Source organism: Sander lucioperca, chromosome 15 (assembly GCF_008315115.2).
Source record: "Sander lucioperca isolate FBNREF2018 chromosome 15, SLUC_FBN_1.2, whole genome shotgun sequence".
Lineage (NCBI taxonomy): Eukaryota > Metazoa > Chordata > Actinopteri > Perciformes > Percidae > Sander > Sander lucioperca.
Genome location: NC_050187.1, coordinates 18,784,500 through 18,838,155, shown reverse-complemented (window position 1 = coordinate 18,838,155; position 53,656 = coordinate 18,784,500). Strand labels below are relative to the sequence as shown.

At 41.4% G+C, this 53,656-nt stretch overlaps 3 protein-coding genes across 13 annotated transcripts; 1 reads left to right on the top strand and 2 right to left on the bottom strand.

The window, feature by feature from the left end:
* Positions 1–230: 230 nt before the first annotated feature.
* si:ch211-223a10.1 (putative ZDHHC-type palmitoyltransferase 6) lies at positions 231–6,506 on the bottom strand. 2 transcript variants are annotated; one of them, XM_031304413.2, is made up of 10 exons: positions 6,171–6,506; positions 5,453–5,588; positions 5,196–5,306; positions 4,936–5,068; positions 4,611–4,789; positions 4,388–4,461; positions 4,050–4,212; positions 3,865–3,947; positions 1,622–1,812; positions 231–1,210 (listed from the first exon to the last, which is right to left on the bottom strand). In XM_031304413.2, the coding sequence occupies exons 1-10, from the start codon at positions 6,289–6,291 to the stop codon at positions 725–727; spliced, it is 1,677 nt and encodes a 558-aa protein (XP_031160273.1). In that variant the 5' UTR covers positions 6,292–6,506; the 3' UTR covers positions 231–724. The 2 variants fall into 2 exon arrangements, with proteins under 2 accessions (XP_031160273.1, XP_035847821.1); XM_035991928.1 differs by having other exon boundaries at positions 5,453–5,875; positions 6,171–6,260.
* A 694-nt stretch (positions 6,507–7,200) lies between these two features.
* wdfy4 (WDFY family member 4) lies at positions 7,201–52,249 on the top strand. 5 transcript variants are annotated; one of them, XM_035991924.1, is made up of 65 exons: positions 7,201–7,344; positions 8,481–8,568; positions 9,761–10,018; positions 11,064–11,175; positions 11,926–12,053; positions 12,193–12,321; positions 12,475–12,664; positions 13,281–13,470; positions 14,158–14,318; positions 15,541–15,773; positions 15,865–16,004; positions 16,845–16,975; positions 17,205–17,306; positions 17,402–17,592; positions 18,512–19,233; positions 19,852–19,945; positions 20,047–20,261; positions 20,425–20,528; positions 20,691–20,916; positions 21,143–21,219; positions 21,305–21,523; positions 22,204–22,382; positions 22,470–22,701; positions 23,805–23,956; positions 24,034–24,145; positions 24,237–24,427; positions 24,538–24,690; positions 24,834–24,907; positions 25,252–25,410; positions 25,538–25,632; positions 25,740–25,836; positions 25,957–26,159; positions 26,416–26,582; positions 27,224–27,343; positions 27,433–27,612; positions 27,696–27,854; positions 28,374–28,500; positions 28,611–28,762; positions 29,838–30,076; positions 30,192–30,313; positions 30,420–30,611; positions 30,713–30,822; positions 33,327–33,404; positions 33,560–33,751; positions 33,840–33,915; positions 34,016–34,230; positions 35,851–35,999; positions 36,108–36,222; positions 36,525–36,610; positions 37,143–37,205; positions 40,549–40,591; positions 40,797–40,916; positions 41,009–41,132; positions 41,217–41,326; positions 42,923–43,073; positions 43,884–43,975; positions 45,191–45,400; positions 45,520–45,640; positions 47,024–47,181; positions 49,385–49,543; positions 49,648–49,827; positions 50,096–50,278; positions 50,755–50,842; positions 51,515–51,644; positions 51,906–52,249. In XM_035991924.1, the coding sequence occupies exons 2-65, from the start codon at positions 8,548–8,550 to the stop codon at positions 51,967–51,969; spliced, it is 9,765 nt and encodes a 3,254-aa protein (XP_035847817.1). In that variant the 5' UTR covers positions 7,201–7,344; positions 8,481–8,547; the 3' UTR covers positions 51,970–52,249. The 5 variants fall into 5 exon arrangements, with proteins under 5 accessions (XP_035847817.1, XP_035847818.1, XP_035847819.1 ...); XM_035991925.1 differs by lacking the exon at positions 7,201–7,344 and having other exon boundaries at positions 8,289–8,568; positions 19,855–19,945; XM_035991926.1 differs by lacking the exon at positions 7,201–7,344 and having other exon boundaries at positions 8,289–8,568; positions 26,416–26,576.
* On the bottom strand, positions 37,273–40,407 carry lrrc18a (leucine rich repeat containing 18a). Of its 6 annotated transcripts, none has more exons than XM_031304441.2 (3): positions 39,535–40,360; positions 39,306–39,428; positions 37,273–38,273 (listed from the first exon to the last, which is right to left on the bottom strand). In XM_031304441.2, exon 3 carries the CDS (start codon positions 38,267–38,269, stop codon positions 37,397–37,399), a length of 873 nt encoding a protein of 290 aa, XP_031160301.2. In that variant the 5' UTR covers positions 38,270–38,273; positions 39,306–39,428; positions 39,535–40,360; the 3' UTR covers positions 37,273–37,396. The 6 variants fall into 6 exon arrangements, with proteins under 6 accessions (XP_031160301.2, XP_031160317.2, XP_035847822.1 ...); XM_031304457.2 differs by having other exon boundaries at positions 39,616–40,359; XM_035991931.1 differs by lacking the exon at positions 39,535–40,360 and adding an exon at positions 40,391–40,407 and having other exon boundaries at positions 37,274–38,273.
* Positions 52,250–53,656: the final 1,407 nt, after the last annotated feature.

Genomic DNA, 53,656 nt, shown 5'->3' with positions numbered 1-53,656 from the left:
TGGTCCTGAGGGACACAAAGGAAATGAGTGTGTTTAATTGAAGGCATGAAAAGAGCATGTCTCATTAGTGACAGCAGAGGAAGTGTGATAGCGCAAATGACTGGGAGCAGGTCAGAGAGGTAATGACATTATGTGAGGAACAAAGTCTTTAAGTGCATCTGCTATTAACCATTATCGCTAATCTCAGGACTTGCTAATGTTATGAGTACAGAAATCGTCACAACGCTGAATGATGCTTTACACCATGACGCACTTTATTCCAAACAACAATAACAATGGTGTTAAAAAAAATGCTGATTTGGGATATAAAACAGGTGTAAATGTGAGCATTCATTCAGAGGCGTTACCTGCTAAAACACAGCTTTGGAAATATCCAGTACTTTACACAGAACAATGTGAACCAATACATTATTTAGAACACTGTTATCTTAAAAGGGTTTCGTGACATTTCTAAAAACTAGTTGAACATCTAAACTCTTAGTGGTAGTTATCCTGCTAGCCACTTTATGGACAAATCTGCTGACAAATCTACTCTATATTAAAATAGAATATTGAGAGATAACCAAATTTCACATTCAAGTACAACACGTTATATGGCATTGGAGAATTATTGAATCTAAAGAGGACATTATCACAAGGTTGAGTGCACACCAAAGACTCCGTAAACTGAGAAGTAAGTGAGCGATGAAACAATTTCAGCTGGATACAAGACAAACTGGCAGTTTTAAATGTCTATGGAAGTCTTGTCCTCTTTTTGTCCGCTGCCCACCCGTCTTCGACCCTCCAGCAGAAACGACAGTACTTTAACCCAGCGCTGTCCTAGTGACCTCTGCCGTGCTTTGCTTTCACACTGTTTGAAGTAGGTGGTCGTTCCCGTGGCAACAGCATCAAACTGCTCGGTCAGTAGCCACGCCTCCCAAAGCAGTGTCAGTGCATTCATAACCATCATAACCACAACCCAGAACTCCTCCCCTAACAATGTGAGCCACAATGACAAGCTGCGATTGCCCGCAGGCATCTTGTCATACAGGTAACTTGTTGCCGTGGCAACAAAAAGAAGGTGGGCAATAACCATGAAGAGGATGAAGAAGATGAAGAGGCGATGGTTACTCCGGCCGACGCAGCGGTTGAGGAAAAGGCAGTGGTGGTCATAGTCTTTAATGCACACATCACACAGCTTGCAGTGTTTAGTGAAGTCGGGCTGAAACAACTGAGGAAAGCAAAGACAGGGTGGGCAGGAGAGAACATACTATTATATTATGTAGCGAAATAACTAGAAAATTGTGCATCTTTAGCTTTACCAGCTACATTTTTCAAAAGGATGCTGCAGGTTTTGTGTTTTATCTCCTACCTTTCAGACATTTACTGCTTTTGATACCTGCTTTTTAATTTCACTATGGGACGAAAATCAACTGGCAGAAACTTAATTACCTTAAATATTTCATCACATTTAATTGTTACATCATTGATTCATTGTGACATCTGAGATTTTTGAGCTTTTCGTAAGGGAAGACCATGTGAAGGAACACACCAAGAGGAGAAGGGCTGTGTGTCAATTTCTAGATCTAGACAGAAACTAGATAGAAATCTCTCTGAACCATGACCAGTGTGAATGTTTTACCTCACAGTACGGACAGAACCTGTGAGGGCTCTGGTTGTTCTCCACCAGGTCAGCGATACAGGAAAACCGAGGATCTGCATCTGCTCTGTCCATTGTCCCAGGGTCCTGAGTCAGAACCTTACAGAACAAACCGATGACTAGGGAGAAGTGGAACATTGCCACCTGGACCAGAACACTGATTGGCCACACACATTCAAAAGGTTAAGGATGAACCATTGTCATTTTAATATACAAAATCCTAGATTACATTTGCCGTACTGTGTATATCTGGGTGAGCAAGACAACTAAGAGAGCACTGGCCAGTTGACAATTTTCACAAGCGAGCTTGTGTAGTGCCCAAAATACAAAGGTATTCTTTGGGGAGCATGAATATGCTTACCAAATGTCACATACCCTTTAAATTTTGATATTATTAAGTACAAGTGGAAAATGTGGCTCAATGGTGGCACTGGAGGAAAGGTCAGACTGGGTAATTTAATGAAAATCCAAATACTTTTTAGACGTTGGTCACACGTTTGGTTGGTCTGAGGGTGGCACTATAATATTTATGAATCATCCTGTCCTGATAATTAAGGACCAACTTTTAAAGTACAGTGAGGAAAATAAGTATTTGAACACCCTGCTATTTTGCAAGTTCTCCCACTTAGAAATCATGGAGGGGTCTGAAATTGTCATCGTAGGTGCATGTCCACTGTGAGAGACATAATCTAAAAAAAAAATAGATACAGCTGCAAATAAGTATTTGAACACCTGTCTATCAGCTAGAATTCTGACCCTCAAAGACCTGTTAGTCTGCCTTTAAAATGTCCACCTCCACTCCATTTATTATCCTAAATTAGATGCACCTGTTTGAGGTCGTTAGCTGCATAAAGACACCTGTCCTCCCCATACAATCAGTAAGAATCCAACTACTAACATGACCAAGACCAAAGAGCTGTCCAAAGACACTAGAGACAAAATTGTACACCTCCACAAGGCTGGAAAGGGCTACGGGGAAATTGCCAAGCAGCTTGGTGAAAAAAGGTCCACTGTTGGAGCAATCATTAGAAAATGGAAGAAGCTAAACATGACTGTCAATCTCCCTCGGACTGGGGCTCCATGCAAGATCTCACCTCGTGGGGTCTCAATGATCCTAAGAAAGGTAAGAAATCAGCCCAGAACTACACGGGAGGAGCTGGTCAATGACCTGAAAAGAGCTGGGACCACCGTTTCCAAGGTTACTGTTGGTAATACACTAAGACGTCATGGTTTGAAATCATGCATGGCACGGAAGGTTCCCCTGCTTAAACCAGCACATGTCAAGGCCCGTCTTAAGTTTGCCAATGACCATTTGGATGATCCAGAGGAGTCATGGGAGAAAGTCATGTGGTCAGATGAGACCAAAATAGAACCTTTTGGTCATAATTCCACAAACCGTGTTTGAATGAAGAAGAATGATGAGCACCATCCCAAGAACACCATCCCTACTGTGAAGCATGGGGGTGGTAGCATCATGCTTTGGGGGTGTTTTTCTGCACATGGGACAGGGCGACTGCACTGTATTAAGGAGAGGTCTTCCAACATGACAATGACCCGAAGCACACAGCCAGGATAACCAAGGAGTGGCTCTGTAAGAAGCATATCAAGGTTCTGGCGTGGCCTAGCCAGTCTCCAGACCTAAACCCAATAGAGAATCTTTGGAGGGAGCTCAAACTCCGTGTTTCTCAGCGACAGCCCAGAAACCTGACTGATCTAGAGAAGATCTGTGTGGAGGAGTGGGCCAAAATCCCTCCTGCAGTGTGTGCAAACCTGGTGAAAAACTACAGGAAACGTTTGACCTCTGTAATTGCGAACAAAGGCTATTGTACCAAATATTATCATTGATTTTCTCAGGTGTTCAAATACTTATTTGCAGCTGTATCATACAAATAAATAGTTAAAAAATCATACATTGTGATTTCTGGATTTTTTTTTTAGATCATGTCTCTCACAGTGGACATGCCCTACGATGACAATTTCAGACCCTCCATGATTTCTAAGTGGGAGAACTTGCAAAATAGCAGGGTTCAAATACTTATTTTCCTCACTGCAATTTGGCTTTTTCTTGAGATATGACTCTCTGAACCAAAGTGTTGGACAGACCAACAGACCAACCAACACTGAGAGCATTATGTCATACTGCTAGCACAAAAGTAAGAGACAGATGACACATACAAATATGCATGGGCATGAGACTTAACGTGTGCTATATTTGTTAAGGATATTAGGCATTATCTTTCCATAGAAGCAGAGCAGGGAATGAAACAAGCCAGCTATGAGGGTTCCCAAGTAGATTGGGTTGGGTAACCTGGAAGGAAGACAGATGCTGTCTCAACAGCGATATAACAAACAGTGAAATATGTTGACTTACTGATAAACATTTCACATGTACAACATTTTTTTGTCAAACCTTTGGTATGTGGTCATGCGGTGGTACTGTGTGAAGATGTTTCTGGCCAGCCAGGGGAAGAGCAAACTGCAGCTTAACCCCCCATAGCCTCCCAACATGGCTGCTATCAGCAGGATGGCAGCTCCACTCAGGGTTGGAAAAAACAGTGTCCAGTAATACAAAACTGGTGAGAAAAGACACATGATACAAACATACAATGATGTGTGAAAAACTTGACACATGAATGCACACACAGCACTTTAAATGTTACCGTGCCATTATTATCATCACCATTGTCATCATCACAACCCTTGTTTTTATCTCTAAAGAAATTAACAAAACCACAGAGTAATATTCACCATGAGACTCTCTGGGCTTGTGGTGTATTGGCTCATTAATGTACCGACTCAGTAGCTTGGTGAGTTGCTGATGTCTAGAGAAAAATACACAGTATAGCAATCTATTAATCAGCATCAGAATCCCAAGAGAAATCAGTCAACATACTGGATATCTAAAGGTAGTGAGATGTGTTATTATCCTAAGTCAGTGATTTCCACAGATTTCTTAAAACAGCAGATTCACCTAAATGTTTTCCCCTGTTTGCAGAGGTCCAGTGGTGTGAGGCCGCTGTGGTTCTTCTGATAGAGCATCCCGCACCCTGTTCTCTGCAGCAGTGTCCAGCACACCTCCACTGCACCCCTCTCTGCTGCAACATGAAGCGCTGTCGCTCCCTGCTGGTCAACTGCATCCACAGCACATCTCTGAAACACAAACAGAGGGTTGAGGTGCACAGCTGCTGCTAAAAGATAGTCACATCTGCACTGGGCCCAGTTGAAGCCAAAGTTTAGTCATACTGTTGGTCAACTGGAGCGTGTCAGTGAGTGAGAGATTAGAGACTATCTCATACCTGGTCTCTGAGCAAATACCGGACCACTTCTGTGTTGCCTGTGGATGCCGCCAGGTGAAGGGGTGTCACCTGGTGCATGTCTGTGTCTGAGAAACGGAACATTCCTGTCTCCCACAAATAGTGCACTGTAACACTGGGAAAGATAGCTAACAGTTAGTGCATGCAATATATATATATATATATAAACTGTATATGTGTGTGTGACTGTGTAGCCAAACAAATACAAGACAAGTTTGTGATGTGTTGTTTCCTCTACTCACATGCTGCCCCCTGTGACTGCATGATGCAGTGACGTTTTTCGCTGCAGGTCTATGAGGCGCAAATCAGCTCCATACCGCATCATTTGGTACATGATAAAGATGTTCCCTTGCCTGATCGGAGTCAAAAGCACAAACTGTTATGACACAGGATCAAGAACAGAACAAAATGCATGATGCTCAGATCATGACATTGTCACCTCAAGAATCCAGGCATGTTTGTTTAACACCAGAGACCTAAATGTGCAACTACTGCTCACCTGCAGGCAAAATGAAAGGCTGTCTGTCCTGCATCACATGTCATATTAGGGTCAGCTCCATTACTAAGGAAAAGGTCAACCATGGAGCGGTTGCCATGGAGGGCAGCGTAGTGGAGCGGGGTAAAACCACCCCAGCCTGGATGAAGACAAACAAATGCACATCACAATCCCATCTGCAGTCTCTGTGACTGTAACAATATAGCCTGACATAAATGCACGGTCTGTCAGCCTGTTGATCGCTGGATTCAGGTGTAGGATTCCCTTTGGCACAATGTGACTTTGTGCCGTGTTGTCAGAGGAACTGTGCATCTATTTCTGTGCCAGACCATCTCACAGAGGAGCTGCAGCAGTGTAAGTTTCCCCTTGGCATTGTGACAAAATCACATCAGGAGACACTGGAGCACGATAAACGTTAAAGTGGTCCTTTGAAAATAACATTGTACTTGCTCAATGCTATAATAATTGCACACAGGCTAATTTATACAGATTTTTAAAAGACAAAATTATAAATGACACATGACATAGGTATAACAGGTTTGTTCTTTTGGAAAACAATGTCCATCAGTCTTTTTAATAAGCAAATCTGGAAATACCATCACTGACAGGTAAAGGCGAACTGTATGCTGACAGGTAGGACAGTAGGAAGTGGTCTGTAGTTTCACAAATATTCAGCGAATTGTCCACATCAAGATTTTTATTGTATATTATTCCACCTTACCTTTTTGTTTGAGAAGCGTTCGGTCATTTTGAACGAACTGTATACACAGTTCAATATCTCCTCTTTGTATACAGTCAAATATGTCTCCACCGCTAACGGAGCACACAGGCATCGGATGCATTATGATCGGTGCACAGAAGCGGCCTGCTACATCCACCGACAGCAACTGCAACAGAAAAACAACAAAAACCAATTCCTCGGACGAGGCGCTACAACATCATAATGTAAAGTGAGAAGAGAGATTATCTTTCGCTGCAAAGTAACGGGGATCCTATATTGTGCTAAACTGATTGAGGCTGACCAGACCACGCCCTGGACACCTCGTTGGTTGCTGCAGGTCACGTGATCGGTGATGTCATCTGTGTCTCCAAAACACGTGGTTCTTATATGCATTGCAGTAAATATAATTCAGAGAGGGACGTTAAGAAATATGAGACAGAACAGGAATGGAATTTTAACTTCAGGGAAATCAGAAGGGGGTTGGTAGATTAATGATACAGGCAGGATTTTAAAATAGGATGTGTTTCATTTTTAAATTATTCGTTTTTAATTTCTTTTCTATACACTCCGACACAGTAGGTGGCGGTATGTACCTTAAAGTTGGTTTGCGATCCGCCAATGAACACACAAAGAAGGTAATTAGCATGCTAATTAGCAGTGTGTGTCATGCTCTAATCGAACCCGTGCACCTATGTGCTGAACATGGAGATATTGGTGACAGAAATCTGAAAAAACACTTTATTTGCAGAGATTATACCATTTAGCTCAACATACATAATTGGAATGTAAACTCCTAATATGCAATACATGCAAGTATTATTATTATTATTAGCCTAGGGCTATATTTTATTTATTTCGCCAACGTTTAATTTGATACTGCGACGTACGCTAACCTACTAGAACTAATTAATACAGTGAGTGCGGTTCGTTCTGCAGTGTTCACAGACTGCATGCTCACTGGCTGAAATGAGAGTGCTTGTTTGGCTCGGAGGGTTTTCAGCTTATAAAAGTTAGTTAACAGTGCGGCAACAATGTAACAACTATTGGCCAAAGCACAGTGTATAAGGTACGTTATCTTATGGCGTTTTAACATATCGAGACAACACTGCAGGCCTGCAGATGGAATAAAATGGATTGAAAATTGGGGTATGTACGCACGCGATATATGGAGCTCGTAAGTGCAGTTGTTGGTCATTCCTATGACTGATGGAGCTATATCTAGGCTAATGAGTGAAAACATAGGTTTATAGTAATATTTGTTTTCTTTTTGTAATGCAATGCAGTCTTTTCTTCGTAGATATCTTGACTTATCATACTTGTTGAAGGTGTAATTAATCACATTGCTTCATTCAATTTCGGAATAAGCCACTGAGTTAGCATCATACATACCATGCCTATACCAGCAGCACAGTTAACCACAGATAACCACTATGGCTGCATTATTGTCATTGGTTACACGTAGTTTTCCTGCTAAAATGGCTTCAGTAAACAAAAGGCCTACACGATTGAGCAGCAGGTTTTCTATTTATTTTGGGGACAGTTTTTTCTCTATTTGGCTGATGTCCGCATTTTGATGTATCATTAAATCCCACAAGATGGCGCTGTTTAGCTAAGTTAGGTTAGCACTGCTTTGATTTTCTGTCACATATTTCTGTCACATATAAACACAGCAGTGCAGTTACACTATAGGCATTCAATCCAAGGGGCCATTATACTGTTCACGTGTGAACCAAATGTAAAACAAAGAAGAAAAAACAACAAATAGTATTCCTACTGAATTGATTAAATCTTTAAATTACAAGATTTAAATTACAAGATTTAACACTAACAAAATCCGTTTGGATGTTTTCTGATGTTGTAAAGGATTGTTTACCTTTTAAAATATACTAAACACAATTTGTTTGTATTTGTTTCTCCTATAAGTCAAAGCTTTCAATCTCTCCAAATAAATCTATTATTACAAGTGGTGTTTGCTGGCTGCTTTTAATCATGGGATCCTGTGCTGTGATTCATATCATACCAGTCTTACATGACATATCTATAAAAAGCAAAGTGACTCTTCTTGAGCCGTGGTGGGAGGGCCCCATCCAACCAGCTAAACAACCCTTTTTCACTTCTGCTTCACTAAGGAAGTAAGAAGGCACATGACCTGGGCCAGCTGATTTGAGTTGCTCTGCTTGTTCAAAGTTCAGTGTGCTTGGTGCAGATTAGTAGGGGCTGTAGTTTTACAGAAGGGTTAGCACAGTAAGCGCTAGTCACATCTCAGCAGGTCTATGCTTGTCTTTCCTTCTAACATGGGAACTGAGACAGACCACTCACTCAGTTGGATTAACGCAACACAGATAACAGCGTCCTCGTAGAGCTGGGAAAATCCCAGATGGCTCTCACACAAGTACAGGTAAGAGGACTTAACCATGAATAATTTTTCTTTCGAAATGCATATTAAAAGGCTGCAGAAGTGTCATTGTAACCTTGATCATGTATTTCACCTTGACATACTTGATTGTATGTAATTATCAATTGGGCTATGTGTTGCTTTTTCATTTCACAAGTTAGCAATGACTTTGGATGCTTCTGTGTCTTCTTGCTATCGGTCTCTCTCACACACTCTGGACAAAGAACATTCTCACATGAGAAAACATCAAAGTATTAATGAATTTCTATGGAATGTGAACTGCCTTTCCCTTTACCATCATAACTGATTTTACTGGCTTTTGGCTTATCAGTTTAACAGTCTGCCTCTACCAATCTCCCTCATTGTTCATTATGAGTGTGTGACTCTAAACAGAAAGTGCCCAAAATAAAATACAGTAACTGCAATGAGGAAACAATGTTCTAGTCAAAGCCTCAGTCATACAGTAACATGTCTGCTTGGGAGGAAGACTTCTTACTCACACTTAGTGTGAGAAGTATAACACTTACTGTATTAGCAGCATCCTGGGTGAAGGTTCAAAGATTAAAATTCAATTGTAGAGTAATTTTATTTCACATGAGCAATAACTGAGCAATAACTTAGCAATATTGGGGGAACCACGGAACACCCTAGGATTTTATCATTGTCACATTCATTTGATTTTGTAAGAACAAAAGGTTACTTGCATATGTGCACCTCACATTACGTTAACTTCTAAGTGACAGGACTGATTAGGTATTCCCAAACTACTGCACAATTACTGTTGATTAGATCTTGCATGGTATAAAAGTAAAGAATACGAAAACATGGTAAAAAAACATCTGCCGTAAAATGTGTCCATTCAGTGGTAAATTTGAAGCTTTTAATATTTACTGGCGTTATGTGCTTCGAATTACTGAAACTTGGGCCTCAATTATACCACACGGATCCCTCACAGAGGTTGATAATCAGTTAATGAAGAAGGCACATGACTGTCAGTGCTATCTGGTGACTTCTCAATGCAGACGGTGGGCAGTGTTGGGTAGGCGATGAGGGCTAAAGGTTTGCTTTGGGACAAATTTATTTGAGGAAGTGAGACAAATATGATTAAAATACATTTAGGATATTATGTAAACTCAGGGTATCTAAGGATTATAAATGAGGATTTCTAACTTTTGGCTCTATTTTTTCCCTCCAGGTCCAGACTGCTAAAGGGGAAAGGATCAATAAGGAAACCGGAGAGCTGAGTGCTTCAGGGGAGTTATCCGTCTCTGTGGAGTTGAAGGTGGAGAAAGTGGAGGGCTCTTGTAGGAACTCTCAACTCCAACAAGTGCTCAAGGAACAACTACAGGAGCTGGGAATTCACAAATGCTCAAGCCCTGACCACAAAACTGACCATGTTCCTTTAGAGCAGAGAGAGGAACATCTAGTCAAAGTCCTGCCTCTCTACATACAGGTATGGACCACTGGGACAATAATGTGTTCCTTTTCATGTCACATTGTTCTTTTAGAGTTATATTTTGCTATTCATCAACCAACTAATTTAGTTATTTTACTATCAACTGAGGAGTCATGAATCAACCGTGGCAGGAGAATTTAAAGTGGAGCCACAGTTCAAAAGGAATACCCAACCTTGAATAGGTTAAATGGATTCCTCAGGACACTGTGGTTTCCAAAACTGCTCCAGACTGCATGAATGACAACGTGAGGTGGCAGTCAGATGTTTGGCCCTCAGCTGATCCCATGACTGTTTCTTTGAATGGAAGTATATGTGGTCGCTCAGTAAATCTATACAGTTAACTGAACGCTTTAGAGCCATAGCTTCAGGCCTCGCTTTGATTAATTGTTGTGTTCATTGTTGATCAATTTCTCATTCTTCGTGCCTGAATTGAATCACAATTATCAAAAAACCTCCTGACTTTTTTTTACCCCAGGCACACACTCGGTGTAAATTCCATCACTGATCAGTGTGTGTGTAACACCCTTGATCGGGCTTACAGCTGCAGATGTAATCACTCTTTGGTGTTATGTGTAGTTCTGTGTGTGTATGTGTGCTGGTATATACTGTATGTAGAAGCCTCATGACCAGAGATTTGAGCAGAACGTAGGGCCTCACTTAAGAACAGCAAACTCAGTGAAATGTGATATCCTCTTATGAAACTGAAGAGCATATATTATGTTTTGGCTTTTATTATTTATAGTGTAGTGCATTACCCAAAGCAGCTGGTATTCAACTATAGTGTAGTTACTTTGTTTTACTGCATCTTGTATCTTATAATGCAGCAAATGTGGCAAAGTACAACCCAATGAGTACAACATGTCATTTTGTGCTACTAATTTACGCTAAAAAAGTTTAAAATGTATATTACAGACACATTTAGATACAATTTTCACCCAAAAATGCAATTTCATCTCATGTTTCATTTTGTCAGTATATCACAGGTGTTTTTTGCTCTCCACCAGTATCTTTGTATAATAGACTCTCTCATCTCTGATCCCAGGTCTGTGAGGATGGAGGCAGACTTGAAGGTTTGAACATAAAGGGGCTTGCAGCTCTCATTGCTGATGCTGTCATCCATAACATCCACACCAGATTGGCAGAAAAACCTGCAGGTACTAACAACTGCTCATATCATAGCAAATACAACCGTTTTTTTCCAGGTAGAGGGACTTTCTACCTCCTCTGGCTACTTCTGCATTTTCAGTGTGCTGCTGTTCTTTTCCAGTAGTTGTTTTCTCACATTGTAAATGTCACTCATGTCAGGTTATTGAAAATGGAATGCCAAAGCAGAACATGCATCTGTTCAAAAAAATGTGGAAACAAACAAATATGTAGTTCCTTTCTTGAGGTGTGGATGCTTTCTTTCTTATTACATTGATCTACTGATGTTCTGTCAGATTTCTCTCACCTGTCTTACTCCCTGTCCCCCTGTAGCTGGTTGTTTAATAAGGCGATAGCATGTTGTAGCTATTTAGTACTTGTAAGTGTGACTTTTCTTTCTTAAGTCGAGGCTCAGCTGGTCTTTTTAGGTGTCACTGTCATTAAAATAATTTCACAAGAACTCTTACGTAGCACAAAAATAGACACTCACCAAAATAGAAACAATGCAAATTTTCTCTCTGAAAGCAGAAATGAAACTTTATTAGACAACGCTGTTTAGATATGCATTTTGCTTTTTATTTGAACACTGGTACACTTGACTGAAATGTGGATTTTACTGATTTCTGTGGCAAGCGATTGTGAAGTGAAGCAGCTACAGTATAAACAGTCTTGCACCATTGTTGTCTTTGACTTGTTCATCACACATTCTTTATGCTCATTGTTCAGCACATGTTTAGTCATGTTGAGTTTTCTGTTTTCAGAGGGGGCTCGTGGTGAGGTGGTGCAATTCTTCTGGAGGCAGGATACTAAGGAGACAAACTGTGAGGGGAGAGACAATCAAGGATGGCTGCTGTTAAAGTCTCTGCTGCTGCTGACAGCTGACAGCTCAGTGAGTGAAAATAAAGTTTTGAAGTGAGGTTTCCATACTTTTAATTGATGGATCTTGGACAATATGGGTTATTATAAATTAGCATTCAAAATTGTTTTCAAAAGTGTGTGTGTGTGTGTGTGTGTGTGTGTGTGTGTAGGATATATTGTCCTGTATAAACCCAGGGCTCCCTGCTGCTTTGGTGAAATGTCTGTACCTGCTAGTGTGCCTTCCAGCTAAAAAGGAGAACTTGGCCATTGAAGAGACCTTTCAAGAGCAGCTAACGCAGGTCAGTTGAGGCAATAGCTTAATTTTATGGTTTGTTTACTCTCTGTATTTTTCTTCCTCATCATGCAAGCACTTCTTGCCCTCTATGCTGCTTCTTTCCTTTTCCATTGGATTTTGGTCTCACCCTAAAGTTTTTCCCTCTGCTCTTTTCCAGGTTCTCCTTCAGCTCTGTAGGCAGCCAGCCAATGTTGAGAGACTGGTGGAAACTCAGGAACTGCAGTGTCTTATCATTGGCCTCACATCGCTATGGGACCAGACCAGCGCCGCATGGAGACATCAGGCCTCCCGCGTGCTCAAGGCAGTCTCGGCTGTAGCAACAAGCAACACTGTCCCGAGCTTGCAAGGTGAGGTAACTATTGGTAGAAGTAACATTTCTATTTATCTTATGGTCATTTAATAGTTTTGCCTCCTTGTTATAATAGACTCTACTCCATTAGTTCCACTAAACACATTGTATTAAATACATCAGAAAACAGGCTGCACAGAAAGTGGCTAATTAGATTTTATTTGTGCAGACAGATATGTTTATTCCAGTAATAAGTTGATTATACAGAGACACATGACCATGCAGCCCAGCAGAAAGACCTACTGCAAGAAGTTTCACATGATGCCTCCATCCGCACAGATAATTCACTTAAATGTTCCGCTACACATAAGTTTACTTCGATTTGTTTTGGACACCAAGAAGATATCCGCATTTTCCAGCAAAAAGTGTTTTTCTCTTTGCTATAGAATCATTATTCTATAGCAGTTTGTCAAATCTGGGTGAAGACAGGAGTGAAGGAATTTATTGGAACTGTATCGCTGAAAAAGAGGAGTGCACTTGAAGCAGTACTTGTTTGTGGTGATGTGTTTCTTGAATTGGAAATTTGAGTGTGCAGGCACTATTCTTCTGATGTACTTTATATATCGCAGAGTAATTACTTATTCATTAACCAAGACCACTCTTTTCCTCATTAGTCAAGAACTGTGTGCGTATCTGCATCCAGAACCTGCTGCACATCAGTGCTGATGTCTCAGGGCCGCTGCTAGCTGAGGTGGCTGTGGCTGTGTTTAGCTTCATTAGAGACACCTATCCGCTCAATCCAGCCCTCTTCGTGGAGTTTGACACCAACAACGGCTACAGAGCCCTTGAGAACATCCTGAAACGGTGAGATAAAGGGACATGAACAGAAGAATGAAACGAATGAAATGAGACTCAATCAAAGAGTGCACTTAGAGAGGACATACTTGTTAAAAGAAATGAAAAGGCATCAAAAGAATATGTTTGTGTTCTTTTTGGTCTTGGTCAAAAGTAAATGGACATTCTTTGAAATTAAGTGGAATTTCATGGTGTAAATATACAGCCCCTTCAAAGGGTGCAATTCTTCATAATAATATTATGTCTGTTTTTAGAGTTAGGACTGGGTACTGAATTCAACACTTTTTAGGCACCGACCGAATTGCCTCCTTTAGAATCGAGTATTGAAAAATGCCTTGACATTCAGTACCAAATTCCAATACCTAAGGAGGGTGGAGATTGGCTGCACATTGTAGAGACAATCAGGACAAACTCTACATTACACACAGAAACAGGGCTCACTTAGTAGAAGCTGAAAAATAAATAAAAATATTTGTGCTGTAATGTGTAATTTCTTTTTGTTAAAATGGATTTTATGAAATTGGTATCGAATAAAGTATCGTTCAGGAACCGGTATTGAAGTCACAGCATTGGTACCGGTATCGAAATCTTTTGATCGTTACCCAGCCTTACTTAGAGTCAGTACACAGAGATCTTTATTACTCTCTGCTATGCATTTAACTTAACCCCTATGTCTCATCATTATACCATCATCAGCTGTGAGGAAGGTGTTCCTGTGGAACAGTTCCAGCCTGTGGAGGAGTTGCTGGCTCTCATTGCGTCTTTCACCCTGCTGGGAAAAACTGAGCTGAAAGTGGCTCTTTGTGTCACCAACCCCCAACCTCCAGCCTTTAAGTTTGACCCACCACTCACCAAAGGTAGGTCAAGTCTTTTTCACTTTGTAAGTTCTGCATTATTATTATTCACTGGCCACCCCTCCCTAATTATCTTTACTAACAGCTGATTGTATTATGAGGATAAACTCTGAACCATCCCTTCCAAATTCACACTCCAAACCATCTAATAATCATCACATGCATGACTCAGCAAAGATAGGCTTAGGGAGGGGAATGGGCCCCCCAAATGACCACAAAGTTCATCCCTCCTTTGCACTTTTGCCCTCATATAGCCCACCCAAACTGCTCCACTCCCTTTTTCTGATTTCCCACACACCTTGGCTCTCCATTCCCACACTGCTACCCCGCTGCAGTGCACAGCACCCCTCAGTTTAACAGGAAGCTGAGGTGATTATGTCTGGGATGATGAAGTGGAGGCTTTCCCTCTAACTTTGTTAGGATGCTCCACATCACTGGCCTACAGCAACCAGCCATCTATCATAGATGCACACACACCTCCATCCAACACTCGTAAATAGAGTGTCCATAACAAACACAAACACACACACACACACACACACACACACACACACACACACACACTAATTATACACACAGACACACACACTCAGTACCCATCCATCACATCAAGGAGAAGATCTCTTTACAGCAGAGGCACCAGAGGGACTGTTTTGTGCTGATCTTATTTGGATTTGATGCAATTTTTATTAAGTATGAAAATTAATCCGATTACTAACAAGGTATATATTTATTCGCAACAAACACTCCCAAATCTAAGACCTCCTCTAACCATTTTGACAATGCAGCTTACAAACTCTATCAAGGCAGATTATGCTACTTTTCTTTTGTGTTCATGCATGTTGTGCTGTTTGTTTTCAATCTATCTATGTATGTATAACTCGATTGGCTTATTGGATTCAGCATGTGCTCTGCGATAAAGGTTGTTTGTAATATATTTGTTTTCCTTTTTCTATAAAATTGACTGTCTGACCTTGCCAGAGCAAAATCTGATAAATTGAGCCTTAAATTCAAAAGATATTTTTGGCTAATTGACCTTAGGCTGATATTGTTTTGCAGTGCCATATTTCATAGACTAGTACAAGAACATATTGTCTCCCAATTAATAACGTTCGATAAACAAACACGCAGACTATTATTCTATTCATTGACCCATTTTTAACGGCTAAAACCTCCTTAGACAAGTGCACTGACACTTTCTCTCCTAATGTCCCTCTGTCTCCAGGTTTAGCAGTAAAAAACCTGCCTGCCTTCCACCTGCTGCAGGCCTCCCTTTTGCGTTCTCAGGATTCACTGCTATGCTGCCAGCTTCTTCAAACCCAGCAGACAATATGGGAGAGGGACCCAGCCAATTTTTTCCTCTTGGAGTGGACTGTCCAGTCGATGGCCCAGCTGGCTGCCTGTCTGTGGCGTAAACCAGCACCTGTACAAAAACTATTCTTTTCACTGCTAGAGATGGTATGACTTCTAATGTTGGCAGCAAAGTCCTTTGCATACTTTTTTATTTATACACTGTGCACTTGAGGTTTGATTAAATGATTTCCTACAGGTGATATTTAAATTGAACTACATCCCCCATGAGACCTTGCGGGCACTGCTGGGTGTGCTGAAGCAGAGCTGGGCTGGGACACTGGCTGGAGGAGTGGCGGGGATAGAGTTTGGAGTGGTGGCTCTCAAGTGTTTCCACAGGTGAGCAGTGCTACTGTAGTTACTCTGAATTGTTCAGGATACTCCTACTTAAAATATTTTATCCTAAATGTATCTGATGCTAGTCAGAATTTGTTGTTCTCCTTATAATTGCCAACCTTATAAAGATAGTTTGAAGTGCTTTTTTATGCTTTTTGGCTTTTTCCCTTTCCTTTATTGTGTGTTTTATATATATATATATATACACACACACACACACACACACACACACACACACACACACACACACACACACACAAAGTGAAAAAGTCCAAAGTCCACCCCAAAGGGACTTACCATCTCCAACAGAAAACACTGTTCACCAACTGCTCCAAACAGCTCTATTGTAGTCCAGCCTTTACTTCCGTGACAAACGTGCATCACTTTGTAACACACGTTATAATGCTCGCCTAGCTGCTAGCGTGGCAAGCCCTCATACTCTGCTTCTAACTGGGTAGTAGTCCTTACCTAGCTACTGTGCATGTGCGACTCCCAACAAAGATGGAACAGAAGTGAGATGCCTCACTCTGTAGCTAAAACAGAGAGCTCAACACACAGGGTGAAAAGAGGAGCTGCAGCCATGTGCAGTACAACAAAAATATAGTGTTTTTTGAAAATCAAACCATGTAAACCTATTCTGGTACAACCTCTAATTACAATTATGAACCTGAAAATGAGCATAATATGAGCACTTTAAATAAAAAAATAAACAAAGATTTAACCTTCTCCAAATTGTATTGTACAAGCTTGGTTAGTTTTATCATTAAGACAAATGAACACAGAACAGGTAAGACAGGATAAAGTTGCAGATCTTTTCAATGGTCTATCTCCTCTGCTCTGTAGGATGACAGTGCACAGTGGTATGCTAGCTGAGGTGCTGAGTGACTGGGGCCTGCTAGAGCTGCTGCTCAGCGAACTGCGTAGGAGAGCCAAAATCCTCAGAAAGGCTGGAGTTGTCTCTCCCCCTCAAATAAGTATGAACCAACATATTTGTTTCCTCAACGTATGATGTAATTATGATTGTACAACTACTAAGAGCAGACAGAGAGTGATTGTTTAACATAATGACACATCATTACAGTGAATTTGGGATTGAGTGAACACACCCAGTCATAATTCAGTACTTTTACTTTCAAAGTGAGTGATTTTAAAACTGAATTGATGTGGACAAAAAAATGCATCTAAAGTTCATGTGCTCTTTAGACCCCCAGCAGCTGCCACATGTGGAGGAAAGTGAGAGAGTGCTCACTACCTGTATGCTTCAAGTTGTGTCAACCCTTACTTTGCGTTCGATCAAAAACACAGGTATATACATTCACTTCTTTTCATGTCCAATTTTTGGGACTTGAAACTGCTGTTGTATATTTTTTGTGTGTAATTGTTTTGCATGTATATTCCAGTTTCAGTGCGAGACCTTGGTATGGTTCCCTACCTAAAGATCTTCTTGGATGAGGATCAGTATCGAAGTCCTACTCTGAGCATTTTGGAGCAGCTAGCTGAAATTAACCCAGAGGAGTTTATGAGTACGGCTATAGGAGCCCTCTGCTCCTCTACACAGCAGGAACTTAGTTTGAAGCGGGACCTTTTGCAGGTACTTATATTTTAGATGCACCCCACAGTCGGACAGCACACACACATCCAAAAACACTCAAGATATGCAGTGATCTCAGCTGAACTGTAAATATAGTCTCCACTCTACATCAAATCAAACACATTGAAATGCACTCAAAACATAATAAGCTAGTGAATTTATTTTCTTAGCATGTGGGACCCTCATTACATTATAGACAAATGCAGATTGATTTGCTAAAACAGGTTTAGCTGTTAACTCTGGACCGATTTGATTAGGCCAGCAGCCTTGTGCTGTGGCACTCTGAAGATTACCACCTCTATCAGATCAGTGAATGGGACAGAGATCTGATTAAGCCTAACTAAGTTACACACCCACTGTATGTGTCCGCTTTTATAGATGGCAGTGAGAAGAGCTCTTACTTGCAGATTGTGTGTGTGTGTGTGTGTGTGTGTGTGTGTGTGTGTGTGTTTGTGAATACATGCTTGTTTTGGTGTGTGCGTGTTCTTTGTACTAACATGGTTAAAGCAGGTGGCAATCAGATTGGGTACGACCTGGGTTGGCAAGTGTTAAGAGCCATTGTGATTACTCCAGTTTCAGTTAATCACATTTCCCTCTGCGTTCTGCCTTACAGATTACCTACCTGATGGATTAGGTCTCTAAATTGAATAAAGCTAATGTGATTTTGTTCACCTCCAAAAACTAGTTACCAGAAATGATTTATGATATATCTATGCATTTCATCTATTTTTCATGATATTGTTTTAATTGACCCGGAAGATGCTATTGAAAGCTGAGACTTTGAGCTAAGCGTAGTGTCTATCAAAATACAAGTATAGAATCTGCTTTGTCACGTGTGTGGTTAGGCTTATGTGTTTTTGGTGGTTCCACATGCTCACTGTCCAAATGGTCTGTCTGACCTCTCACTTCTGTATTTCAGTCTGTGCTAAAGGTGATGGAGAGCCCCAACAGCTGGGACGCCTTCAGGAGAGCAGGAGGCTTCACCGGACTGCTTTCTCTGGTGATCGACATGGAAGGAGCTCTGTCTGACCCTCCTCAGGGAGAAGTGTGGAAGTCCCTTGGGCACCAACTGCTGCTGGACCTCCTCCTCCTCACTCTACACATTCTAGCCTTGGCTGTGCATCTTCACACAGTAAATGCACACCATTTTGAGACTGGTGGCTTTTATGAAAGGCTGGCAGACGCTCTACTCCAGCTGGGCTGTTTTTACACAGAAGGCCCTGAGAAAGTGAAGTTTGATGGAGAGGAGGGCTCCTGTCTCAAGGCTGTAGAGGACGACCAGTCTCCTGTAAAGAGCTTCCACCAGTTTGTTGAGTTAGCAGAGGCCCCTGAAGCTCCCTCCACCACACCGCAGCCTAATCTGCCTGTCACTCTGCGGACATGTATAAGGCTGCTCTCCTATCTCGACCAGTTCGCCACAGGGACCTACTCTTCTCTGGAGATAAACTTGGGACTAGAGCCAGAGGATGGGTGTGACGGAGATAAAGAGAAACTAAATGGACCAGCAGGGCATGAAACAGTGCATTCAGGGTCCCCTCCTGTCCAAATGATATCAGGCCTGCAGTCCGTGGAGAACACACAGGGAAGGTCCAGAAACACAGCACCCAGTATTTCCACAGTCTGCACAGAGTCTCAGTACAGGTAGATATTTCTAACCATTTGGAGGTCATGGAAACCATATTCCTATAAGATGAATTCGAATTTCCTCTACATCAGGGGTCTTAGCTGAAAGAGAGATGGAGCAGGAACCCACCACATGTTGTATTAAATTGAGTTGCATATTAAACTGGGCCTACAATATCGTGTAGGGCGGCCTAAAGTCTTTACACATACCATCTGATGGTACATACAATACTAAGCTATTAAAATAATAATTATTGGCATTCTTTCATAGACATGTTTTAATGTTAAACATACATGTAGCACAGTGAATCCTTAAGCTTAACTGTATCTGGCTACCTTAGTGGCTACCTTACCTACAGGCCAATAAGCGTGTCATCAATATTGTGTACGTTTTTGCTAATAATATGTTGGACTCATGTTTGTGTATATTTTCAGACATATTACGTTTGAAACTTTTTTTTAAATGATTGAACAATAACTTGGGGCCCCCCTGCAGTAACTCTGAGGACCCCCTAAGGGTCCCGGACCCCTTGTTGAAGATCTCTGCTCTGCATTCATATCTAAATTGTAGTGAATGAATGTAATCAAAGTATCAACCCATACTTTTTTGTTTTGTGTTTTTTGCTTGGCTTTTAGTAGGTTCACCTGCAATCATGTTATTCTTCATCCAGGAGCAATCCGGGTTATTATGACTCTTCTTTCATCTGTATTTACTCCTGAACACCCACAGGTACCTTTTCTAGACTGAACATATTGCAGTCTCTTAAGTTGCACATTATTAAATACAGGATATGGCCCCATTATGAGACACATTTCTTTCCCTTTTTCTAGCTCTCTATGGAGGTCCAGTTGTCACTGGCGCACCACATCCAGGCCATGGTTAAATTTGAGCGAAACCGCCAGATAGTGTGCGAGGGGGGGCTGGTCTCCACACTCCTGGCTCACTGTCAGAGCATGTTGCTGGCTCCAAACCACCTGTTACATCTACCGGTTACTCGCATCTTGGAGAAGCTCTCCTCCCAGGCCATCACACAATCAGACTTGAGGTAGAACATACTCCGTCTCCGAGGTTCAGACACATGCATTTCTTAATTGCACTGGAGATGAAGAGGCTTTTGGATTTTTTTGCTTTTTAAATTTATTTTTAAAATATTTTTCCTACAATATTCTGAATCTGACATCTGATCGAGTTTACTTTTTCCTCCTCAGAAAGTTCCTGTGTTTAGGGGACCCACTCATGTGCTTGGCAGACAAAACGGCCATGCAGTCGCAACTAGAATGTCACCCACAAGTCAAAGCTCCTGTTTCAAGTGGTACAGACTAGTTTTATTCTAATGACTTAATCATTCTGTTATTTTGTGCCTGCTCTTTTCTCATGCATGTTAAATTCAGTCCACTTAAGGGATAATTTGGCCTTTCAAACACAGACATCAATCAGGTCACACATTGGATTTTGGTTGTGTTGTCTAAACTAGGTCACAGTACAGAGGAAGATGCCCCATCGGGATCCTCAGGAAAGGCACTGAAGCGGACCTTCAGCTTGTTACAGTCTACAACTCGCAGTGAATCCTCTGGTTCGGCAATCCCTGTCCACCAGATCATCAGTCTGGTGACCATGACATCACCGCGCACCTTCAGGCCACACCGAGTCTCCTCCTCACCTGCCTTTGTAGAGTTTGACATGAGCGAGAGTGGATATGGGTGAGTCCTTGTTTTACTGGGTGTCTGTGCAGTCCTGCAGTATCAAAGAGACTAAACTACAGTAGATGACTAAATAGGACTTAAAATAATCAGAATGTATGTGCTGCAAAAATGACCTCAGTGAGGGGTGGCTTGTGAGGAAATCTCTCTGTAATGTAAAAAAAAAAAACATGCAAGAACATCAATTATTTACAAATTTCTCGCCATGTGACGGTATGCTTTGCAGCTGCCTTTTCCTGCCCTCTCTGGCGACAGTGAAAGGAGTGACTGCTGATTCAATCCCAACAGGTGGAATTGGAGGAGGCAAGTGATGAGTCTAAATGCGTCATACTCACACATTTGTGAATAAATCAGAATAAAATGGCTAATAATCTCTCTCATATTTTAGACTGCCGGGGTTTTCCTCCTATAGCTGGTCTCTCATTTTCCTGCTGGTTCCAGATCAACCGGTTTAGTTCAGCCTGTGATTCCCACCCAATCCGTTTACTGTCAGTGGTTCGCCACATGTCGCGGACTGAACAACAGTACATCTGTCTGTCAATCTCCTTCTCAGCCTATGACGGCTGCCTGGTCATCTCCACAGAGGAGGAAGCATTTACATACCTGGGTAAGAGCAATAAAAAGTTTGGTCAGTATTTGCCCTTAAACTACACATAACATTTATTGATTGACAAAATGAATTAAAGAAAGTAGGAAAATTTCTTTAGCATTCTAGTTCTCTTGCTAGCTTTCACAACTGTCCTCTATTCCTTATTAATTCTGTTTAAAGTTATAGTGCGTAGTTTCTGTTGCCCATGAGGAATTTTAAGTAATGACAACAACGGACTGACGCAATCCTATGGTGATCGCCCACACCCCTCCTCTACGCAGTTGCTATAGCATTTATCCCGTCAAATCAAGGAGGACACAGATGATTAAAAAAAAACATGATGGACTCTTTAGAAGAGGTAATTATTCTGTAATTTGTATGTCCTCTTCATCTACAAAGCTGAACATTGCTGTTGCCCTTTCTCAGCGGTGACGTAAAACGCATCACTCAAGCTGCTGTGCACGAATGTCGCCGGACTACACCATTACCATAGCCATACTGAGAAATACAGAGAGAGTTTTGTGGAGCTGATAACTCAATTAGCTTTATATCATTTGGCAATGGCTTGAATGTAACGGACGTTCAGTAATATAAAATAGTAGCGCACTATAGCTTTAAAATGGGACTGCACAATAGTTGCATCATGAGTTTTTACTGCAGAGATTGACCGAATGTCTTTCTCCATCTTTGTTCAACAGATATGATGGAGCCAGAAGTTTGCACTCCCACTTCTTTGCCTACATCACTGAGGTTCCGCTGCTCCAGCATGCTGGTCCCAGGTCAGTGGCACCACCTGGTTGTGGTCATGGCCAAAGACGTGAAGAAGAGCTGTCTGACTTCAGCCTACTTCAACGGCAAGGCAGTGGGGACAGGAAAGGTATGACAAGAGGAGAGAAACTGAGGAGCTGATGACTGAACTGGCATTTATATATTCATGTATCATAGCCTCTGTATTTTCCGTCAGATGAGGTATATTCAGCCATTCCCTGGTCAGTGTGTCTCCATGGACCCCACAGCTGTGATTGATGTGTATGGACTGATAGGAACACCAGCTCTGTGGAAGGCGCATGCTGCTCTAGTATGGCGAGTGGGTCCGTCTTACCTGTTTGAAGAAGCTTTGAGCTCTGAGGCTGTGGGTGTCATGTACACACAAGGCACCGCCTACCAGGGCAACTTCCTTGCTCTGCGCAACACAGGTGAGTCTCAAGATCTTGTGCAAGAATTTCACAGGATTTCCACAGTATGTCTTTTGTTTACTTACAGTAAGTCATCCTGAATAAGAGCATATTATACATGCTGAATCTGTAAATATATCTTTGTGGTCTGAGTCAAATATGATCCTAGAATAATATAAGGTTGTTTCTAGAGGCATTAGGAATGTAATTTTGATCAGTCTATGTTCATCTATTTTGTGGTATGTATGTCTTTCCACCATACCATGGAATGGAGTAAATCATGTTGTCATGGTGCTCATTGCATGCATGCATGATTTTCTCTGCAGAACAGATGATTTGCTTTGCTATAGGGGACCTTGTATACTGATGCAGAACAACTTGAAATGGTGACGTTATTTAATCTATTGATTCGTGTACAGGGACACGATTTTGTCGTTTATTTCGTGGTGGTGAGGACGAATTTGAAAGTAATGTATTTCAATGGGAAACATCTTTCGTGATAACAGCATGATTACAGTAGCGAGTAGTATTGAAAAGCCAAAAATCCGCGTAAGGAGGTTGGTTGGGGTGGTGGATGGGTCAAACAACACAGGACTTTCACCCCAGAGACCAGGGATCGCGTCCCGCGTGTGGCAGTCCATCCCGTTGTTGTCGCCGGCGTGTGGCGTTTCATTTCCACGTTGTTGCGTCCCCCAGAGACCGCGTATCGTGACCCGGCGGCCGCTGTTGTCATGTCTACCGCGCGTGGTGTTTAATTTTCCTGTTGTTGCGTCCCCCAGAGCAGGCTGCAGCTCATGGCAGTTTGTGAAATGGTCACGTTCCCATTTCGTGGTGACCACCACGAAATAAACAAGAAAATCGTGCCCCTTACACGAATCAATAGATCAGAATAATGTGACCATTTCACGAACTGCCGTGAGACAGGGTGGTAATGTGTTATATGAGGGCATTGTTGACATAGAAATATTTTGTAATTAATACACTGATTACATGTAATTGAATGCAATTGCACAACTAGTTTTCTTATTAGATAGTGATGATTATGGTTACACATGACATTTGACTTTTGTAGGGCGGTTCTACTTTACTTACTTGTGTTGTCCCACCTCTCTCTTTGTGTCCAGGCCATGATCTAGATGCTGAGTCTCTCCCTCTCAGGCTGGTCCCTGAGGAGAGGATCTCATTTGGCATCAACCCAGCAATTTCTACATTAACCACTGTCCTGCAGATCAGAGAGGATTACAATGAGGTGGACTGCAGACTGATTGCTAAAGAGGTAAGATGAGTCCATGTTAAACCTATGTGTTTGTTGTTTTGATACAGAGTTGCAATCATTGTGTGCAATTATTGCAGATGGGGATAACATCTCGTGATCACTCAACCCCTGTGTTCCTAGCTCAAAACATCAGCCAGCACCTAAGCGGTACAGCTCGCACCATAGGAGCAGCCCTGGTTGGACATTTTGGTAAATAAAGTATTATTTGAAAGGGGTTTTTTTGCGCTTTAGTTGATTCTTGCAGGCACGTTTGGTAAGCTCATGGTCCATTTCATTCTAGGTGTGCGTACATTCACCCCCAGCAGTGCATCCAATGGTTTCCTGTACATTGGTGGGCCTGCAGTTGTTCTCAGTCTAGTTGCAATGGCGCCTGATGATAGCTCCCTGTATGCAGCTGTCAAAGTTCTTCTTTCTGTTCTGGAGACCAGCTCTGCCATGCAGGAGGAAATGAACCGCATCAACGGATACAAGGTCGGTCGGACCTGGCAAAATCACTGCTTCACGTTACGTAGAAACAGACATCAGAATCTGCTACCTTACTGTAATGATCTGTCCTTATGTATAATTTGTTCTCCTTGTAGCTGCTAGCTTTCCTGCTGAAGATGAAGTGCAGTCTGGTCAGCTACAGAACCTTTCAGTTGGTTCTGTGTCTTTCAAACTCAGTGGAGCTGAGCTCTGGGTCTGGTTGCCTACAGAACACACTTGCTTTCCAGGCCCTGCTGTGTGACCTGGAAGTAAGCATCCACATTTTAGCACAAAAGTTCAGCGGTTGTAGGGATTGGATAATTTTTTATGTCAACCCAGTATTTATTTGGAAAGTTTGTAAACGTAAAATCGTTTATTTTGTGTTGCTGTCTCATTATACCATGTTTTTTAGGTGTGGCAGAATACATCAGATAATTTGGACCTTTCAATCCTAAACCACTTTGCTGAAATGCTGAAGTCCTCAAGGTAAATTCCACAGCTATCGGCATGTGACCAGAGAAAACTGTAGCTTTAATCTAATTCATTATCAAGTCACATGGCCAACTAGTTAGATTACACAATAAAGAGGGTCCTGTTCAGGATTGAAAACACTTTCTTTGTCAACATCTGCAGCAGCCTTGGGCATCAATATCATGTAAATGTACAACTGAAATAGTCAAGGGAATGTTCAACAGAGTCAGTCACAGAGGCTGGAGAGAAGTGAATGACTGAAAGTGTGCATGGATTGCTGAATTAGATTTCTGGTCAGTGGGAACAGATTGGGATTGATATTAATGCTTTCTCTGTTTCTCTTTCTGTATTCTCGGCAGTGACGGCAGAAATGCAGTGGTCATGCACAGTATGGGCCTGCTACCAAAGCTGCTATTCGAGCTTTCCAATCCTGCTGTGACCGTTCAGAAGGTTAAGATAATTTCTTGTGTCATCACATCCCTCCTAAAAGCTCACTTCACCCCTCTGGACATAAGCAGGTACTGTCTGGGAATACATCAGCCACAACAAAGTGTTCCTGTCATATAGTTTTTGAATAAAGTTATCAGGCCAATAAAGTTTTCAGGAATAGCTCTGTATTTAAAACATGTCCTTTTATTCGGTCAGACTTGGGCTCTTCCTGGTCTACACACTCCCTCGTCTTAGTAACATGAATGAAGGCAATGAGCTATCTGACAGTGATCTTTCACAGGATACGCCAGGTACACCATATAACACCCAACCACATCTTATGCAGTCGATTACATGTCTCGTGGATGACACAAGTTGTTGCCAGTACTGACCCAGAGTTGTCCTATCTGTGCTGTAGCTCAGAGTTCTGATCCAGCCAACCTCATCTGGATCCGCAACCAGCTGTTACTCTCTCTTTGTGAAATCCTCAACTCATACAGCATTCTAATCAAAGAGTGAGTGGCATCTGTTACTACTTAGCTAAACCACAACATATTTCCTAGTATTTCATGTGCCATAATATCATAGCAGAAACATTAACTGAATTAGTCTGTAATGTTCTTCTTCCCCACTAGTCAGTTGAAGGCCTTATTAGATGCCCTGGGCAGTGATTGGTTCCTGGTCTTCCTTCAGCCCCACCTTCACCCTTCCACCTTGAAACTGGGTCTTGTCCTGCTCACACACTTTCTGTCGAGTCCCAGCCAGCAGAGCAGCTTCAGAGAGGGTGTACTTCCAGCTACACTCATAGAGTGCATGGAGGAACCCTTTGCTGTCTTGGGTACATAGAGTTGAATACCTTCTCACAGGGAAGCAGGAAAATAATTCAATGTTGTCATTTTGGCCCCTTTACTGGAATCATATTGTGATGACATATACAAAGTGATGTTAAATTGTATTTACATATTGACAAAAAGAGGTACTTTTAAGAAATATTTGGGGTTTTTGTTTGACATTTCCATGCTGTTCAGTGTAATGAACAACAGTTAACATGATAACATGATGATTCTATCATTGATTTCTTGCCTTGTCACCAGACAACCTTCGAGCCCATTCTTGGTCTTATGAGAGCCTCAGCACCACGTGTCCAGGCTTTGATGTTCTACAGGGGCTGCTGATCAGACACTCTCACCTACCTCAGGTGGTTGAAGCCCTGGCTGCTCTGCTGGTGGAAAGGAAGGCCAGTCACACTGCAGAGGTAACAGTGGGTAATTTTTCATCTGGTAAATCATCTTTCTTCTTTTTTTTTTTTTTAATTCTTCTTTTTTTTAAGCACAACACACATTAATCAACATTACTGTAAATTTGCCAGTGTTAGCCAGCTGGCTAATTTCCAGCCGTAGCCCTTTTGGCAAATGTTTTGAGACCAGAGCAACAGGAAACAGCAAGACATTACTGTAGGACAGGTTAACATTTACAGAAAGAAGACAACAAGATGCCATAAAGACAGTAAGCATAAGCATTCTCAAGACAGTGCAGAGCAACAGGAAGCAGCAAAACATTAGTACTGTAATACATCAACAATATTCACATTAAGTACATGCAAACAACACGAAGCAACAAAGCAAAGCTTTGACGCATGCAAACATGCAACACAGCAATAAGCAATGAGACAAATAAAGTACAACAATCATGATGGAGATCTTATAGATAAACATTTTAAAAAGATGCAGTAAAAGTTAGTAAATGGTGAAATAGTTAAAGTACAAGTGAATATTTCATACATACCCAGGCCATGCAACGCTGACTAAATCTGATAACGGGCAAGACATGGGACAAGTTAGCCAGTTATATCTATAGCTTCATCTTAATTCCTGTGATAATGCTCTTATGTGTCATCTACAGATGCATTTGGATGATATCCTACAGTCATTGATTGACAGCCAAGCAGACAATCCTGCTCAGCAGCTCTGTGTTGAAGCTGCGACAATACTGCTAGAATTAGTCAAAGTCATTATCACTCAGGTAAGAATGTAATAACCTTACACCTTCAGTATTTTTCACCACAAATTGATATTGTGTAATACCAATTGTTTATCTTTATGTTTTAACAGCCTGTTCCTCCAACAAAGCACATGTCAGGCACTGATGCGTCATGGGAGCTGCAGCTCCCAGCAAGGGTGATGCAGTTCTTTTGTCTACTCCATAACCTCCGGCCCAGAGACCCACTGTGGGCATCACCAGAGTTTCTCTATGCACTCGCTGGAGTTGTGTACCCTGTGGACGTTTCAGAGGTTTGTGTGTTACTCTGGATTAATGAAATCCTAACAGTTCTCATATCTCTTGTCTTATGCACTGGTTTGTTCACTTCTTTCAGGGTGGGGTTGAGCCTTGCTTAATGAGTGAAGGTGAAGACAAATTCAAGAGTCATCCAAACAGGAAGCCGGTGTGCGACTTCATCCGTATTCTGCTGATGGACTTTCTTCTTAATGTGTCTGTCAGCACCAACACACATCCTCTCGTTCTGCTGCTGGAGGTGAATGCGTGCACACATACACACACACACACACACACACACACACACACACACACACACACACACACACACACACATGCAGGTATTTAAACAATTATTTACTGTTATATTATGTTAGCTCAGAGATTACACTCAAATATTAACATACATGCAACACATATGCATTATTGCTACCACTGAAAAAAGGCTCTTCAAATACTGCAAAACTCTAATCTCTCCAGAAGGTGCCACTCTTTGCTTAGCTACTAAATAAGCCAGAGCCAAGGTACTATAATATGATTCACCACAAGGAGAGAGCGAACACCACTAGGTCTGCAGAACTACAGATTTCTGTAGAGGTGTTTTCAGCTAGACAAGCTTAATTTACATGCACACACTCATCCCCACCGACACCTACACTTTAGACAACATGTCAATCAAGCATAATAGAAGAGCTGTCGCATATTAAAGTGTCCATCTATTTTTTATTTTATCTGTTTCAATCAAGTTTTTAACTAATAAAATGCTTAAATGTCACAGTTTACCCCTGATGGTTCATCGTTGGAGCAGAGGCAGAGTTTCCAGACTGAGTTTCTGGAGTTGATCATGGACATCATCCACATGCTCAGCCATGAGGAAGAAAACAACACTCATCTCAACTCACAAGGTAGAATTACAGTGCATGCTTCCCTCATAGCTCCAACTGGCCTGACCATGCCCATGCAACAACAACAAAATCTCTCGTCTGAATGTGCTGCTTTTTATTTTATCTCTCAGACTGCAAGAGTCAGACTCCTGAAGGACAGATGGGCACGTTGATGGAGAATGTGGTGCTCTTCAGTAAGACTCTGCAGCAGAAACTTTACAGTGGAACATTCATGGGAGACTCTGGGAGTTTGATCAACTTCCTTGCGGATCAGATTGTGGTGGTGAGACCAACACATACACTAGTTTACACGTTAGGGTTGGGTACGGTTCACATATTAACTCTGATGTTCTACAAGGGCTGCTGACCAGTAGCGGTATCTGAAATTCAGTGGCTGATGCCCAACAGTACCTTTTTTTGGTACTTTACTCACTGTGAAATAACAAACATTTATTTTAGTGAATAAAAATAAGTCCAAACCTCTCAATTTCAACATTTTATTTATTTTGAAATTTTACACACTAGACAAAATAATCTCCCTCTCCCCTCCCAAACCTGTCCCTACAACCTATTAAATAAAATAAGTATTAATTTCTTACACTGCACTGTAACTTTTATTCTTTTATTTGTATATTGTTCTATTTTAACCTGTTTTTATTTTCTATCATGAAATTGTTCATCTATTGTTTTTAATTGCCTTGCCCTACAACCTCCACCCTGTTAGTCTGTCACCAGGGCATAGAAAATGCTGTTGTGCCTCTCAGAGGAAGTGTAACTGCACCGCGACCGCTTTCGGCTTGTCATTATATTATATTGCAGCAAACGCTCTCTGCGTGGAGTTTTAAAAAGTGTAACCACACTTGTGACCGCGTTATCAGCATTACCATGACTCACTGTGACTTGAACAAGCTGCAGAGGCGACGTAGTCTCGCACCATCTGCACGCAGCTCTGCGTGCATGTGTGTCTCTTTTTGTCAAACATGCAGAGAAGAGGACAGAGAAGCTCACACTTACACGCTCTCAGGTACGGAATTTGGCACCGATTGATTTAACACGAAAAAGTAATTTGGTCAGTACCCTAGAAAGTACAGAGTTCAGTACCCAACCTTAATACACGCATCTCCATATAGATACTTAATATGGAAAAAAATGTTTTTACCATAAATCTGACATTTTAAATTCATAAACATGCTAACTAATGTCAACCTGTGCATGAAAGTAATCTGATAATTGTCAATGTGAAGACAGTTCCTTTTAACCAATGGGAGCACTGGAATGTGAAAATCTGCCCATAGGCCACTTATATTAATTCCAGTTTAATACTGTCTGATAACCGATACACTGCCGTATACTTCTAGGCTCTGGAGAAAGGCCAAACTCAGAAAGAGAAGACCGTGTCAGCCCTCTACTCATGCACCAATAAAGTCCTGCTTTGTCTCTTGTCTCAACCACGGCATTCCCAAGAAGAAAAGGACGGGGTCATCAAGGCTTTACAGACCTTAATGGAGCGCTGGGATGTTGTCATGGCAACTTACAATGCAAATGTGAACTTCATTACATGCCTTCTTCATTGTCTGTTACTGATACGATCGGGCAGGTAAAACAAAAAACATACATTGAGATACACGGAAACATGTTGAAACCAGGATTCACTGGTAATTTAAACAATCACACTTTTTTTTTTATTTTTTTTTTTTTTTTTTTTTTTTTAGCTACCCCGAAGGTTTTGGATGTGTGGCACAAAAAGTGCTGAACAGAAAAGCTTCGTACCAACTGGATGCTACCAGAGCCAGACATTCTGCATGTCTCAGCAACGGAGCAGACATTGCCACAGGTATGAAGGCCAGTATGTGAGGGTTTATTTAAGCCTGACATTTTTGTAGATTCAATGGAGATTTACTGGGCCACTTGAGAGGTGTGTGTGTGTGTGTGTGTTCCAGATGACAGGGAACTAGTGTCCTTAGCGGAGGCCTGCTGGTCAAAGGTCATGGCGGAGAGGCAGCACACACTTGAAGAAATCTCTAAGATGGAGATTTCAGCAAGCCACACAGCGGAGACGGGGCCTGTCAGCATGACTGACATCAGCCCTCTGTGGGAGGAGATGGCACACAAAGCCTGGCGGCTACACACAGGTTAGCTCTCACTATGCTACTGAAGAGGGAAATGATTCCTGAATGTTAGCTTTGTTCTTGATTTTTTTTTTTTTTTTTATTTATTTTGTTTGCCTTCTCAGAGTCTCAGAAGCAGAAGGTGGCCAGCAGCTCTCAGAAGACATTTGATATGATCAGCAGCGCTGTTCGCTCAGCTTTGGGCAGACAAGGCAAAGAGTCAGTAACAGTAGAGGTAAATACACACACACTCACTTTCCCCCAAAGTTTGGTTCTTTGGCACAGGACAGGATAGAGAGATGTGTAAGGTTTGTGAGTTGTCGTCTTGAGGAGTGCAGGGGCGTTACCTTTTCCCAGGTGCCCAAGCATCCCAGAGTGCAGTGCCCAAACACTTATCACAAAGTCACTGCTGTGTTTGTGCTGTGGGCTGTCCAGCCCTGTGGGGGTGTTTGATTATTTCTTTAAATGGATTTGGATTATCACAGCTGATTGCCCCTGAGTGGGCATAGTAATTGATATGTGTTAGGCCTATCTATGGGAACACTCACTACAACACACTGTTTGCTGCTGAAGGTTAAAGACGCGTTTATTGTTGTTTTTCCCCCCGAAACACATGGCCCACATCATTAGTTCCCCCACACCGCTTAAGACGTTGAGCCATCTGGAGCAAGGAGCGGGGACATATTACTCAGGCACACAGGCATGAAATTACCGCGTCTGTGTGTCTGTCTCATCCCCACAAAGTGTGTGTGTGTTCTTGTTTGTGCGCTTCTCTTGCAGACAGAAATCGGGTTGGCAATTATAGTGGTACCAATCTGATGAAAACATTATTCATTTGATGTTATTCTTTATCATATCAGTCTTTGACAGGCTATCAGAGAGGGTGATGAATTGTTTTTCCATCTGAGAGGCGGGGAAGAAGAGGGAGGGATGTTTGTCTTCTTTCTCTCTGCTGTGAGTTGCACCACTTCACTCTGAGTAGGTTGCAGCATGCAGTGAGTAATAAAAAAAAAATGATGTTCAAATCATCAGTAGTGGTCAGCCAGTCTGTTCATTTTCCATTCATCTTTATGAAGAAACAAGTGAGTAATTAATTAATTTCTGGATCATCAACTTATGACCTTTAGTTGGCAAGTCATGAGCTTATGGGGAGTTTCTTCTCAGTCACTGGATCCATAGTGATGTATTTCTTAGAGCACTGAGCATAGTTTCCGGGTCTCAGATATCTACTTTTATTAAAGAAAAAAAGAGTTTTAAAGCCTTCTGTAGGTAATGAATGAGAATACAGAGAGTGATAGGCAGTCTGTGTCCTCAGTCAAGCTTCAGTGCAATTCTTCTAGAGATTTATTTCATCAGCGAATGCAGTTTCCATAATCATATCTGTGTCCTCATATTAGAAAGATAATTAACAGCACTAATGATCACGTTAAGTTCATTACACATTCACTGCCATCCCAGAATGAAGTTGACATTATGTTGCCTTATCATCAAAGGTGGCGTATTGTTGGGAAGTCATTAAAATGGAAATGAGTGTGATGTTCTGATGTTAATTGCAGAGGGAAGAGATGAGTTATGTATTTAATGCAGCATTTAAAAAGCCAATGAGGTTCCTATCTGCTAAATAGGGTAATTAATGCTATATATTACTTGTGTTTGTCTAAATGAAGGAATGAAATTAGGAGATGATGACGCTGACTTGCTGTTTATCTGCTGCAACACAGCTCTAGTTTGCAAACTTCATTATTACACTCTTTTTTTGTCTGTAATATTTCTATAATCTCCCCTCAAATTACTCTTTTATTTTTTTCTCGGCACAACTTCCCATTTGGATAGGCAGTCAGTCATTTAGAGAAACAGTTTTCATTCTCCAGAGGGCTTTTCAAAGTTTGTTGTCAACTTTTACACATGGGTTTATTCTGAAATTATGTTGAATTTTTGCATCTCTTGTATTACAGAAGTAGTTGTTTTTTTAATTGTGCTTGAAATCAATTATTGCATTAATGGGTTTATTCGGCAAAACACAGAATTGGCATCTGTAAATAAGACTAGATATAAAGAGTTACTGCATGTTCATTCAGTCAATTAAATGGCTTTCCTGGGTCAGCTCAGCTGTGAGGATGGACACATGTTGTTTCACTAGTCTCTCAGCGAGCACTGCTGTGATGATGGGCTTAATGAAGCAGTTAACAGTCAGAATATGATCCCAGTGTGTCTGCTGAACATGAGCATCCTGCAGTGTCAACACGGCTCTGTTTTGGGGTTTTTCAATTTTGTCTTTTCTCTTTTAATCGACACATACATACATACATACATACATACATACATACATACATACATACACACACACACACACACACACACACACACACACACACACACACACACACACTCACCCACAGTAAAGGTACACACACACTAGCCTTGCCCTTGACTGTGGCGTGGCTCAGTGATATTAATGTTTATGTTAATTAGATCACACCAACAAATGATTACATTTCCAGACAGGGTTATTGTAAGACTGTAGCCACTAGCTTATTTTGCCCAGTGAATGCAATTTAGAACAGATGTAATTGTATGAATGCAATGTAATTGCATGAGGAAACAACAATACCATTATGAATATGCAATCTCTGTGAACATGATGTGTGCTGTGTGTTTACAATATGAGCTAGAGGAAGACCGATTGTGCCGCTCGCTCTTTTCATTTGCACCCATCAGGTTACTCTCCTTTTGTTGTAGGAGTTTCTGTCCTACACTGAGTCACATCGACAGAGAGGCCACAGCATGTTTGAGAATATGAGGACAAGCCACTTACAGGTTTGACAAAAATGACAATACTATATAGTACTAAAGTAATAAATAACCAAGAATATACTGAAATTAATGTAATGAAAAAGCTAAAACTGGATCTGTAATAATGGTTTTATCTGTCTCATCTATTCCCCCTATCCGGGCCTGTTTCTGCACCCCAGTTAAGAGCCAGTGAGTGGGAGCGAGTGAGCTCCCAGTGGCTGCATGTGGAGGCCGAGCTGCTGAGGGAGAGAGCTGTATTTGGCCCTGGCCCAGGGGTGCTGCTGAACCGAGACTGGGTGCAAGATGCTGCTGAAGGACCCAACCGGACCAGATCACGCATCCGCAGAAAGGCTCTGAGACGATCCAAACGGGTATAGCCTTTTAGTTTAAAGCAGAATCTGTGGAGCAGGGTCCTATTCAGTGTTCAACCTTTAACACTGCAATGTGTTGTTACAACAGGTGCTAGGAACGCTGTGTCTGGGTTTAAGGACTGGCATGTCTGAGGATAACAAAACTAGAACAGAAGGTCACACAGGTAAAAAAAAATGTGTTGCCTGATGATTTTTTGTTTATTTTGTTTTTACTATAATGTATGGATGTAAACTCAGTGGGAAAATGTGTTTCCTTTGTAACAGAGCCCAAGATCCTGTGTGAAGTTGGAGCAGAGGCTAAGGAGGATGAAGAGGAGGGGGGACAGGATTTTGACCGTCTGACCTTCTTCCCTGTGCTGAATGAGACAGCTGCTGTCACTGAGGGTCCCCCCGATCCCTTCACCCCCGAATCCTGCTCTCACACACAAGACTGCCAGGACATACGCATCATCCTGCAAGAGTTGCACCCTGGAGAGGAGGTACTGTATCACAGGAGGGTGTGTTGGTATACTGCGTTTAAAACAACATTCCTCCTTCCCACCCTGCTAATATTCACAATCATAATTATCTGATGTAGACTAAGGGATTCCAATAGCCCAGCGCTGCTATCAGAATTTCATCTTTCCTCATTAGTGTAATGTTTTAATGTCGAGGCCCAGCTCAGCTCTTCGCATTCTTCCAATGAGTTAGAAACCAAGGCACATGTTGACAGGGACTCTCATCACTCCGGCAACCAGCCGAGGCTTTTAATGTTTCTGACAGAAGTATTAATAAAAACAGTAGGAGGTGATGCAAGCTGTCTTGCATCCGCTTAGTAAGTGTGTGATGTGTGCAAGTGTGTCCTGTTGTCTTGCAGTGATTCAGTGTGTGTGAGTCCTGCTGAGCTTCCTGTCAAATAAACATAATCATTAGCTCTGAAAAATCCACACACGGACTAACACACACACGCGTGCGCACACACGCACACACACACACGCACACACACACGCACACACACACACACACACACACACACACACACACACACACACACACACACACACACACAGTAACACACAAAGGGAGACCCACTCATAATTAGCTTGCCAGCGCCAATAGTGTGATTATGACAGTAATGTGTGTGGGGAGAAATCAATGGTCTGACATTAAGCTCTCAGTCAATAAAAGTCCTCCTTTTCTCTCCTTCTTCCCATCATCAGCTAAATCACCCACAGACTGATAACGCATATCTGTCCAGTGCACAGTAAGGAGATAAGGAAACTAGTTTATTGTGATGTATTTAATCTTTGAAAACAATAAATGTAACTAGTTTTTTTTCTGAAATCGAGTCATTGTTAGGGACAGTATTCACTGATGGAATACTGCCATACAGTACAGTCTGACCATGATATAGCTCAATGTAAGATTCCTGTGCCATGTAGCTGAGACTCGCTCACCTTGACTCTTATTAAACAATTTCACGTGACAAGTGATATTATCCATCATAGCGTGTCTCTGTGTGCATTCAGACCAGAGGTTCTGATCACTTAGCAGGTTTCCTATTGTGTGCTTGGCAGTGATTAATTTTCCTAATAATGGCCAGGCAGTGCCTCCTCTTCCACAAAGTGTGTGACTCTGTCTGGGGGTAGGGAGTCTGATTTGATTAGTATAAATTGTAAGGGGCCTGCGGGTATGTTGGGGCCCCATATGGTTTTTGGGCGCTGAGTCCCAGAGGGCCGGCAGAGGGGCCAACACAGGGAGACAGCCAGGTGCACACACTCACTGTGAAATGAGGAGAGACAATAGAATTATCCACACATTATCACAATGCAGTTAGCATTAGCTACAACCAGTGCTGAAAGCAGCATGTGGGTCCACTTTGGCGCTGGATGAAACACACAGTCACACGCCTCCCATCAATCAGCTCTGATAATGAAGTGTTCAACTGTGTCTTTTTAATAATGATTAGAATATGTGATTAAAATGATCAATCAAGTAAAGCCTGAAGTGCCTGCGTTGCTGCCATGTCATGTCCCGGGAGAGAAGTGTGCTGATGTGTATTGTGCCTCTCACACAGGGCTTAATGTATCTCTCTGTCTCTCTCTTCTCTCTCTCTGTAGGTAAAGGCTAAGATGTGTGTAGTGACGGTAAGCGGCCTCAGAGTCACAGAGGGGGTGCTGCTGTTTGGGAAGGAGAGCCTGCTCTTGTGTGAGGGATTCACTCTTAGTCCTGCTGGAGATGTATGTTGCAGGAAACACCACCCCAGCAGGTACAGCTGTGTGCAGTTACAGCAAAACATATAAAGAGCATACATTAGCTTTTTAGTTGTCTGAATCAGTCATCTATCGTTCTCTGTGTCCCTTTCTTTCTCTGCCAGTGTGAGGGATTCCTATATTTCCACCATGCTGAGTAAAGAGTTGCCACCAGCCCGTTGCAGACGCTGGCTCTATGAGGATATCAAGGATGCCCGCTTCATGCGTTTCCTTTTAGAGGTCAGACATCCTAATGCTCCAGCAGATGCCTTGAATTAACGTGCATCTTATATTCAGATTATGTCTACACAGGACTTAGTTGGAATACATTCACATTAGATGTAAAAGTTTGTCTCTGAGCACTCATAGAAATCAGATCGTTAACTTACTCTTGTTTTCCATTAGTTGTTTCTGCGTGTGGATAAAAGAGTCAGTCAAGAGTCTAGGTTTAAAAGGGATTGATGGATAAAAATATCTACTTGACACAAATGTAATTAAGTCTGAGTTGCAAAAGAGCCACTGTGCATCTCTGTCACTATCAGGGCAATGCTATCGAGGTCTTCATGAAAAACGGACTTTCAGCCTTCCTGGTATTCCTGAATAAAGACCATGTCTCTGCATATAAAAGGTACCACATTTATGTTGACTGGATGGAAAAAATATATATTTTCAGTGTTATGATTGATTGTCATTCTTTCTTTCCTGGTCCTTACTTTTACTTTACTTTTAGAGCCCTGCATGGTCAAGTTCCTACCTACATATATGACTTGATTCAGCTTCACGCTCCCACCCGGAGTCTGAGGTCATTAGGTCAGAGGCTATTAGTGGTTCCTCGCACTCATTTTAAAACTAGAAGGGACCGATCTTTCCAGGCAGTGGCGCCTAGGCTGTGGAATGCTTTGCCTCCCTTTCTGCGTTGTGTGAATTCTGTTGAATCTTTTAAAAAGCAACTGAAGACTCTGCTCTTCAAGCAGGCTTTTAGTTAGTCAAGGGTTTCTTATGGTTGTTTGTTATGTTTTCTATTTGTATTTTAATTTGTTGTACTGTATTACATTTTATTGTGAAGCACTTTGTGATTTTTTTATCTGTGAAATGTGCTATATAAATAAACTTTACTTACTTACTTACTTACTTACTTTCCTCTCTCTTTCTCCCTAAAGGTTGTGCATGGTAGTGTCAGCATTAAAAGGCCGAGGGGTTGCTGAGGTCATTGCTAATGCCAGGTAAGACTCCACAGTTAGTCACAGTCATCCAACAGCACATTTTGAGACAGTAACATGTAATCACTCTTTTTATTTCATCAATTGAAACGGAAAATAAATCAAAATGTAGTTGTGACGTAGTAAGATATGCAAATATTCTTAAAGTTTTGAGAGTTGCCTAAAATTACATTTATTACATTTGTTCAATAAGTTTAAGATGACTTTTGCGATGCTGTTTGGTCATTCGTGTGCTCCATCTTTCTTATTCTCCACACATCTTGATTGATTGTAGCCACTGAGTTTGGCACTATCAGTCCTTCATAAGTCCTTATCCTTTTCTCTTCAAACGCGTCACCTCCTCCTCCTCCTCCTCCTCCTCCTCCTCCTCCTCCTCCTCCTCCTTTTCCTCCTCCTTTAGGAACCCCTGTCCTTTGCTCTTTACACCTCTTAAGGCATGTCCTGCACAGGCTGCTCTCATGGACCAGGTACACATTTTCCTCTGGTTCAGTTTTTTCCTTCTGCCTCCCCTCACCATCCCCCTGAACATACGATAGAGGATTCCGTTTCATGTTCACCTTCATGAGGTTGCGTAGGACTTTCACAAACTCTGGTGGATTGATGAAGAGGTTATCAAACAGACCTAACTCTTGGAGACTATCTAGAGCCATCATAGTGGGAGGCAGGCTGTCCAGCTGGTTCATCCCCAGATAGAGAGTCTTCAGGCTGGTGAGCAAGCCCAATGTGGAGGGTAAACCTGCAGAGATTAGGAGGTTGTTCGAGAGGTTGAGGTGGGTCAGTCCCACCAGATTGCCGATGGACTCGGGCACAGACTCCAGCTTGTTGCTGTGTAGATCCAGCCATCTCAGTGACGAGAAGTTCCCAATGTTATCTGGGAGTTTCTGTATCAGGTTTCGGCTGAGGTCCAACTCGTCCAGGTTGGTGAGTTTTAGGAGACACTTTGGGAAGATGGTTATACCCATGTTGCTAAGGGTGAGTCTGCGCCGTCCATCTGGGGTCATCCGTATTGCCTTTTTGGCTATCTTGAGGGTCAGCTTTGTCCCTTTGGCTCCCTTCCCTTTGGGCATGGTACTGCAACAACACAGAGAATTACCGAACCGGACTTTAAAATTTCAGCTCAGTCTCACTTTTGCCCCCAAGAGGCTGATTTCAAATAATTCATCTAATCTACACAACTACACAGTACTATTGCAAATAAATGAGTTGTGTGTATGTTTACGTGTAAATATGTGTGTGTAAGGCTGATGTGATTTATTCAGATACAAGGGCTTATGTATGGCCTAAGGCAGTCAGGAAAGCATGCTCTCTGAGGTATGAGAGCTTGAGCTGTGTGTGCTTGTGTCTCTGAGTGCGTGTGTGTGTGTCAGCAGTGTTATGTCTGCACTAATGCGTGCTCACCCAGTGTTGCCCATGGGGGTATTTAAGAGCATGACTCTCTAATTAAGGCTAATGCAGGGGAACAATAGGAGAGAGGCGACACAGGCTAATACAGAAAAAACAAATGAGTGCTGATGCTTCCTCACCATTCAACTGATTGAGCTGTTTGGCTCCTCTCAGGCAAGAAAGGTGTGTGTGTGTGTGTGTGTGTGTGTGTGTGTGTGTGTGTGTAGACATGGATGTACTGTACTACAGTACATGTGCGCATGCACAAAGAGTCAAATCAGGACTTTGATAAATGATAGTTGGGTAGTGTTGGGAGTGTGATCAGGGCTTCGCTCTTCTCCCCTCCGTGTCTAAAAGAGCAAGGTGTGTGTCTGTTTGTGTCTGTGTTACACCCCAAGGCCCTCTCTCGCCTCATTCATCATCCTCAGGATGAGAGAGGTTATCCACTGGTGCTTGTTCCCATTATAACCTCCTATAGAAAACAGTTGCATGAAATTATTGCCTGCAATTAGATAACACATACTGGGCCAAATGCAATGATTGATTTAGTGTAGTTTTACAAAATAATTTGGTCAGGAGTTATTGGACGAGCGGAGGAGTTATTGGATACACTTCAAATAGCCCCTCACTCTCTAAACCCATTTACTGTTTTTTTCAGTTGGTTTCCTACTGTTAAACCTTGTATCTACATTTTCAACATAAATGAAGATATCTACTCACCATATTTTATTTTATTTTTTCTTTAGTTTACGTTAATCGAGTAATGAGATTCTCTTCAGTTTTAGAAACACACCAACAGCTTTAGCTCCTGTGAACCGGCCATTCAACCCAAAGCCTCTCACCCTTGTACCAAAAAGTCATAATGTTATATCACAGCAACCAAACATAAAACACTTATAAAAACTACATTTCCAATTTGGTCAGCATGTAGAAGTTCTACTTATAATACCTGGTAATCCTATCTATGTGGCGGCGAAGTCAAGAGGAAAGATCAGGAATGCCCCTTTTGTATAACATTTCCCTAGCTTACCTAAAGTCAAGGCTCTTGTTTAATACCGTTACTTAGCAACTGGGTGCTTGGCGCCAGGACTTTATTGCCATGTTACTGGCCACAGAGGGAAAAGAGATTTCAGGAGCAGTTGAATGCTAATTTAGATTAAACAAGTTAAGATAGGTGTTGCATGAATAACATATGTAATGAAATGTTCAGCAACATTGTCATTCAGTATAGATGTTTTGTTTAGCCAAACACGTTCTGGTAGATTAATTGGAAACAAGGTATTTTGATTGAGCAGATTTTGTACTCAGCAGTAAAACAGAAACTTCTATTTGAGTGAATGCCTATTAAAGGATCACCTTACAACATTCTCTGAACAAACACCTAACGCTAACTAAATGAAAAAACAACTAAAGAGAAACTATTTGTCGTAGCTGAACTTGTCTAAGCAGGAAGTCTTATTATTTTTTCTTGGAAATCAGTGAACTGTTCTGCTAGATAAATTTGAAAGAGAGAAAGTTGTTGTTCCTTGTTTTAACCTGTAATCATTAACCTCTGTATGTCATTTAAAAACTTACTGCACAAATAAAAACATGACTTCCTCTTTTAAATAGCTCACTTAGCTGATGGAGGCTAATTAGACAAGTTACAGTGCTACTTAAAAAGTATATATTTCCTCACAACCTACAGATGGCAACGTGCTACACCCTCCGCATCTCCACTCACTATTTATGCTACAAAGTGTAGCTCACCTCAAGCACATAACTGCTCCTACAGCTGTGAACACATTTCAGTTTCACTCACTCACCTCCACTCTGCTGCTTCAGAACTCTTGCTGTGTTACATTTCAACATGGGTTGCTAGGCAACAGAGCAAGCAGAACAACTTTGTGTTGGTAGGCATTGCTCAGTGTTTAGCCTCTGATGCTAATTCAAGGTATTTGCTTTTGTTTTTATTGTGCTTTAGGAAGATACCTGTGGTTGAAAAGGCAGCCCTTGGTAATTGGCAGGTAATACAACAAACACAGCCCTTTTGTCAGAGTTGTTTGTATGCTTACAGATTAACTTCTTACTCCTTTGACATCAGTAGAGACTGCCAAAATATTGAACAGATGTGACTGATTAATAGTAGCCCAGGTCCATATCTGTTGTAACTATTTACCTGTGTTATGTAAGGTGGTTATCTACTTATTATTACTCTTGTCTCTCCTCCAGAGAGGGGAAATAAGTAACTTTGAGTACTTGATGCATCTGAACACCATTGCTGGGAGAACATACAATGACCTGATGCAGTATCCAGTCTTCCCCTGGGTCCTAGCTGACTACCAGTCAGAGGTTAGATCACATACAGTGGCACATTCTTATTGGATGGGGGGGGGTGGGGTAATGAAAGTGTTACAGGTTTGATTTATCTCTATTCTTGATAGACGCTCGATCTTTCAAATCCCGCAACTTTCCGTGACCTCTCTAAGCCAATGGGAGCTCAGACAGAGAAAAGGAGACAGATGTTCATCCAAAGATATGAAGAAGTTGGGAACATTGAAGGGGAAGGTATGATTTCAGCTCCTTACTTTTCATTCTTTCTTTCTTTTGCTATTCACTGTACTTTTCATTCAACACACTTTTACTCCATAGAAAATTTGTCGACACAATGCCACTACTGTACCCACTACTCCTCGGCCATCATAGTAGCCTCCTTCCTTGTCCGGATGGAGCCGTTTTCACACACCTTCCAGACACTGCAGGTGAGGCCTTGGACATCATTGTTGGTGCATTTTTATGCCCTTAAAATAAATAAGCTGGTATTGGATAAAGTTTGGTGGATCAGTGCCCAAAGGTTGAGACTGATCCATTTCCAGACAAAAAATGTATTTCTTTAGTCAGAATACCATAGAATAGAAAATGGAAGAATATTTTCTTTGTGAACACACTATTAGTTTGTGCCATGACATTAAATACATCCATAACATGCAGAAGTATAATACTAAACAACTACACCTTCTAATGTGACTTTATCACAGCAATTTTCTTTTTTATCAGAAAGGTCAATCATGGGGCATCCTATAGCTCACCTGGTACAGCGAGTCCTTGGTAGCGGCCTGGGTTTGAATCTGACCATCCCCTCTCTTTAGCACCATCCTTTCCTGTCTATCTGTACTATCTAATAAATTTTAAAAAATGCATACAAAGCCTGAAAAATAATCTTTAAAGAAAAAAAGAGAGGTCAATCATAAAAACTTGTATATAATAGTTAAAAGTTAACTGCATGATGACAGACAGGATGAAGCGTTTCTGAATCCATTGCCTTTAGCAATTGAAGTGGTCTGTTGATGAATCAAATACAATCTAAACCTGTTGTATAACACCTACAGCACAAGATTTTCAGTTCCACTAACCAACGTCCTTTTGGCATGAATGGAAGGCTCATCTAGCACATTGGAGTCTCACACACATGAATACATGCATTCAAATCTACACATGCAAACACGTTATAGTAATTGATAAATGTATACTATATTGTGTATAACGGTATGATGTAGGACACATTCCTAATTGAATCACTGCTGACGACTGCAGGTGTGGTCTTGATTTTTCTGGAGAAATGAAAGAAAGTTCAGTTTATTGGTCTGTTCCCGCTAACCCACTGGCTCTGCCGGCAAACCCAGTGCTCCAGATTCCCATTGACTTGCATCACTTTGTACATTTTTACTTTCAAGCATAAACTTGCTAATAATCTGACTCTAATATGACCTATTTTCAGAACTCCAGATTCTGTTTCAATGCTGTTTTTGGCATTAAAGCAGATTATAGGGAGATTTCAATATATATGCAAATAATTACAGAAAGCATCTTAAAGAAGCCAGTGCAAATGCCCACAGATGTTACCAATTTACAATACAGCAACCAATTGATTATAATGAAAAGGCATGCATATTTGATAGTCAGAATAAAGCAATAAAGATGTTAGTCTGGTGAATTATGGAGCCTTTTTGTCTTCTGAAGCGCATAACGGGCGTGTAGTAATATCCATAACTGGATTTACATATCTAACTGAGTTTACCAGTATATATGCTATTTTCATTCATTGAGGTAATTGTTTTACTCTAAATTACATTCTCTCTCATGAGATTTCCATCATAGATTATGGAATTTTACAGAAAGATGAAAAGCTTCCTTCAAATAGTAGCAAATATTTCTTGCTTACATAACACAATAAGGAATATAAAATATGGTTCACTACACTGAATCAAGCGGATTACTTTATTAATAATGCCTGTTTGCAAAGTTTGGTTCTACAGTGTGCGAGGGGTCTGACAGTGTTGTGCCTTCTCTCCCCACAGGGAGGGTTTGATATCCCAGAGCGGATGTTTCACAGCGTAAAGAAGGAGTGGGAGTCAGCCTCCAGAGACAACACGGGGGACGTCAGAGAGCTGATCCCAGAGTTCTTTTACCTGTCTGACTTCCTGCTCAACTCCAACCACATCCAGCTGGGTCAGTCACACAATTTCCTGCTAAGATATATGCCTTATGCAAGCTCCTTTGTTAGTTATATGCTCAAAGGTTTGTCATTATTCTATTTTTTCCTTATTGTTAGCAAATCCCATTAAAACACTCAAACCAACAATGTGTTAGTCCATCTCTCAATACTTTCGGACTTCCCTTCCACTGTCTGAGGCTTTCAGTCCCAAGCCCATTTGTTTCTAGAAGACGTCAATCTTTAAAACCGGATGCTCATTGTAATGAGGGAACACATCACCCAGTGCAACAGTGTGCCTCATTGATATGTTTTTAATAGTTTTTGGTATTTGGTCTGTCCATGGACTTCGATGGCAATAAAAAATATACAATATCACCAGCTTATTCTTTAAAGGTAGCCCGTTAAGTTTTCTTGTAAACAAACACAACGGTTTACATTCAGTGGTTTTTAAATTACCAAAACACATTGTATTTATTCTAGAAGCCTTACAAATGTGTAGAATGCATCTCCTTCCTCATAAATTTGGAAAGACAATTTTGAAAGAAAAAAGTGACAGTGTGAACCTGCATTGTTTACATCAACTAGCGGGGATGTGGATTGAATTACTCAGGTGCTAATGCACATACGTTTGTGTCCTTGTGTGTGTGCTAGTTGAGCACAAAAATGACACAAAAAAAATGTTGAACCACTCATCAAAACATTGCTCCATAGTGCCATCAGTGGGGAAAAAAACTCCACACGGTATATTTAAACTCTTTTTCAAGGATGACATACAGTGATGTGACCCAGCATGCTGTGTGTACTGTTTATCCATATCTCTGTAGGCTGTATGGAGGATGGTACTGCTCTGGGAGACGTGGAGCTGCCTCCATGGGCGAAAGGTGACCCCCAGGAGTTTATTAGAATCCATCGAGAGGTCAGTGACCCCCCCCGTCCCCAACCTCACCAGGCTTGTCCGTTACAATTGGCCAGTCTGGCCTATTACATACAAGAACCTTTCCCATGAGACCTAATAATGTTTTTTAGTATTAGCTGGTTGATGTACACAGAAGATGCACTGTTTTTGTATCTAAAACAAGTATCCACTATAATAGTCGCACTGTAGTAGTGTTGGTTGCAGTCAGTCTGTTTGTCTTCATTGTTTCTACCACAGTATAAGAGACAGATCTTATTCACAACAGCCACTGTCTTATTCATTATATTCTCTAAAGGCCATCTTGTCTCATTGAATGTTGTTCAGTTAAATTCTTTTAGCACTGACTGTTTTCAAATATAATGACCAGTTGTTTTTCTTATCAAGAAAATCTATGAAAAGGCATGTATCTGAAGTTTTAGATGCCAGACAGTGAAGGACAACAAGCCTTTTTAACACTATTCAGGGCAGGCACAATACTCACTATTTTTTCATAATGCCATTATTTCTGCAAGTTGAATATGTTCCCTCTTTTCTCTGCTCTTTCTTCTCTTTCCCTGTGTGGGGTTATTGTATATCTCTGTTCTTTTTCTCTCTGTTGGTCTGATTTCTTTAGTGTGACCCTCCCTCTTTCCTGGGGCATCTATGATGGTTATCACTCTGTAATCTACTGAACTACTCATATTGCCCACCATTCTCATAAAATTAGTGACTTTAGAAGATTGTTTTTTTCTTCCATAGACAAATTAACTCAGGACAATATATTTTTCTTCAGTTTTCTCTTATTCTTGGATGGGTTTATTAAGATTGGGTGCAAGGATACACATTCTGGTCATAATGCCCACTTTACCTTATTAACTCTTCAAAACCAATCTCTGGCTAATTCTACCCAAATCATTCTTTAATTTAAACATGAAGATACGCTCATAACACAGCTGTGAAGCTTCCTGCTGTTCTACACTTCTAAATTGACTTTTGGAAGAAATTGTACTGTACCTGAATAATTTGATTGGTTGTGCATTCTTGGAGAAGTTTCATGTGTTTCTAAACTCTCATATTAACAGTTTGACTGATGGTTTTGGTCCCACTCTAATAACATGCACTGCACAACGCTGTATTTTAAGACTGCGCAGTGCATGTATAGTAGTTTTGTAATATTACTTGACTAGGTGGTCCTACTGTAGTTTATGCCACAATATCCTGCACTGTTTCCCTCAGGCCTTGGAAAGTGACTATGTGAGTGCCCACCTCCACCTGTGGATCGACCTGATTTTCGGGTACCGGCAACAAGGCCCAGCTGCTGTAGAAAGTGTTAACACGTTCCACCCTTACTTCTATGCTAAGAGACACCGGCAGAATGATAAGGATCCCCTCATCAAGAGCACAATCTTGGGATATGTCAGCAATTTTGGCCAGGTTCCCAAACAGGTAAAGAGAAAAAGCTAAGTGGGTGAAGTGCAAAAAGTACATTTCTTCCTGCACGTAAGTGTATCATATTGTTTTTGGAAATAATCTTTCTTTGTAAATCATCTGTGTCTTTCCCATAGCTCTTCACCAAGCCACATCCACCTCGCAGTGGCACTAAGAAAGATGGATCATCACCACCCCATCCAACTCCATTTTTCTTCAAACTGGATAAACTAAAGACCACCGTGCAGCCATTCAGAGGTACAGCTAAAAATTAAAAGAGGAACTCAGACAGCAAATATGATATCTTAATCTTAAAGGAATTGTTTGACGTTTTGGGAAATACGCTTTTTTGCTTTCCTGCCAAAAGTTTTATGAAGAGATAGATGCCACTCTCATGTCTGTGTGCTAAATATGAAACTATTTTTCATTTTGTACACATTAAACAAATGACATGTAATGTGTTAATTAGTGAGCTTTTTTACCAGTGGACAGAGCCAGGCAAGCTGTTTCCACCTGCATCTAGTCTCTATGCTAAGTTAAGCTAATTGGCTGCTGACTGTAGCTTCATATTTAGCGTACTCTCAGCCCAAATGTCTATTCCTTTAAATGAAGGTATAAAATTAAAGCAAATCGTAACATTATTATTAGCCTTATAAACAACAAATATTTCCAAACAACTAAACTAACATAACTATTTTCTGCAAAGTAAACTAAATTCAATCAGTTATAGTCGTCTGCATTTGTCGCTTTTTTGTATTGTTCCTGCTTTACTTTATTTCACACCGTTTGATGTCAATTATTATATATAGGATGTGCCCAGGTCTCAAGGGGATCATTGAAACAGAGCGAGAATGTCCATAGATTAATTTACACTATGGAAGGGTAGAAGAAGCTATCTTTTAGAGCTACAATATGGAGATGACTCTTCTGCTGAGCCCTACTTAATAATCTGAAGATCCCTACAGGCCCACTGAGGGAGAGGAGATGAATCTGCGAATGCTCAGGGAGAGATTCCTGCATATTACATTTCATATTAAGTCTTAGAGTGTCTGATCTGATCAATAAGCAGATAGAGATGAATAGGAGGAATGCTAAAACTGATCCAGACACAACTTCTTTCTGGGGATTTACAAGAAAAAAACTGGTGATAGTATATAGTGATTTCTGCCTGTTCCTGCATGAATAGGTCAATTACAGGCACGATTACAGCCACTCTCTCACTGCCTCACCCTCACACACACACACACACACACACACACACACACACACACACACACACACACACACACACACATTCTGTACAACTTGTGCTGTTCAGGATGCAGGTGTCCCCCCAGGACAGAGCCTCAGTTTGTTTAAATCTGGGAATAGCCGTTTTAATTGCCCAGTTTTCTGTAGTTAGCAATTTAATGAAATTCTTTACAAGTTTACTGAGCTACCAAACTCTTTAATGTGATGTTTTTGAAGAGCCATTACCTTTATTTGTCCAGGCAAGTTCATTCAGGTACACAAAAGGCAGAATGAGGTCACTTTTAAATTTTTCGACACCATAACTTTTTTTTATGGTTTCACCCTTGTTATTTTAAACACCCTCCTGGCTTTGGGGCCCCACTCTCAGTAACATTGTAAACCTTTCTGCAGAGCTGCAGAGAGGCCCGGTAGGTCAGATACTGTGTCTGGAAAAAGAGGTTATAGTCCTGGAGAGAAACTGTCTCCTCCTGTCGCCTCTGTCGGGCTGCTTCTTCAGCTGGGGCTTCCCTGACAACAGCTGTGCCTTTGGAAACTATGCCACAGAAAAGGTATGTTTGTATTGTTGGTACTGTATTATTTCACAACCTTCCATCTCTACCCACTTGCATGAATCAAATTGAAATGAAACAATTGCCTGCCCACAAAGTATAGATTAGTTTTTAAATCCAAAAGTACTAGATCCATAAATTAATTAAACTTTAATAATATACAATTTACTCCCTTTTATTAATTAGATAGTGCTCAGTATAGTGCTCAGTCAGCACATTTAAAGAAACATAATTTTACCCAATTTAATCATTGCATTACATTACGTCATTTAGCTGACGCTTTTATCCAAAGCGACTTACAATTGCTATATATATCAGAGGTCACATGCCTCTGGAGCAACTATGGGTTTGTGTCTTGCTCAGGGACACAGTGGTTGATGTATCGCAGTGGAAATTGAACCCAGATCTCCCACACCAAAGGCATGTGTCATATCCACTACGCCATCACCACCAATCACCTACGTATGAAGTTTCTCACTGGATTGTGGGTCAAGCCACACACAGTCAGCTCAGTAGCTGACTCTTATATCGCTAGTCGTCAAAACAGTGAGACGATCTGCCAAGCTTTCACTTACTTGATAGTGCTACACACTGCTGTCTTAGCTGTGTCTGCTGATTTCTTGACAGCTATTTAAATAGTTGTGTGTATTTACCATACCTGGCAATGCCATATCTTGCCCTCCGCACGCTGTATCTGTTTCTTGGTTTCTGTTCATATATACAATGCTGCAAGAGACTTTGGGGAGCAATATGATAGGGTTTAAGTGAAGATCATTTGAAAAAATAATTTAAAATCAAGAAAATGTAACTCATTCAAAAAATGTTTTTATCTACTATCAAGGATTCTTCATAACTATAAGTCTGCATCACATGATCTTATGAAAATATTAAATATGCTTAACTGCTAAAATATCAATTCACTCGCTCCATCATCTATACTTAAAGGTCCAATATGTAATATATTTACTGTAATAAATCCAAAAATTATCCCAATGCGTCATCAGATATTAAGGAAACACGCAAGTTGAAATACTATCTTTTCTGACAACAATGCTAATGCCAGTATTTTCTCCTTTTGAAATTTCCGTTCTGTGACGGTCTGTGTTTTGGCCTGTGTGTGTTGGTATCAACTGCCCAGTTTGACAGCCAGTCCGGGTTGCCAAATATACCTGTAAAAATGTAAACCCATCGCGCCACAGCTGTACTATAGCTATGAAAGCGACAAAAAAACAAACGAGATCAAGGGAGATAGATTCTTCCCGACCTAAAAAAAACTTGGCATGTTTCTAACAGTCAATATTTATCACGGCTACTAGGGACAGGTATTTTATGTCATTTCAACATTTGTATACTCACATTGAATTAGCTATATAGCTAGAGTACCCAAGTTGGTTACTGTTCAAAAACAATTGAGACAGTAAAGTGATCCTGACTGGTCCTGGCTAACGCTGCCTAACTGCTAACGTTACTGGAGGACCAGGCAAGCGGGCCACGGCTGTTTACAACGTGTAACATTAGCCCGTTCAGCGGCCGTAGCCGAGAACGGTGAGTTATTTTAAGCCAAGAAAGGGGGGCTGTAAATTGGGAAGAGAGGACCGTGAGTTTGCAGTGTGTTTAGCGATTGTTGCCGTAATTCTAAGTCAATAAAGTGTGTTCAGTCGGGTGGCCCGCGGGAAGGTGGGGCTTGACATCCGCCTTCCCGCGGGCTGCAGCGAGATGTTCCTCTCTCAGCAAGCAGGGCGCCTGCAGCTGCAGGGGGCGCCGATTTGCCAATTCCCCACCACACAGTGAAATAATAACAGAACGGTTAACAGAAAACCGCTTCGCGGCGCAGAGGATTTTTTTTTTTTTTTAAGTTCTCGTGCCGCCCCCCATGTGTCATGAAAATATGCCGCCCCGGGCGACTGCCCGGTTCGCCCGTACCAAAAAACGCTACTATAGCCAACCTCTAACGTTAGCTACTCTGCAATGTCTGGCTATGTGAGACAAGCGACAGCAACATTGTTGTGAATGCTGCGGTCTCAGCCTGGCAACCAACGTGAACTTCGAGTCTGGGGAGGAGGGGCCGAGGGAGACGACTCTCTCCAGTATTTTGAATTTGTACTGCAGTAACTATTTGAAACACTAGCTGTCAGTATTACATATTGCACCTTTAATATACACATAAAGTCATAATGGTCTACTTATGTATGTTCATCTCTAGACCTTTGCTGTGTGTGAGAGTTTGTGTGACTGGGGGAAGACGTTGTGCGCCGCCTGTCCCAACCCGACAACCATCGTCACTGCAGGAACCAGCACTGTGGTGTGTGTGTGGGACGTGGCTGTCAACAAGGACAAACTCACTCACATGAAACTCAGACAGGTTAGTTTGTCTGCATGTCTGTTTGCAATTTAACAGTAACATCCTAAATGTATTTGCACACACTTACACACTCAATATAACGCCGATCCATTTTTTCTTCATAGCCGTTATATGGTCACACAGATTCAGTGACATGCCTGGCTGTGTCTGAGGTCCACAGCATGATAGTAAGTGGCTCCCGTGACCTCACCTGTATCCTGTGGGATATGGAGGAGCTAAGCTACGTCACCCAGTTAGCGGGACACACAACCAGCATCTCTGCACTGGCTATCAATGAACTCACCGTAAGGCCACCTTCTTGATCTCCTTCTTTGTAATTCTCTTCCTACACAACTCTGAAAATCTCTCTTTTTCCTCTCCTTCTTCTGTTCTTTGTCATTTTTGGCTCACCGTTGTCATGTTGATCCCCTTCATTCAGCTCGCAGCATGAGGAAGAAAGGATTCTCACTGTTGAAAGCATGCATATTCTCTTTGTGTGTGTTTTGCTTTTCTGTGTATCTCTGTGTGTATCTTTGCGCAAATGGGCATCAACACCATATTACTCTGTCCAAGGGTGAGATTGCGTCATGTGCGGGACCTCTGCTCTACCTGTGGACCATGAAGGGTCAGCTGTTGACCTGCGTTGACACTTCCTGCGGGCCTCTGGCAGACATCCTGTGTGTCAGCTTCACTCAGCGACACGAGTGGGATGCCAAGAATGTCATCGTCACTAGCTGTGCAGACGGCATCATACGGGTGAGTTTTTTTGTATTTGTGTAATAATGAGACAGAGACAGGATGTCTGTCTTTACAGTCAATGTCTGGCAGCTGTTTTTAATAGATCAGCGAGAGAGGTTGCCTTGTTTTTATTCAGTACACTGTATTCAAATGTGGCAGTCATTACTTTGGTATTAGCCACGCAGGTAGCAGCTTGGATGTCCATCAAGGTATTAATATCAGCATTTGGGTTGTGTGTGACTGCTTTTGTGTAGGATTAATATAAGCACATACTGCCTCTCTGCAATCAAAGCTGCAAACTCTAAATTGGGCTTCACTTGGGAGTGGGTGCCCATGCCACATGCACAACACACACACATAAATGGTATTATTACTTTATTATTACCTTGAGTTATGGGGTGTGTGTGCTTGCACGCTGGTGCTTATGTGAGTGTGTTTGTTATTATGTTGAATTATGTCTGATTTTTGCTACTCGTTATGTGTCTCTCATACAGATATGGAAGACAGAGTACACCAGAACACAATTACCTGGCCCTCCAGAAGAGCCTGTGTCCCCAGGGCATGACCGAACAGAGAGAGACGGTAATGTTACTGGCAGTAGGATGGGATATGCATATAGGTATTGTATTTCTAACAACACAGATGATAGGAGTGGCTGACATTAGCAAAACTGTGAGACTGACTAAGATGCAACTGCACAAAAGGAAAGGATTCTTGTTTTCAAAAAGAAACCCTTCGCTATCTAATTAGATAAATCCTTAAGTGTGAGATGATTATTTTTAACCGCTCATCTCAGAGCTAGACAGCGTTGTTTCCAGATGAGAGCTTGTAATGCCTACCCCATCCCTCACTAGCATTAGGGGCTAGCAGGAATTATGTTGTTATAAAGTTATTAAACATAGAGGCAGTAAACACTGATGAGTAATTCTGCTGACGTGTGTGTGCATGTATAATTTAGAAAGCAATAATACCCAGATCCAATTTGGCATACGTTGGTTACAGCCTCGTGTCACCTCATAGGAGTATTATGCCTTGCAAATTACATTGAGGCAAGTTTTTACGTAACACTGAAGCATTTATATTTGAGGGATTTTTATCCCTTTAACGGCCTGCTGACCGCAGATAAACACGGTGTTAATGCACTTTTTATTTTTTTTGTGGGGACCGCTGGGTCAGGGTTACAGACAGGGTCGGCACCTGCCCTGTGATTTAGTAATAAATGGGGGTTGATGGATTCTCATGATGTATCCACAGTGAGCAGCTCATGCCAGGTTAAAGGCTGGGAAAGACATCTGGTGTTATGTCAAGAGCTGAACAGAAATCTTGCTATGTCGCAACGCCGCAGCAAAAATAATCCGGCCATCACAGCGCTGGCCATGTCCAGGTACAGTAAATATCATGCACCTGCTCACAGATTTAGTTAGCATATGCAAACATTTAACTTTTTTTTTAAAAACATTTAATAATTATGTAGTAATTAATTATATTTCAAAACTAATACAGTTCTGGAACTAACTTGCAAACCTACTCTCACCAACTCTGACTCACATTGTATTATTTCCTGCTTTACAACAGAATACATTTACATAACCTCACTGATTGGAAACAATTTTCACATTATTTAAGCATCTTCTCTTCTGTGTAGGAGCCATGCTACTCTGTTGGCAGGCGATGCCTGGGGCAGAGTTTTCACCTGGACCTGTGAGTGAGAGGTGGCAGGGTTTGAACACAAGCATGCCTCAGGCCACCATTTCTGCACAGCGTGCATCTCAAAGAGACTCTGAAAATCCATCGAGGTCTTAGATCTGACACCAGCTGAGCATTGAGACCTTGCTGTATTTCAGTTCAGTTCTGTGTGTACATTCAGGAAGAACTAACATTCAAGTCTCAGACAATATAGAATATTTTATCTCCTATATAGATATTTCACTGTATTTTTCTTTGTAAATACTGAATTTCAACAAATTTGAATAAAACTATTGACAGCCATCTGCATAAATTGTCTCCTGTGAGTCTCTGTGATTTTGATTATGACTGAAATCTAGGTTGGCCAGGATTTTATTTTATTTCATCTGAGATCATAAAGATGAAACCTGAGATCTCCACAACTGCTGGGGTGAATTTGCATGAGGAATGTGAAGGGGTAAACAAGCATTTAACTCACTTCAAAACAATCATTTAAATTAACCCTTGCTGCTCCAGTAAAGCTTATAATGGGCCACTGGGCAGCTTCAAGCTGAAAACGAGAGGAATTGTATGAATGATGAACAAGAGCGTGCATGCTCAGCCAACGTTCCCTGAGAAACAGCTTTTTAATAGTATTGTAGAGCTGGAGCAGTTCAATTCTCACGATCTGCACAACAAGCATCCATGATCATAAAAAGAATGGCATGCACACGTCAGCATTTTGTGCTACGGGGGTTGTAGTGTTTTGCTTTGGTAAATGTTTGTGGTATGAACAATTCTGGATGTTTAGTTAGTTGTGAATAGTTTACTGAACTTTTTGTTGTCCACAATGTGTTTTCAATCTGCTTTGTAATGTATTGAGCATTTGACTGCTTTTCCATGTGTGGTACCATGATCCTTCACAAGTTGTGTGTGTGTGTGTCTGTGTGTGTCTGTCTGTCTGTCTGTCTGTTTATGGTTAACCAAGGACAAATCAGACTGTTCAATCTCTGTTTAATCACTGTAGGGCCTCAGCATCATACTCCTGGGTAAATCTGACCCATTTGAAGAGACATTATAACCCTTTTTTAAACATTGAAAAGTACAATACTGACATATCAATGCACTGATATTCCAATAAATAAGTTAGCGTTTTAAATGATAGTAGATTGTCTAGATTGTGGAGGCTTGCTCTATTTCTGTGTCTGCCTTTCTTGCTTGCTCTCTAATGCACATGCACCACTCCTCTCTATCATAAAGGAAGAGGTCTCTCTCTTTAACCTTTTGTGTGTGTGGCTAATTGTGCTAAGTGGAGTAGCTTAATAGAGTGGAAAATAGTCCTCATAATTTTCCCAGAGAGCGAGCAATGACCTTCTCTAAAGCTAACGGCCATCTCCATTCTCTCTACATCGCTGGTTTTATGATATGAAATGTCAAACCATTGGGTTCCTCAGAATAATTAAATCAAATAAATTATTGCACCTAGGCAGAACCATCTTGTAGTCTAACCCAATTATAATGCACTGTAAAGCTAATTATTAACCATGATTACAATTATTCTAATTTGAATAAATGTAGTCATTAGTGGGTTCATTCTAGTCAGTGAGTCTGAGCTGTGGGGGATGAGGGTCTCTCTCTCCATCTCTCCCACTCACAGAGAGAAGGATGTGGATGCGCATCATTCTCTTTCTTCATGCACCTCTGTCTCCATAACCATTTTTCACACATTGA

Excerpts from the sequence above, each read along its gene's own strand:
- si:ch211-223a10.1 (XM_031304413.2), bottom strand. The coding sequence starts at position 6,291 with ATGCATCCGATGCCTGTGTGCTCCGTTAGCGGTGGAGACATATTTGAC. Across the intron at positions 5,307-5,452 it reads GCCTTTCATTTTGCCTGCAG|GCAAGGGAACATCTTTATCA; the intron begins GTGAGCAGTAGT and ends GACTCCGATCAG. Across the intron at positions 4,213-4,387 it reads CAAGCCCAGAGAGTCTCATG|TTTTGTATTACTGGACACTG; the intron begins GTGAATATTACT and ends TTTTCTCACCAG.
- wdfy4 (XM_035991924.1), top strand. The coding sequence starts at position 8,548 with ATGGCTCTCACACAAGTACAG. Across the intron at positions 19,946-20,046 it reads TTACTCCTGAACACCCACAG|CTCTCTATGGAGGTCCAGTT; the intron begins GTACCTTTTCTA and ends CCCTTTTTCTAG. Across the intron at positions 49,544-49,647 it reads CTCACATGAAACTCAGACAG|CCGTTATATGGTCACACAGA; the intron begins GTTAGTTTGTCT and ends TTTTCTTCATAG.
- lrrc18a (XM_035991931.1), bottom strand. The coding sequence starts at position 38,269 with ATGCCCAAAGGGAAGGGAGCCAAAGGGACAAAGCTGACCCTCAAGATA.